Raw genomic sequence first — 72,089 nt, 5'->3', positions numbered from 1 at the left:
TCGCTGCTGCCGCCGCCGCCACCCTGCCGGCGGCGGCCTGTGCGGCGAATGAGGGCACTGCCCTCGCCTGCAGGCGGCACGCTCGCAGGCGGCGCTGCCGCTGCAGGTGGGCTCCCCCTTCGGGCGTCGCTGCCTCCGCAGGCGGTGCTGTCCCGTCGGGCGGCCGCCCCTGTGGGGAGGGTTTCGCCCGCGGGAGCAGCGGCGACAAGCGCCGCTGCCCTGCGGCGCCTCTGCCCGTGGGCTGCCAGCCCCGCCAGTAGCAAGCCTGCTGCAAGCAGACCGCCAGCCGGCTGCTGCAGGCACATCGCTTGCGCATGCGCCGGCGCTATGCTGCCTGGCTGCGGCTGCGGCTGCCGCTGCAGGTGGCTGCAGGCATGCAGATCGAGGGCAGCAACTGTTGCTGCCCTTCCTCGCTTTTGCGTCAACGATTTTGACGTCAAAATTCTTCCTAAACACAATACACGCAGTTCAAAACCAATCATTCGCACGAACAACCTGGCTCTGATACCACTGTTGGGAAATCATTGGGGGCGACATCATATGCATTGGACCTGTTTGTCCTCAGTTACCATGTACCTATAGTCCCTCATCCATCTAATATCCTAGAGACCGTATATCGAGCATGGTGTTGTCAGACCCATACGGTTTCTCCTCGAGTCTCGCTCTAATCGGATTCTCCCGGAGAACTCTTTCTCTCTCAACCCGAATGACCCTGGCCAGGGATTTGTCTGAGCAAGAACACATGGGATATTCCTCTCATGATGCCGAGAGTGGATGATCCTCTATCGACACTCAATAGCCCTCGTAAGGTCAACTACCACTCCCAATGACTAGTTGTACTAGATCTGGGGACAGCCAAACCTATAAGTCTGGTATCAAAGAGTGGAGCACTCATATAGGACATCCTTGGTGTCTCAAGTCTAAGGACCAGATACACCACTAGGACTACGGAATCGCTGTCTGACAATAAGGCATCATCAACCATCCAGCATTCCGTAAGCGGATCAATCAGTGAACTCATTCTCCAATGAGCACCTGTACTGTATCCCTAGTGTCCCTACACGAGCAGCTATGAGACCAACTGCATCCATCATATGGACGGGTATACAGCACACCAGTCTATCCGGTTATCACGATGTCCCTCTCGAGTAACCTATGACCGGGATTATTTAGGATATGTGTTTAAAGGTGAATCGATCTCATTATCGTGATCTCATCACGATCCGATTCCCATTGCACAAATCCAAGGACATCACAATATATATATGCATTTATGCAATAGTTATAAAGTGATATACGCCAAAATATAATAAGCAAAAAGATTCTGTATCAAGTCACACGTGCCATCACTCACGTGATTGGCTTGCTGGGCACCTATGACTAGCAATTTTTAGGCTCCAAGTTTGAATCAACTTGAAGCCTATAAATACCCCTCTCATCCCTGGTTAAAGCACACAAGCATAGAGAACAAAAAAGGAAAGAAACGTTGCAGAAATCAATTGAGAAATCCCTCCTCTAGCTTAAGTGTTAAAATTCTGTTTAAGAGAGGAGAGTGAGTGCTTTTAAGGGTTGTCTCCTAAACCCGGTAAAAGGAGAAGAGGGGTGTAAGAAGGAGGTTGATCTTTGCCTAGTAAAGGAAGATCATTAGTGGATGCCGATGGCCTCAACGGAAGAGGAATCAGAGGAGTGGATGTAGGTCACGATTGACCGAACCACTATAAACTACCGTCTTCTCTGGTTTACATTTTATTTTTGCTATTTATCTTAACTGCAAACTGCCTTTCTTACTTTACTTTAAATACATTTCCGTAAGCTTTCAAAGTTATTATCTACACGAAACAACTTTTACGTCAGAATCAGATTTTAACATATGAACACAGTTTTAATCATCGAAAGTTTTCCACTGCACTAATTCACCCTCACACCCCCCCCTCCCCCCCCCCCCCCCCCCCTCCCTTAGGGCTCCTAATCCTAACAATTGGTATCAGAGCCACGGTTTTCTACTTTGGTTTAACACCCAAATAGAAATGGCTCTTTTCGGCAACCAAGAGGGTCACTCTCTCATTCGTCCTCCCTTATTTAATGGGACAGACTACACTTATTGGAAAACTTGAATGAGAGTTTTCTTGCTTTCATTGAATCTTGATTTATGGCATATAGTCGAAAACGGATTTGACATGTCTTCTCTTCCAATGAACCGTTGGAATGATTTGGAGAAGAAGATGTTTTCTCTAAATGCAAAGGCTATGAATGCCTTGTTTTGCGCCTTAGATAGAAATGAGTTTAATCGTGTTTCTTTGTGCAAAACGACTTTCGATATTTGGCGCACTCTTGAAATCACACACGAAGGCACAAGTAGTGTAAAAGATTCTAAAATAAATTTTTTGATGCATGATTTTAAGATGTTTCGTATGGAACCAAGAGAGACTATTGGAGACATATACACCCATTTTACGGATGTCATCAATAGTCTAAAAGGACTTGGTAAAACCTTTTCGAACTTTGAACTTGTTAGTAAAGTTTTGCGCTCTCTCTAAAACTTAGGATTCAAAAGTAATCGCTATTCAAGAATCAAAAATTTTAAATATCTTTTTGATCAAAGAATTTATCGGGTCTTTAATGACTTATGAAATGACGTGCAATGCACGTGATGAACAAAACCACCTTCCAAAGAACAAGAAGGATTTGGGACATAGAACATTTGAAGACCACTCGAGCATAAGCTCAAGTGATGGTGAACAAGAACTACTCACTAAGAAATTTAAAAAAATAAAAAAATAAAAATTTAAGAACAAAAAGAACGAAACAACTTGCTTTGAACGCAAGAAGAACATAAAGTGGGATGAATCGAGCTCCTCCGAAGACGAGGAGAAAATCAAGAAAGACGAGGTGGCAAACTATGCCTTAACGATATTCAACAATGAGGTAATCAAAATGCCTTTAATTTATTTCGAAATTACATGATATATTTCATGATGCATTTTCTTTTTTTTATTTAGTTTAGAATTAATTTTCTTGAAAATTGTATATTTAAAAATGAAAATACACAAATTATGATCATGCTAGTAATTTTTGAAAATGATAATGAAAATTACATGTTTAATGAAAATGCAAAAATAAAATTGATCATGCTTACCTTTCTAATGATTTTAAAAATAATCATGAAAATTGCATGTCTTATGAAAATACAACAAAATGTACGATTTAAATGTAATGATAATCCTGTGTATGTTTTTGAAAAATTTCTTCTTGATGATTTCCAAATTTGATTGAAAAATGATTAAAAATACCTTATGAAATCATGCTATATGTGGTTAAGAAGTAATAATGTGTATCATTGTTATTTCTCGATTTTGATTAAATGAAATCATGTTTGATTTGAAGTAATGCATAATGATATAATGAAAATATTAAATGTTTTGATACCATGATTGACTATTTTATGCATGAGATTTTAAAAGTTATACATGATGATTTGGTCTTGATGGTTTTTACGATGAAATTCATTTTTTGATCCTAAACGTTGATGTATATTTTTATTTGGCATAAAAGAAAAGAACATGCATGCTTGAAATAAATCACATGAATTAAAACAACTAAAAAGTGGAAAGGTTTCTTCTTGAAAAATTTATTTTTCTGACTTTATCGATTTTTCAAAAAGGAAAATTAATGAATCTATTTGTATTGCCTTTGTGAATCTCTTGAAAATGATCTTGATTTGATGATTTAAATGAACTTTATCTTGATTTTTTGAATTTTTTAAATTAAGATTTCTTATGCTTAAGTCAAGATTTTATATGCATGAATTAATATCTTGTTCTCTTACAAGATTGAATGAATTCTATCTTTTTCATGATCTCTTAAGAATTCTTTACATTATTTATTTAAGAGGAGATTGTTTATGTGTTCTCTCATGACATCTTTTAAGGTTTATGACTTGAATTTTGTTATGTAAAATTCTTTGAATGTATGAAATACATCTCATCACCAAGTTCTTTTTTATATTCTTCATGTGATAATATGAATGCATGAAACACTCATGATATTATTTTGATGCATGCAATGATAAAATATTCATGATGAAAATTTGTTTTGATATTCACATCTTGATATTTTTCATCTTTGTTACCTTACCTTTGTTATAATTTGAATATATGAAATAAAGGGTCTTCCCTTCTTTTTGACAATGATAAAGGGGGAGCAAAACGTACTAGAAAGCAAATTTGGTAGCTTGCACAATTCGAAAAGAGACAAACTTGCTAGCTTGCTAATCTAAAAAAGGAAGCAATAAGTGCTATCTTGCAAATCTCAAGAGAAGCAATGTTTGCCAAGTTACACATTTCAAAAAGTGGTAAAATAGTCCATCTTGCATATCTCTATAGATGTAAAATTTTGTTAAATTTTTTATGTGTAAAATTTGATAGCTTGCGTACTATACATTTGCATACCAAAAGTGCTATCTTGCCTATCTCAAGATGCAAAACATGCTAACTTGTACTTTGCAACGGAAGCAAAATTGCTAGCTCAAACATTGCAAAGGAAGCAAAAATTTGCTAGCTTGCAACTTGCACATTTCAAGAAGCAAGAGTTGCTTTCTTGAACATCTCTAATTTGCTAGCTTATGATATAGAACTTGCTATCTTGAACACTACAAAATAGTGTTATCTTGCCTATCTCAAGAAGCAAAAATGCTAAACTTATATATCTAGCAAAAGTTACAAACTTGCATAACTCTAAATTTTTTCTAGCTTGCATGATGATAAAAATGGATATTATGTTTTTCATGCCATGTATTGAACTTAGATATCTCAACACCTAGAAAGTGGAACTTCTCTTTTTTGTTGATGGCAAAGGGGAGAAGTATGTTGATGTCATGCATGATTTGATCATGACATGTTGCTTGGATTTTTGAATCCAAAAGTTTCTATCAATATGGCATATTGATAGGGGGAGTTTGTTTAAACTCTAGGAGTTAAGGTTAACTCCATCGTCGATTGGTTGTCATCATCAAAAAAGGGAAGATTGTTGAATTTTAGATTTTGATGATGAAACCAATCAATATGTGTTTATGTTTTAATCTGCGTTTTGAGTGACGCAGGATGCTTCGATCGGGATGAGACAATTAAAGTAGGAAAAATCATGTTGGGCTGGAGGAACATGTCAGAAGATTGGATGTCGGGCCGATGGATCGGTCGATGTATCGACAGAAGGCTTCGGGCCAAGAAGAGCGGCTATTGCGTTAAGGATATCAGAGTTGCGGAGTCAACTGGCCGATTGGGCAATAGGTCGTAGGAGAGGACGATACGCCGAAGAATCGGACGAAGCATTGAGGGACCAATGACATGCCGGACAACTTGATTAATGCTTAGTATTAATTGTCTAGATCGAAGTGTGTTTTACATGTGCAGGATTAACTACGATAGCAATACATGAAGCAAAATGAAGTTCCGAAGTCAAGATCGAGAGTTGGGAGTTCGAGAGTTCGTCGGAAGTCTGGACGTTCGTTGGAAGTTCTGCGGAAACCAGCCGAGAAGTCATAGAGCTTGCCAGAGAAGCTCATCGGAACTCTCCAAGAAGATCATCGTGAAATCCAGGAGCTTGCCGGGAGTCCGTCGGAACATTGCCGAGAGTTTGTCGGAGGTTTGTCGGAAGATCGCCGGAAGCTCGCTAGAAGAATTGACATAGGAATTTGTTTAGCTTAGAATATGTCTTAGGAATCGTAGTTAGCACATAATTGGGATTGGATTTGGGCCAAACCAATTAGGGTCTGGCTAGGCCCATGTAAGAACTATTTTGGGCCCAATAAGAGGCCCAAACAGTGCCCTAAGAAGACTCACCGTCGTGGCACAATCTTCGAGACTGTGTCAGGCGGTGGTACCGCTAGTCTAGGTGGTTGTACCACCGCTGGCAAGGTGCCAAGCGATGGTACCACCAGTCTGGGCGGTGGTACCATCCAGCACTATGTCCCAGGCGGTGGTACCGCCCAAGGCAGTGTCACCGAAGACTGACACTAGGCGGTGGTACCGCCCGTGCCCGGGGAACCCGGGATGAGATGTTTTTAGGCTCCAAGTTTGAATCAACTTGAAGCCTATAAATACCCCTCTCATCCTTGGTTAAAGCACACAAGCACAAAGAGCAAAAAAGGAAAGAAACGTTATAGAAATCAGTTGGGAAATCCCTCCTCTAGCTTAAGTGTTAAAATTCTATTTAAGAGAGGAGAGTGAGTGCTTGTAAGGGTTATCTCTTAAACCTGGTAAAAGGAGAAGAGGGGTGTAAGAAGGAGGTTGATCTTCACCTAGTAAAGGAAGATCGTTAGTGGATACCGGTGGCCTCAATGGAAGAGGAATCGGAGGAGTGGATGTAGGTCACGATTGACCGAACCACTATAAACTGTCGTCTTCTCTGGTTTGCATTTTATTCTTGCTATTTATCTTAACTGCAAACTGCCTTCCTTACTTTACTTCAAATACATTTCCGTAAGCTTTCAAAGTTATTATTTGCACGAAACGATTTTTACATCAGAATCGGATTTCAACATATGAACGCAGTTTTAATCATCGAAAGTTTTCCGTTGCACTAATTCACGCCCCCCCACCCACCCACCACCCCCCCTCACCCCCTCCCTCTTAGTGCTCCTAATCCTAACAAGTCTCTCCTTGTGACTTTTTTTTCCGGTTGGCGCTCCAGATTTCGCCTCGTCTGCTCGCGGAGAGTAGCCAACTTCTTGCTCATCATGTTCACTATCGCGCTCGTCTTAAGTGTGTTAGGATCGAGAGCACTAAGAGGGGGGGGGGGGTGAATTAGTGCAGCGGAAATCTTTCAGCGATTAAAAACGAAAGCTGCATTCGTTCGATAAAAACTATTTTAATGCAAAAGCCAATTCTAAGATTACTTATGATTAAGTGCAGTTTATGTCTAAACACAGTTTGCGTCTAAGCGCAATTTATGCAGTTTGCAGTTTGCAGTTTGCGTCTAAATGCAGATTGCGTCTAAGCGCAGTTTGCATCTAAGCGCAGTTTGCGTCTAAGCTCAGATTGCGTTTAAGCGTAGTTTGCGTCTAAGCGCAGTTTACGTCTAAACTCAGATTGCGTCTAAGCGCAGTTTGCGTCTAAGCGCAGATTGCGTTTAAGCGCAGTTTGCGTCTGAGCGCAGTTTACGTCTAAGATCAGATTGCATCTGAGCGCAGTGCAGTTTGCGTCTAAATGCAGTTTTACGTCTAAACACAGTTTTACGTCTAAACGTAGTTTTACGTCTAAACGCAGTTTGCGTCTAAACGCAGTTTTACGTCTAAACGTAGTTTTACGTCTAAACGCAGTTTACGTCTAAACGCAGTTTTACGTCTAAACGTAGTTTTACGTTTAAAAGTGGTTTACGTCTAAAACACAGTTTTACGTCTAAGCAGAATCAAGACGTAAACGTAAACTGCAAAGAAACTTGTTCGCAGAAATCAGTTTGCAGTTATAAACAGAATCAAGACGTAAACGTAAACTGCAAAGAAACTTGTTCGCAGAAATCAGTTTGCAGTTATAAACAGAATCAAGACGTAAACGTAAACCGTAATGTAGAGATCGTACGAAAACACCGATTTACGTCTAGATGCAGATTTGAAAAGAACAGAACTTAGAAACTTGTTCGTAAAAGCGCAGAGAGCAGTAGCTATGTAGGAGGTTTGCAGTAATGATAAAGTGCTCAAAATGAAAGCAAACCAGAGATTTAGAGTGGTTCGGTCAGTCTTGACCTACTCCACTTTTGGCTTCCTCCACCGACGAGGTCACCGACGTCAACTAGAAGCCTTCCTTCAATAGGCGAAGGCCAACTACCCTCTTACAGATTCACTCCTTTTGACGGGCTTAGGAGACAACCCTTACAGAAGTTTTCTCTCCTCTCTTTACAACTCAAACTTGAAGAATAGAAAGAGGAGAACTAGCAGTTTTGAGCTCTAAGAAACACAGAAAGATAGCAAGATTTCGAGTGTGTGTTCTGTGCTTTCAGTGCTGAATGGGTGGGGTATTTATAGGCCCCAACCCAGTTCAAATTTGGAGCTCAAAACGATCAAATCCCGGAATTCCGGGATCAGGCGGTTGCACCTCCTGACTGGAGAGGTCGCACCGCCTGGCAGAGGTCGAAGACTGAGCCCAGGCGGTTGCACCTCACTGCCAGAGCTCGAAGACCGAGCTCAGGCGGTGCCACCTCTCTGTCAGGGAGGTTGCACCGCCCAGTCTTGCTCGAAGACTGAGCTCAGGCGGTGCCACCTCCTGGCTGGGGAGGTTGCACCACCCAGTCTCGCTGGGAGGCTTAGCCCAGGCGGTGCCACCTCCTGGCTGGGGCGGTGCCACCTCTTTCACTATTTCAGCTCACTTGGTTTGGCTCCAAACTTGGCCCAAACCAGTCCGAACTTGGGCCTAATTGGCCCCTACTTGGGTTATAGGATTAACACCTAATCCTAACCCTAATTAATGTGCTAACTATGATTTTAAAGACATTTTCTAAGCTATTACAAAGTCCGCAAGTCAAGACTTCTTCTGGCGAGCTTTCGGCAAACTTCCGGCGGTCTTCCGATGAACTCTCGGAAACCATTCTGCGGACTCCCGGCAAGCTCCTAGACTTCACGATTTGTTCTTAGCGAGTTCCAACGAGCTTCTTCGGCAAGCTCCGATCTTTCTCGGCGAGCTTCCGAAAAACCCTTCGGCAAGCTCCCAACTCATTCTCGGCTAGTTCCGGTAGCATTCCCGACGAACCTTCGGACTTCCGTCGAACTCTCGAACTCGCAACAAATCCTTCGCGCTTGACTCCGACACTTTGTTTCGCTTTATGTCTTCATCGTTATCATAGTTAATCCTGCACAATTAAAACAAAACTTCGATCGAGACAATTAATCCTAAGCAATTAACCAACTTGTCCGGCATGTCATTGGTCCCTCGACGCTTCGTCTGATTCTTCGGCGCATCGTCCTCTCCTGCGGCCTATTGCCCAATCGGCCAGTTGACTCCGCAACTCCGATATCCTTGGCACAATAACCTCTCTTCTTGGCCCGATGCCCGAGTCCACTGCCCGAAGCCTTTTGTCGATACGTCGACCTATCTACCGGCTCGACGTCCAATCTTCTGACATGTTCCTCCGGCACAACATGATTTTCCTGCTTTAACTGTCTCATCCTGATCGAGGCATCCTGCGTCACTCAAAACGCAGATTAAATCATAAACATATATCAAGTAGTTTCATCATCAAAATACGAGATTCAACAATCTCCCCCTTTTTGATGATGACAACTACTTGATGACGGAGTTAAACTTAACTCCCGGAGTTTAAACAAACTCCCCCTATCAATATGCCTTATTGATAGAAACTCTTAGATTCAAAAATCTAAGCAACATGTCATCATAAACGGAGTTAACCTTAACTCCCAGAGTTTAAACAAACTCCCCCTATCAATATGCCATATTGATAGAACCTTGAATTCAAACTGAATTCAAGTCATTGCAATATTCATCATGAATACTTGCAACACGTCAACATGAACATATGCATAAACTTATGTCATCAACATACTTCTCCCCCTTTGTCATCAACAAAAAGGAGAAGTATCACAATCAAGCGTTTGTGATGTAAGTTTTAACTCATTGCATAAAAAACATAAAATCAAGTTTTATCATCATGCAGTTTTGAAGCCAGAAAATTTAGCAAATGTTACATCATGCTTAGAATATTCAGGCTATCAAGTTTCAGATATGCAAGTTCTACAGTATACAAGATAGCACTTTTAGAACATGCAAGCCAGCAATTTAGAGATGTTCAAGAAAGCAACTCTTGCTTCTTGAGATATACAAATTTGTCAAGTTTTGCTAGATGTGCAAGTTAGCATTTTTGCCTCTTGAGATAGGCAAGATAGCACATTTGCTTCTTTTGAGATAGCAACTTTTCGCTTCTCTTTAGACTACAAGCTAGCAATTTTTTTACGATATATAAGTTAGCAAAAACTTCGAAAGCAAATGCAAGATAACTTTCTTGTGTAGGCTCATGATTATTGCTTCCTATTGTAATGTGCAGGTTGCAAGTCTTGCTTCTTGAGATATTCAAGATGGTGATGTTCAAGAAGACAACTTTTGCTTCTTGAAATAAGCAAGTTAGCAATCTTTGCTACTTAAGATAGGCAAGCTAGCAATCAAGTTTTTGCATCTTCTTGACTTGTGCAAGCTAGCTATCTCCCCCTTTGTCATTGTCAAAAAGAAAGGAAGAATACAGTTTTGTAGTTCTTTTTCCTTTTACAACGATTTCAAAATCATGACTAAGGATGAATAATCAAGTTATGAATGTCAAGACAATTTTTCATCATGAATATTTTATCATTGCATTATCATAAGTTGAAGTATTACATGCATAATATCATATCATCATTCATAATTACATTAATGTTTCAATATAGTAATTTCTTCTCAAAATGTGTAACTTAGCACTCATCATGATTTACATCATATGCAATACATCACATCATAATTAGAAAACACAAGTATTGCATGCATAATTGCAAATCATAAATGTTTCATATCATGATGGTATCAATTTTGTCAAATTATATCCTACCATGCATGATCAATAACTCCTCATTTGTATTTCATGCATTATTTCATTTCATCTCATAAGGAATATCAAGAAAAGTTATTGGATGAGGAGATAAATATTTTATGAATACACGGAATTGTATAAAAATTATATCATAAGTGTTTCGTGTATTCATATTATCACATGAAGCATATTATCATTTTTGAGATTCATAACATGAATAACGTTATTACTATTTCATCAAAATCAATTTCGAGATTCACACAATATCATGAAATCATTAATCTCGATAAGATGGGAAAAGCATTTTCTTTTTAAGTGATTCTTTTAACACATCATAAAAAACTCATTCATAATTCAAGTGATTTACAAGATATCATAAATGAATTTATCACTTGTATTTCATCAAAATCGAGAACTCTAGAGATAGAAAATGATTGAAGCATTTAACATGATTGATGCATGAATCATATTTAAAGTGTATCTTATGTCGTAAATACGAATCAAGCATTTGTCAAATCTGAAATCATCCTCAAAATTACATTCAATAAATTCATGTATGACAAGCATAGATTTATTGAAAAATCAATAAGACAGAGGATTACATTTCAAGTGTTCATCAATTGTAGCATTTCATCATATGGTAAGATATCAATGCGTAAAACTGTGAAGCAAGATTTTGTTTGATATCTTGATACAGGGCATGATGTACACATTTCGAATATTTTAGCAAGTGTAGCATTGCATCACATGGTAAGATATCAGCTCGTATGATGCAAATTTTTGTTTGATATCTTGATACAGGGCATATAGCAATGATAGCAATCATATATTTCTTGGTGATGCAAGTACGGCCTAATCATAGCATCAGTGATAGCAACCATATCATTATCAGTAATAGCAACCATATCATTATCAGTAATAGCAACCATATCATTTCATATTTTTACATTTACATTATTAAATTATTAAAAATATAATTTTCAAGAAAATTTAAAGAAAAAGAAAAATACATCATGAAGAACATCATGTAATTTCGAAGTAAATTAAAGGCATTTTGATTACCTTAGCGTCGAAAGGCGTAAAGGCGTAGTTTGCCATCTCGCCTTTGTTGATTTTCTCCTCGTCTTCGGAGGAGCTCGAATCATCCCAGTTTTTGTTCTTCTTCTTGCGTTCAAAGCAAGTAGTTCCGTTCTTTTTACTTTTTAATTTTTGTTTCATTTGTAGTTTAAGTTCACCATCACTTGAGCTTATGCTCGAGTGGTCTTCAAATGTTCTATGTCCCAAATCCTTCCTGTTCTTTGGAAGGTGGTTCTCAAGTTCTTCACGTGCATTGCACGTCATTTCATATGTGATCAATGAACCAATTAGTTCTTCAAGTGGAAATTGGTTCAAGTTTTTCGATTCTTGAATAGCAGTTACTTTTGAATCCCAAGTTTTAGAAAGTGAGCGCAAAACTTTGTTAACGAGTTCAAAATCCGAAAAGCTTTTACCAAGTGATTTTAAACCATTGACGACATCCGTAAAACGGGTGTACATGTCAACAACGGTTTCGCTTGGTTTCATATGAAAAAGCTCGAAATCATGTAGTAAAATATTAACTTTCGAGTCTTTGACTCTACTAGTTCCCTCGTGCGTGATTTCAAGAGCACGCCAAATATCGAAAGCCGTTTCGCACAAAGAAACCCGATTGAACTCATTTTTGTCCAAAGCGCAAAATAAGGCATTCATAGCCTTTGCGTTTAAAGAAAAATACTTCTTCTCTAAATCCGACCATTCGTTCATCGGTTTAGAGGGAAGTTGAAAACCGTTTTCAACGATATTCCATAAATCCAGATTTAGAGAAATCAAGAAAACTCTCATTCGAGTTTTTCAATAAGTGTAGTCCAATCCGTTAAAGAACGGTGGACGAAAGACCGAAAAGCCCTCTTGAAGAGCCATTTCTCTCGGGTGTAAATCCGAAATGAGAAATACCCTGCTCTGATACCAATTGTTAGGATCGAGAGCACTAAGAGGGGGGGGGGTGAATTAGTGCAGCGGAAATCTTTCAGCGATTAAAAACGAAAGCTGCATTCGTTCGATAAAAACTATTTTAATGCAAAAGCCAATTCTAAGATTACTTATGATTAAGTGCAGTTTATGTCTAAACACAGTTTGCGTCTAAGCGCAATTTATGCAGTTTGCAGTTTGCAGTTTGCGTCTAAATGCAGATTGCGTCTAAGCGCAGTTTGCATCTAAGCGCAGTTTGCGTCTAAGCTCAGATTGCGTTTAAGCGCAGTTTGCGTCTAAGAGCAGTTTACGTCTAAACTCAGATTGCGTCTAAGCGCAGTTTGCGTCTAAGCGCAGATTACGTTTAAGCGCAGTTTGCGTCTGAGCGCAGTTTACATCTAAGATCAGATTGCGTCTGAGCGCAGTGCAGTTTGCGTCTAAACGCAGTTTTACGTCTAAACACAGTTTTACGTCTAAACGTAGTTTTACGTCTAAACGCAGTTTGCGTCTAAACACAGTTTTACGTCTAAACGTAGTTTTACGTCTAAACGCAGTTTACGTCTAAACGCAGTTTTACGTCTAAACGTAGTTTTACGTTTAAAAGTGGTTTACGTCTAAAACACAGTTTTACGTCTAAGCAGAATCAAGACGTAAACGTAAACTGCAAAGAAACTTGTTCGCAGAAATCAGTTTGCAGTTATAAACAGAATCAAGACGTAAACGTAAACTGCAAAGAAACTTGTTCGCAGAAATCAGTTTGCAGTTATAAACAGAATCAAGACGTAAACGTAAACCGTAATGTAGAGATCGTACGAAAACACCGATTTACGTCTGGATGCAGATTTGAAAAGAACAGAACTTAGAAACTTGTTCGTAAAAGCGCAGAGAGCAGTAGCTATGTAGGAGGTTTGCAGTAATGATAAAGTGCTCAAAATGAAAGCAAACCAGAGATTTAGAGTGGTTCGGTCAGTCTTGACCTACTCCACTTTTGGCTTCCTCCACCGATGAGGTCACTGACGTCAACTAGAAGCCTTCCTTCAATAGGCGAAGGCCAACTACCCTCTTACAGATTCACTCCTTTTGACGGGCTTAGGAGACAACCCTTACAGAAGTTTTCTCTCCTCTCTTTACAACTCAAACTTGAAGAATAGAAAGAGGAGAACTAGCAGTTTTGAGCTCTAAGAAACACAGAAAGATAGCAAGATTTCGAGTGTGTGTTCTGTGCTTTCAGTGCTGAATGGGTGGGGTATTTATAGGCCCCAACCCAGTTCAAATTTGGAGCTCAAAACGATCAAATCCCGGAATTCCGGGATCAGGCGGTTGCACCTCCTGACTGGAGAGGTTGCACCGCCTGGCAGAGCTCGAAGACTGAGCCCAAGCGGTGCCACCTCTTGACTGAGGCGGTTGCACCTCTCTGCTAGAGCTCGAAGACCGAGCTCAAGCGGTGCCACCTCTCTGTTAGGGAGGTTGCACCGCCCAGTCTTGCTCGAAGACTGAGCTCAGGCGGTGCCACCTCCTGGCTGGGGAGGTTGCACCGCCCAGTCTCGCTGGGAGGCTTAGCCCAGGCGGTGCCACCTCCTGGCTGGGGCGGTGCCACCTCTTTCACTATTTCAGCTCACTTGGTTTGGCTCCAAACTTGGCCCAAACCAGTCCGAACTTGGGCCTAATTGGCCCCTACTTGGGTTATAGGATTAACACCTAATCCTAACCCTAATTAATGTGCTAACTATGATTTTAAAGACATTTTCTAAGCTATTACAAAGTCCGCAAGTCAAGACTTCTTCTGGCGAGCTTTCGGCAAACTTCCGGCGGTCTTCCGATGAACTCTCGGAAACCATTCTGCGGACTCCCGGCAAGCTCCTAGACTTCACGATTTGTTCTTAGCAAGTTCCAACGAGCTTCTTCGGCAAGCTCCGATCTTTCTCGGCGAGCTCCGCGAACTCCCAACGAACCTTCCGGCGAGCTTCCGAAAAACCCTTCGGCAAGCTCCCAACTCATTCTCGGCTAGTTCCGATAGCATTCCCGACGAACCTTCGGACTTCCGTCGAACTCTCGAACTCGCAACAAATCCTTCGCGCTTGACTCCGACACTTTATTTCGCTTTATGTCTTCATCGTTATCATAGTTAATCCTGCACAATTAAAACAAAACTTCGATCGAGACAATTAATCCTAAGCAATTAACCAACTTGTCCGTCATGTCATTGGTCCCTCGACGCTTCGTCTGATTCTTCGGCGCATCGTCCTCTCCTGCGGCCTATTGCCCAATCGGCCAGTTGACTCCGCAACTCCGATATCCTTGGCACAATAACCGCTCTTCTTGGCCCGATGCCCGAGTCCACTGCCCGAAGCCTTCTGTCGATACGTCGACCGATCTACCGGCTCGACGTCCAATCTTCTGACATGTTCCTCCGGCACAACATGATTTTCCTGCTTTAACTGTCTCATCCTGATCGAGGCATCCTGCGTCACTCAAAACGCAGATTAAATCATAAACATATATCAAGTAGTTTCATCATCAAAATACGAGATTCAACAAAGTGGCTCCAATAGCATGAGAGCGAGTGTACACATGCAGCCCACCTGCGGTTGCTTAGGGCAAGGGTCCGGCTTGCCTCGTCTTGCTTGATTCGTCACGATGCTTTGCCATGGCGAAGTTGCGAAGTTCCTTCGTCACTCGCTTGAAGTGCTTGCTCGCTCTGATACCACAATGTCATGGACTTAGCTAGAATTGCCTAAGGCATGAGGCACCCTTGTGGCAAAGACGCGAACTTAGCTTACGTTGCCTAAGTTACGAGGCACCCTTGTGGTAAATACGTGAACTTAGCTTGTGTTGCCTAAGTCGTGCTTCGCCCTTGCGATTTGCGTCCGCAAAGATCAGCCAACTTGCAACCTCTCATAGGTCCCGAAGGACTTATAAAAAGAGAAAGTTGATTAGTTCGAAGAATGAGCGATGGACAAGTTCCGATGTCTCACGAAAAGGGGAAGCTTTACAAGCAATTCAGCGAGCACCTTGCATGCATAAGAGAAAAGAGGGAGAAAGGGAAAACAAGGACTTTAGAAGATTGAACGAACAGCTACAAGTCCACAAACAACTGCTCACCGGGTGCTAGGCGCGACAACAAGTTTTCGTCAAGGTAACTTGCGAACTTGCAAAAGATTATTCAATGCCCGACACTATACCGAAGCCACATCCAGTCTTGTGCCACCCGGGTGGTTCCAAGGGGCTGAGATGACTAACGTTTTGGTGAGCGAAAGCGTACTGCAGAAAACAGCCCATGACACACGAAAACGGAGATGTTTTGGGGCTATTTTGCTCGGTTCGGTGAGCTGTCGTTTTGTAGTATTGAAACTTGTTCAAACTTATATTTTTATAAGTAAAATAACTCAAAACCAAGACAAAACATGTTGCCAAGCAGCTGTACATGTAGATGAGAGCGACGAACGGTTCGTTGAACGGAGTTGTTGCGGGTGCGTGACGACCGTTCGTGACAAAGAGGTGCATTGTAACTAGAGCAGAAGATTAAAGATTCAGCAAAACCGAGAAGATATAACATTCATAAAGGTTTCAACAAGGACGTCAAAAGAATAAATGGGGAGAATGTCATAGACAACTTTGTACAGAGGGTGTTCGATGTAATGTTTTTGTATATTCATCTTTTAGTTTTATTCATTCTTTGTATAACATATAGTGGACTTGTAGTAGGTTTGACAATTTCATTTTGGTTGTTTTAATCCTGTAAACATAAGTTGTGTGCACTTATCACATAGATGTGAAATTATCAAAAATCGACCATCCAAGTAGATATTTTTTTAGGTTTTTTAGCTTCATACAATAAGTACATAATATTAGCCATCACAACACGAGGAGCTACCCGGGTGGACATGGCTGGATAAGCCTTTAGGGTAATGTCTAAGATTGATTTATTATCTTGTTCTACAGTAATATTATGTGAGTACTTATGAGGACTTTTGATCACAACGGATCATTGTGGACCTTTTGTCGTGCGATCGCCTCGTTTGAAAAATTTATATTTGTAATTTACATTATGTATCAAATGTTTACTAAAATATCTATTTATGAAATTATAAATTAAATATTTTTTTAATCTATCTTCTCTTTTATAAATTTTTAAAAATCTAAAAAAATTAATTAGACTAATCGAATAGACACGTAAGAAAATCATATGATTTGAAATTAAATCAATTAAATCCCTAACAGTACGACGACATCTGTGATCAGTAGAGTGAATGGCACCATAGAAAGGAGCGTCAACGAAACGCGGACCAAGTGTGGGCCAGCGATCGTCGGGGATATCGAAATATAGGGCAATAGAGAGCACGAGAATAAAAAGGATTCTAAACAATGGGCTCCCGTAAATAAACCCCCCTCTGCCTACAAGACGCGCCACCGATCTGACCTATTAATCACCAGTCACTTGCCTCTCCGTAGCACCAAAACTGCGTCGCGGCCCTCGCTCCCACTATCGCAAGAAATGGCCTTCCCTTGGCTTAAACCCCGAAACCAAAACCCTCCGCCATCAATCCCCGCCAAACCGAACCCCTTCCTCTTCACAATCCAATCTCACCTCAACGCCTTCTCGGATGCCTCTTCTTCCCTCAAAGCCCACCTCGATTCCGCCGTCGAAACCCTTCGAAACCGTGCGCGACGGGCCGTCCTATCTGGCCATCCCCACTTGCCCTCGCCGCCACCCGGACCGCCCCCACTTCCCTGGGCCCGTATCTCCCCAGCCGGATGCAGCGGCGTCCGGCGGTTCGACCTCGCCATGTCGACGGAGGTCATGGAGGAGCGGCTCGCCGGGGTGCCCGTTTACGCCCTCAGCAACGCCGCGGAGGAGTTCGTGCTCGTTTCCGGTGTTCGCACTGGGAAGAGCCTGGGACTTTTCTGCTTCAAGAAGGAGGACGCCGAGGCTCTGCTGGAGCAGATGAGGTCCATGAATCGGGACATGCGGGAAGGGTCGAAGGTGGTCGCCGTTGCCCTCAATAAGGTCAGAAGATTCTCGACTCTGCATGTTCGGCCTTGTGGATGTTCGTATGTAGTTGATGGGATCTCCATGTTTTTCATTTCGATGGAAAAAAATTTCTTGGTCATTTTTGTAAATGCTGGACATGTTGCCATCTCTTCTTCAGCATAAATGTTTCTTTTACATCATTAACATCGATCAATCTCTGTTTGCCTTTAAAGTACACCTGCATAACATGTGTCAAATAAAAATTTTCAGGTGATTTACACCTCTCTCTGTATGTCTCTCCTACAGAGCATGGATGCATACACCGTGTAGCGATGTGACAAGTTGTATTTGTAATGATATGCCAAATTTCGAAAAGTACCCGTGCTTCATGCAGGATTTTTGAAGATATGAATGTTCTGAAAAAAAATTGACATTTTTTTAGAAGGTCAGAATTCATATTTGTAGCAAATATGGAGAAGTAACAAGGACTTGTAATGAGAAAAATAAAGATGAGATAATGAGCATTTAATAAAACCTTAATTTTCAGGAATTACCTACTGGTAGTGATAGTATATATGAGCTTTAATACATTAAAGAACCATCTAGGCAGTACTAGCACTGAACACAATTTCAGTATGGCTATGGTAAATATTTTGAACTCTTCTTGTGTCACAGTTTTATTCATCTCTATCTTATTTGTATTAATCAAAACCCAAATAATCTTTGATTGCTCAAACTCTATCCCTAACTAGACAGAGAATGACTGACCACTTCTCTAACTTAGACACAACATCAGATCATCCAAAATTTCTATCTAGAAAAAGTATACGCCAAAATATCTTAGTTAAGAAAATCAAGAAGACCACTTTCAAATGAAGATGCGACCTAGCCTAAAATTGACTGGATTTCAACTCTTTTAGTCACATTACAGTGGATCTTTTCTTGTGTTTCATTATGTTGTTTATTCTATTATGTGCTATTAATAAAAAAAGTGATTGTTTTGTCTTATGTAACAAGCTTGCAGGTTTTTCAGCTTAAGGTTGATGGAGTTGCCTTCAGATTTGTGCCAGATTCATCACAAGTTGCAAATGCGATAAAGGTAAGAGCTCGCTAAATCTTGAAAGTGATACTAGATTTAATAAATTCAGTGTTGTGAACCTTAGCTAACGTGATCCAAATGCTCAAGGCCAAGGTATTACACATTAACAGTAGGCCAACCAATCTTTCAATATCTCCAAGTGTTTGGAATGTTGTAATCTTTTATGCATGAATGCTTGATGACAATGTCATCTAACCTGAGGAGATATCCATCCTGATGCACACAAGGTGATGAAAATCCTAATACATGCTAGCCTTCAATGAGTGCTTATAGAGGTTGCTTGATATCATTTCTGTCACCATGTTAGCCTCAATGAGGGCTCATAGAGGTCAATTGATATCTTTTTTGGTCAAATAACTTGTGTGGAGCTGACCTTTGCTGATTAGTCCAAAATAGTTTAGGTTTGTTTTGCAATGTCAGTTGGGTTATACATATACTGGTCTTATCTTTAATTGGAATTAAGGTGTCACAAGGACCTCATCCTTGCTTCTATAATATTCTTCACTTTCATTGTCATCTTGTTTGCCTTCATTGTCATCTCATCTACAGTTAGAAGTCTATGTTTTTGGTGTTACTCTCGTTTAAATTGTTTCATCCTTGTGTGTTTAAACCAACCAGTTTTTTGAGTTGACCAAATCCTAATAAACTATTTGAACTCGGACTAAAGTTGATATCAAATATTAGCACAAATAAATAGGTCTGGAATTTGAAATATATGATTTTGCACAACAAATTAATGCTACAAATCAAGGTATGTAATTTCGAATAATACTGTCCGGTACGGGCGGTACGTACCGGTCCGTCAGCTTACCGGTACATGGACTGCTCGTTACCGGACGGAACGAGATATATATATATATATATATATATATATATATATATATACTGAGCGGTATACAGTTTCGTACCGTACCGAGCGAACGTCGAAACTCCGGTACGGTACGAAATTGCATACCTTGCTACAAATGATAATTGCTAATATAGGAACAAATGGGATTGAAGTTGAGCAAAAGTTTCCTATTTTATCGCTGTCCTGGAGTCTAGAATCTGTAAGGAAAAGCAGCTGTTCCGTTCTTTATGATTTCATATTGTTCGGCTGTTAAAAGTTGTCAAATTCTCATGTCAATAGTCTAATAAGGGTTCAACTGTGGCTGGTCACCTGCAGTCTGAAAAGGCAAACTTCCGACTTGCAGAACAAGTCATTCCAAAGCCCATATATCATAAGATTTCTGTTGACTCCGAGCTGGACAGAAATGAATTGCAGATTTCTTATCAGCCTCGATCTGATGGGGATTGAAATGATCTGCTGTATTAAACAATCAGATATACAGGAAAGATGATTATTATGATTTTGTATTCTCTAGAATATTTCTTCATGTGTTAGTGATTGATCTCTATAAGTAGGATTCTTAAATTGGGTTAGATTGTCATTTCTGGATATGAAAGCAGACTGCCATAACTTTTTTTTGTGATGGCCAGTCCAGCACTATTAACTTGCAGCTTACAGCCATAATTTAGATCTTTCATTTGATATGAAATCTCATTATAGCTTTTTTTTGTTGCAATGTTATCATGGGTTGGATTGGTGAGCTACTTGAATCTATCATCAACTTAGGGAGTGGACACTGAGAACTGAAGACCTTGCAACAATGATTCTATCTTGGGATGAGATTCACATAGCAGTGACAATAATGACATTTGGCTGCGAGTTCCAGTTCAAGTCTATTGGTCGGGTTGTGTCCCAATCAAATCAATATTATAGCCATGGGTTAAGAGCCATGAGTTCTTTTCCTAGATTTATAGATTTTTCTCTAATTTTTTGAAGTTTTTTGGGAAGAATAAATAGATAAGTACAAATACATATATCTTAGGCTAGGATTCTCATCTTATCTTAATTTTCTGGTAAGATGTTGGGATCTAAATTCAATATGTTATTAGCTAATTGTCATCCCTAAAACAAGAATCAGATTGGAATGGGACAAGTATGACAACATTCCATCAAGTCAATCCTTTGTGATAGAATAATAAAGATTATAGTCTGGAAAAGAAGGAAAAAAAGCAAACATGTTCAGCAAATTATAATCTTTTCTTTGAATCATTTTGCTAATATGAGTACGAGTACCTTTAGGATTCTTTAGTGATGTATCGATTCATGATATTTCATTAATGAAACTGTGGGTTTTTATTTGGTTTGATGGTCATGTTCATCCTCTTCTCCTTGTAAGATTTTTTCAGCTTCTCCCCTCATACTTCATTATGTCATATTTTGTTCTATCAATATTCCATTTCCTCTCTTCTTTCTTCCTTTCTCTAGGTTTTTTTGTCTTTTCCTTCTCACTCTCCACTCTTTCTCCTCTTAGTTTAGCCCATGTTTGGAGAAGAAATAGATGCGTCGGAATGATAAAAGTTTTGGCTAGATATATCAAGAGAATCTTAATGTGACACTTTTTAATTGGTCTGGTCCACACCCTACAGGATGGACCTAAATGATTGTCAGCTCTTCTTGATGAAATTTGATGGGCACAATGTGCTTGCAACAAGCAAATAATTGGTATACTTGACTGCAACAAATTTAAGGACCAAAGTGAAGTTACCCCTGTGGCTTAAGATGTTATAGTTTATTTCTGGCTTCTTTTTTCCTGCGTAAACAAATGATGATTTAAGAGCTTCAACATTACTACAAGTTAATACAAGTTGGACCCTGATATATTAGTTGGAAGATGTATGATTCATATTTGTGATGGACAGTTAATAATCATGTTTGCTTGAATCTGTTTTGTAGGTGAAGGAGAATGAAGGGGATCCTGTAGATGATTTTCCTGGAGTTCCAGTTTTTCAGGTTCTAATGTTTTTGCCGTTAATGTCTTGTTAATGTCGTTGACATGCAGCATATTCTTCAGCTGATGTCTTTTTGTGTATTGGCATGAGTGGTTTTCTGGTTTTCTTGATGGTATCTAACTATGTGTTTCTCTTGATCTAATATATGGTAGAGGACATCGTAGAAAGTTTCTATTCTGTTTCTTAGACTTTGCTATTTTCCAGCTCATTATCAAACTCTATTTCCTTGTTTGTGCTTTCAAATAGTCAACCTCACAAAGGTGGTCACCATTTTTCATAATTTAATTTCATCAGTTAGATGCATAATTTTATCCAGAATGTATATGGCATAAGTTTCTCAATCAACGTTGTGCACCTTCAACTTAACAGTGAATTAACAGAATCATATTTTATTTATTCTTCTCTGAACCATAAAAAATTTTGAGTGCATAATATTTCTTACTTCATTTTGCTCAAGTACATTTTAAACTAATATTTTAAGACATCTAAGAACCTTTAGTGAAAATTTTGGATCTCTCGTAACATCTTGATCTAGAGATATTATTGATCGGTTATGTCCTAAATAGATCTTTTGCATCTTTTCATTTTTGAGTTATATATTCTTGCATTTCACTTCATAAAGACCTATGAAGTTGCATATTCATTAATTTTATGTATATTCAAAATCGCTTCATAAATTTTATTGAGTTGTATATTTTTTTGTATCAATTTTGGATCTTCATAAAGCCTTCTTAAGATGATTTTGTGGATTAACAAGCTTGCATAATTGCTTTGAGAAATGTTGTGAATCAGCAAGCATGGTGTTTACTAGAATGATATTTATTGAAGGACTCTCGGTGTGAAAATAAGTTTGTATTGACAAGTTTAAATTAATTTCTAGTCATATATTTCTAGTTGAGTAGTTCTAAACTTAACCTTTAAATTAATTTTAAGGGATTCACAATGAGGGCTTTTCGACCTTTTTGACCAGGGTTCGAGTGGCTAAAAGTGTCTTTTTGCATGTTAAGTTAAACTGCATTTGTTAATCCTTCTGGAACACTAATGAAAGCCTTGTTGCCGTGAGCCATTCATTTTTTTAGGATGGATCACATATAGATTTTGTCTGGAACATTTGTGAATGTGGAGGACTTAATCACAGAATATTCATGATGTTTTTTTAGGATTATATGTTGAATGTTAATCTTAAACTCAAATAAAATTTGTGCTTGTATTAGCCACTTGATTATGCTTGTGAGATCTAATGAATTCTCAAAATTAATCTTAGACTTCAAAATAAAGGATATCTCTCATTAAAATTTTGTATACAAATATGAGTAGCATCATGATCTGACCCTTTCATTTCTGATGGAAATGTTTTGCAGTTAAAGAATTTGAAATACTGAATTATACGACCAAAACTTTGATGCCTTACCTTGTGACTGATGTTTTTTCTATTTTGGCATTGGTCACGATTGTTATTCTTGTCAATCGTTCACAAAATGCCAATCTTGACAGCTTGTTTCTTGATGAATAAATTGGAGAGACTTTGGGAAGCTCAGAAATTATGCTTCTGATAGAAACAATACAATTTGTTTTACACATCAGAGAAATAATTTTGGAAATACTCTAGATTGCTCTCTATCTTTTCTTTGAAATAAGAATATATTGATGAATTACTCAAGGATTACGAACTGAGTAGTTCAGGGGTGGTCAGAAGACCAAAAAGATGGAGTAATTACAGTTATCCCAAAATTGGCAAGCTGATGTGTTACACCATTAGATGACGCCAAAGGTGTGAGAGAATCAGAATGTAACTTGCATGAGAAAGTAGGAAGACGATGCCAAAGGAATTTCCAAATGAAAATTTGAACTTTAGGGGCCACTTTTAGATGCGAAGCCATCTTCCACTTTGACCAAATCTCTTCTTGGGAGATCATTCCCCTGCTTAAGCAATTATAGGGACTACTTACCAAAAGCTTCCACAAGGGTTGAGGGTCCAGTCCCATGTCACTATGTTGTTGAGAGATGTATAGTGCATATATTGTCGACAAGAGAGTGATGAAACCAGTGATTTAAAAAGTGCTAGGCGCTAAAAGGCGCCACGGTCAAAAAATGCCCGAGGCGCTAGGCGCTCGCTCGAGCGAAGTGAGGCGCTAAAAATTAATAATATTAAAATTAATAGTATTAAAATCAAAATAATGGTGTTATATTGTATACAGTTAACAATATACTGTATATAGTTAACAGTATACTTTCGATTTCAAAAGAGGAGAAGCAAAAGAGAAGAGAAGAGTGTAAGGGAAGACCGAGGGTGCTGAGAAAAGCGGGAGCAGCAGCGGTAGCGGCAACAGCGAGCGACGACAGCGGCAGCGGTAGCAGCGAGCAACGGGAGCGGGAGTAGCGAGCGACGACAACAGCAGCGGCTGCGGGAGCGGGAGCAACGACAGTGGCAGTGGCAACGGTAAAAGTGAGTAGCGGCAGCGAGAGCGGCGAGCTGTCACGGACAAACTTCTCAACAAGATGTTGGATGTAATGCTTATGTCTGTCCGTGTCTTTTGGCATGTTCATGCCTTGTACAGAATGTAAAGGGGCGGCCGAAGGCTTAATAGTCCCATTTTAGTTGGGTTGGTGGCCTCTTTAGGCTTGTAAATAAAGGTTGTGTCATGTGGACACGTGCGAGAGCTTTTCGGTCTGTAATGGACCATTTTACCCTTTGTTGTGCCACTGTTCAGAGCTTGTAAAGTCTGTTTGTAATTTGCATTGTCTATGAAGTGTTTTTCAGACATGTTTGCTTGTGGATCCCGATTGAGGCGTTCTCTTTAACCCGTTCTCTCTTTTGTTGGTCCTAAGGGACAATGGGAGGCTTCGGGGAGGCTGACCTTTGCGGACGGACGCGCAAGGGTGCCGCACGACTTATGCAAAACCAGCTAAGTCCGTGTCATATGGTATCAGAGCGGGACAAGCACTCATAGAAACACTTGACATGCAAACGTGGGGGACCTAGCGGGGCTGCGTTGAGGGCAGTCAGCACACGCGCGACCGTTTGAGGGAAAACGAGCATGGAGATGTAGGGAAAAGAGTCGCTCAGAGGAGCGGGCATCTGAGATTGGCATTCGGAGGAATGGCCAACCCTTCGCGCAAGAGGCACCACGAGAACAGGCAAGCTTGGAAGAATTTGGAGCGCACAAAGGTTGGGATGGCTGAGTTTGAGCTACGGCTCAACGTTGACAACTATACTTGATGGTGCTCTAGGCAAGCGAGGCGCTTGGCAAGAATGAGACCATGCAAGGTGGAATGAGTTGCTCAACGACCAAAAGAGTTATGCAAAGCTCACAGAGGTGAGGGGAATTGCTAACTCGAAGAATTTGGTACTCATGCAAGGGCTTGTATGCGGACGATGGAATGTTCGTGGCCATCCCAAGGCGACCGAAACTCGGCGCCATGGAGCATTGAAACTTTCTCTTCGGCATGTGAAGGATACGTCCGTCGGAGGCTAAAGTGTGCAACGAGTTCAGCATGTTGCTAGGCCTTGAGGGGTGCAGCGGGGGCTGTATTGACATGGAGTCGCAATCTAGCAAGTGCGTTTGCAGGAGGCAGAACAGTGCACAGTTTGTTCAGCAGATCGGAGTAGTCCAAGGGGATGGTGGTCTCCGAAACGAAGAGAGATGTTGCTCCAACGGGATAGTTATCCAGGAGGGATAAGTCCCGGCTCTCCAGAGGGAGAATCATGTGAGACGGACCTCACATGTTGAGGAGGAGTACCTCAACAAACAACAACTCCACGAACCTCGATGGACTGAGCAAGCGGCGAGGAGTTGTCGCATGATCTCGCTTGAGAGAATGCATTGGTGGATGCATTGCGAGACCAAGTGGGGGAGCGACCTAAAGCAACTCAAATGAAGGCACACTTGGAGTCGATATGGAGATCGGACTCAAGGGAGGGCTGACCCGTGGAATGGTGGGCACGAGGGCCACCATCGACTCAATGCGAAAACGAGGAGCGGAGCAACTTGGGTGTAACTTGGCAAAGTTCCCAAGCCGCATGAAGGGAGCCAGCAGAGAAGTTGGAACATGGAGCAGAGGCACAGTGCTTTTCTTAGACAGAGGTCAAGGACATGAGCTCTTGCAGAGGCAAGAGCAGGATCATGTTGTTCCATGGGTCCTTCATTCTGACGGAGTGGACTCATCTTGCATGGTGCCAAAGACGAAGGGAGCTTCTGGGCACATGCACCTTATCTCGGAGGAGCATTTGATGGAGGAACTAAGGCGACTCAATTTGCGGAGGCGAAGTTGGGTTCAGAAGGCCTTAGCATGGGGCAAGAGGACGCAGAGGCGGGTACTCTTGAAGAATATGCCACAGTGTTGCCATTCGAGTTGCTAGGAAGGAAGCGGTGCGCAGCGGAGATTGTGCTGGTAGGGGCAGAGGCCCAGGATCCAGACAATGGTGCACAAATTACAGTGAAGTCGGTGGACTTCGGGAGCTACTAGGCGACGGACTGTCCTAGAGCGGTGCTTCATCTAGGTGTGACCCAGGAGTGGGTGGATGAAGGTTGATTGCCAGAGGAGTGAACAAAATCGAAGGTGGAAGGGACCCTGCGATGTATTGGCAGAGGCCACACATGGAGGGTTCACAATTCGAGTTTATTCCACAAGGATCAGAATGCAATGGAGATGTCACTAGGAGGCGACATGGTGCAGCGGATCGTGGTGGAACAGTTCGTGGCAATGCGATACACACAATCTGGTCCCGTGAGGGATGAGATCATATGGAGGTATGATCGGGAGCTACTGGGAGCTCCGCTTTGGTGAACAACACGACGGCAAGAAGGGCTATGGATTCAAGGAGTGAAGGTCATGGTACCGCAGAGGCGGGTCTTCCGGGCGTGCACCGAATTTTGCATCGGATGAAAACCTTGGTCATCAGCATATGGGGGCTGGGTTCCACCAAGGGAAAAGTTCGAATGCAAGTACCAATGAGTTCCATGGGAGGGACTTGATCATGTAGAGGTATGATCGAAGCAGCTGGAGAGTTGGACTGCTCCAGAGCTCATATTCGCTTAAGGGAGCCCGACAAGTCAGAGGACAAGGTCGAGTAAGCGAACGTTGCTACCAAGGAAGCTAAGGAGAACAGAATTGGTGCAAACCCTACAACGCGATGGCAGAGGCCATGCATGGGAGTTGCAGTCTGTCTTTCCATCGACCAAACAGACTGCTTGGAGAACACAGAGGTGTTGAAGCAGGGGGTCGAAAGGGGCGAGGAAGCGACGATGAGTCCAGAGGGACTTAGCTACCCAAAATCAAGCATCAGTTAGAATGGAGGTGGACTCAGAGGAGTGCCACGGAAACATATCTACTGATCGTGAAGAAAAGGGATGCAGATGCGAGGCGACGGATAGTAGTGCCATGGGCATGGCAGCGCCATGGTACCGCAGAGGCGGGACTTCCGTAAAAGTCATTGATCCCTTGCTCTCATGGAGGGAGAGCGCTTGGTCGTGAAAGGGGCCGAGGAGGTGGAGTATGCAGAGGCAATCTCCAAGTACCGAGACAAGGCTGAAGGGCAGAGGCCAAGAAACTTCGTAAGACCGGTGTCAACAAGTTTCTCATCAAGATAGCTGTAAGTGAAGGACTTCGGGTCATGCAAGAGTGCACGACCAAGGAACGAAGCAAGCAGTACGCGGTGCTGTACCTTTGCTACTCAGTGGAGTAGGCGGCAGGGTTGATGGAGAAGACGGTACAATCCCAGAGGCGACCTCATCTATCAGAGAATTACTCCAAGTTGGGGTGAAAACTTCCCGCATTCCAGAAGTTCGATGGCATTGAGAAGGTGAATCACAGTAGCTAACTCAATGCAAGGAGTGCAAACACTTCAAGTGCTTCAGAAGTGTAAGCAAAGAGCAGGCGAAGGCCAGTAACCAGCTCGATGCATGAAGTACAACCTTGAGGAGGCGGGCGAAGTCAAGTAACCTTTGCCTTCTCAACTCTCAAGAGAATGGGCGAAACCGAGTACCCCAATTCTCTTATCTATCCAGCAGAGGAGCTCTGCACAAGTTCAAAGACCCTTCGAAGATAATGGAAGACAATAGTTGTCAAATCCTCACCAACGGTGATCAGTGCTTACTGAGAGTAGATTGTCCGCTTCATTTCCCAACGAAATGCCAATCGAAAGCGGAAGTGATGCGAACCTACTTGGATGTGACAACTAACTGAAAGAAGAGTCAATGAGTAGATTTTGTGGAGGAAGGACCAAAAACTTCAGAAGTTTGCGAGGCGATGCTCGTTAAAGCTCCAACAAGCATCCACCCAGTTCAAGTAGCATGTGGAAATTTTGAGAGACTGGCGCAGTAAGGATGGTCTTTTCCTTCATTTGGTGGATCCGCAGGAATCAACGAGGATCAACACAACTCAGCCAACCCCACACCAGAGTCAGAGTCATTGGCGAGTTGAAGCAGCATGGCGGATCAAAGGTTCGACTACTCAAAAACAGCAGCGGAGAGCAACTGGGAGCCAGGAGGCGCATTGCAGCTGGAGCGGAAGATTGAAGACTCAGCAAAGGCGAAGAGTTGCAGTGTTCACAAAGGCTTCGACGAGGACGTCGAAGGGATAAGTGGGGGAGAATGTCACGGACAAATTTCTCAACAAGATGTTGGATGTAATGCTTATGTCTGTCCGTGTCTTTTGGCATGTTCATGCCTTGTACAGAATGTAAAGGGGCGGCCGAAGGCTTAATAGTCCCATTTTAGTTGGGTTGGTGGCCTCTTTAGGCTTGTAAATAAAGGTTGTGTCATGTGGACACGTGCGAGAGCTTTTCGGTCTGTAATGGACCATTTTACCCTTTGTTGTGCCACTGTTCAGAGCTTGTAAAGTCTGTTTGTAATTTGTATTGTCTATGAAGTGTTTTTCGGACATGTTTGCTTGTGGATCCCGATTGAGGCGTTCTCTTTAACCCGTTCTCTCTTTTGTTGGTCCTAAGGGACAATGGGAGGCTTCGGGGAGGCTGACCTTTGCGGACGGACGCGCAAGGGTGCCGCACGACTTATGCAAAACCAGCTAAGTCCGTGTCAGAGCGGCAACAGTGGCATCGGTAGCGGCAGTAGCGAGCAGCGTGAATGGTGAGCGGGGTTAGGGTTGGGGAAGTCGCGCCGATATCTAAAAGGTGCTTTAGTTGGTTCAATCGAACCAACTAAAGCACCGGAGACTGAACCAGCGGACCAACTAAAGCGATTGAACCAACTAAAGCACCGGAGACTCAACCAACGGACCAACTAAAACACCGGAGACCGAACCAGACCTAAACCGCTGGTTCAGTCGCTTGGTTTAACCCAGGCGCTCGCCTGAAGCGCTCGGCGCCTGGGCTCGGGCGAGCGCCTAAGCGGCGCCTCTTTGAAGCGCGCCGCCTGGAAATGAAGCGAGGCGCCTGGGCCTCGCCTCGCCTCGCCCGAGCGCCTTTTTAAATCACTGGATGAAACAAGGTGAATAGCGAAGAGGTGGACTAGGTACCTTCTTGTATACGATCAACACATGAAATATGAAACATTGATGTAGGAGGGCCATTTGCAGAAATTTTTCAGCCATGGGTCCTCCCAACAGGAGATTGGGAATAATTCCCAGATCTGATAAACTTTCTAAAACCTCCTTTTGTGAAATGGGTCTGTTGAAAATGGCACAGGAGGCTTTGGAGATTATGCTAGAGGGGGTGTTTCCCTAAGGGTTGAAGGGATCATATTTAGAGGAGAAGACCTTGACCTAGAGTCTATCCTCATTGTTGGGAATAGGGATTTTTTTTTGGCACATTGCTTTTTTGGCTATAGTGAGATCTTTTTTACCAAGACCCTCACAATCCTTGGGTTTAGTAAGGGTTTCCTAGCTAATAAGATGCAAATTGTGATGCTAATAAGATTTTGTTTAAAATTTTGTCGAAGACCCATGAGTTAAGCAGTTTATGCATAGGTACAGAGTTGGTTATAGACTTAATTAGGATAATTTTGCCTTCTTGGGGTAGAAGGCCTTTGTACCAATGTTGAATTTTGTCCATGGCTTTCTCCACAAGGATATGTTGGTGTTATCCCCCTAATCTTTCTAGGGAAAGGTAGGTACCAAGATATTTAAAAGGCCAGCTTCCTTCACAAATGCCAAAGAAAGAGCAGATGTTGTTCTTAGTGGAAGGGGGACAATGTCTGGGGAAGTAAATATCATACTTTCGAGATTGACTTTGAGATGAGTGAGATTGTTGAAGATTATGAGGATTTTGAGGACTTAGGAGCATGATTTTGGGTTAGCTCTAAAGGCTAGAAGAAGAGGTTATCAAGAAAAAACAAATGGGAGATTTGGTACCAACTAGAGTGATTTTACTCATATGAACGACAGAGGAGAGAGGAGATAGGTGACGAAATGATTTGTTGAACAAGGATGAATAAGTAAGAAGAGAAAGGAACCCCTCATCGGATGCATCTTGAACCAAGCCAATTGTTCGTTATTTATGAGGCATGAGAAGGTGGATGAGGTGATATTGGTCGTGATCCAATCAATAAATTATGGGACGAAATTTGTGTCCCTTAAGGTGTTTTTGATAGTGGACTAGGAGATAGAAAGACTTTTCCAATATCTAGTTTGAGGAGAAGTGGATATCTTGCTTTGGAGTAGCTCATAGCGTGGACTAGTTTATTAGCATAAAACAAAAAAAAAACTATCATGGACGATCTTCCCTTTAATAAGGCAAATTGTTCATGACTAACCAAAGCATTCATTTTGGTTTTCAGCCAGTTGGTAAGGACCTTGGCAAAATTCTTGTAGAAAACATCATATAAGGTTATTGGATGAAAATCTTTAATAGGGGTGGCATTGATTTTTTTGGGATGAAAACAAGCCAGGTCTTGCCCTAGCTAGGAGGAATAGTAGCAACAGCTTTGAAATTTACAAATTCAGCATGAGTTTTGGTTTTATGTTCACCAAGAAATTAGAGTAGACTTCAACGATGAAGCTATTAGGCTCTAGGTTTTTGCCTTGGCCCATTTATTGATAGTATTTTGTATTTCAGAAGAAGAGAAGGGAAGGCAGAGATCATTCCACTCGAGGGGATTGAGTTTGGGAAGAGTGGGATAGTTGGTCCAATGAGCAAATTATACCATAGGTTGTTATACCAATAAGCAATTTGAGTAAGGATATTAGGGGTGTTAGGAAAGTCAAGATGATTATCAGTTTGGATAAGATGGACCCAGTTCCTCTTACAGTATTTGCGACTTGGTGGAAATTTTGGTATTTATGTCATTGGTAAGGGACCATTAGGTTTGGACTCTAACCCACCATTTAGTGTAAAGTTATTTATGCAAGGCAACAACTTTATTGTAGTTGCAATGGAGGGAGATCATTTTAGAGTTGATGAGTAACCCAACTGCATCTCCTTTTTCTAGATAAGCAATGATTGTTTTAATGTTGAGGTTCAATTGGGTGCTCGCCTAAGCGCCCAAGCGAGCGACGCGAGGCCCAACTTTATTGTGCTTGGCCAAGGCACGTGCTTGAGCCCAAGCGCCCTCCTGATTCGATTGATGTGTGGGTCTATTAGGTTCCTTGATTCTGGTTTAATCAAACCACCTAGCCCGCATAGTTCAATTGATGCATTCATCGAGCCTAAATGTATGAGGTTCCATGATTCTGGTTTGATTGTATCAGAGTCAACATCTCTTAACCCCCACACAACCCTACATGCATGAGCCCCTACCCCCTTCAGAAACCTAATCGTGGCGGTGTTGGTGTCTTTCTCTCCAATGAACAACGATGACGGTGACATCTCCCTCTCTAGTGAGCAATGACATCGTCGTCTTTCTTCGACGGGCTCTTCCCCTCTCTCTATCTATCTCCTCTTCATCGTTCATTGTCACCCCTCCTTGGACCACCCCACATCTCTCGTGATTTCACAAGATCTTCCCTTAAAAATAATCTAATCAAATGATGGTGTGGCACGTGCAAAGGTAGCCTTAAGTGAGCTTCTTTTGTGCGCAAGGCAAACCTCTATGGTTTCTTCTTTTTACGATAACTCTATCTCTCTTTCCCCTCCTAACAGCACCCCTCTCCCTCCTTATTGGCCTTACCTTCTCCTTTATTGCCCCATGCCTTTTCCTTAATAGCTCCCCTCTCCCTCCTCACCTCGTGTCATCTGTCACTATCCTTGCATTGTTCTCCTGTATCACCCCCCATCGATCCCAACAGCCACCCTCACCATCCTTCGACACGTTCGACCTCGACAACCCCCCTCTCTGTCTTCCACTCTCTAATCCCAATAGCCCCCACTCTTTCTTCCTCCCCGATAGCTACACCCCTCTTCGCCATCTTTTTGCATCTTCCCCTACATCTCTCTGCTTCTTCTTCATCTCCTTCTCTTTGCTTCTCTCTTTCTTTTGTAATCATGTTAATCATTGTTAATAATGGTCTAGAATCTACAAATTTGATGATCATTGACTTTTTAGGGAAATTATTCGATTTTTAATGTTAATCTTTGCTTAATTATATATTTGCTTAATTATTCAATTTTTCCTTAATTATATATGTTTTAAAATTTTAATATTTGCGAGCACGTCATTTCGCTTGGGCTAGCACCTTACACATTTTGTCACCTTTGCGCCTTTTAGTGCCTTTGACTACATTGGGTCCAAGGTATTGTGTTTATTGGATTTATCCCAATTAGCGATGGTGTGATTGAGTTTGTCAACCAAGGGGGTGCAAGTCATGGGTTTGCCCCCCTCTAGTGGGAGTCTCTAGGCTAGAAGTTTTTGCCAAGATTAATAAGTCCCTCCATTTCAAAGAAGTCCGACTCAATTTTAATATTAAGGTGAATATTGTTTCTTCTGGGAAGGTGACCAATCTTGATGACTAGACGAGAGTGATTGAAAGCTATACAAGGAGAATGAGAAACAATAGTGTTGTTAAAAACCAAATACCACAAATTATAGAAAACTCTATCTGCACGAGCAGAAACTCGATTTCTTCCAAAATGATTATTACACCACGTAGAATGATTTCCAATAAATCCAATATCGATAAGATAATTTTAAAAAATGAAATCATTGAAATCCAAAATGGACGGAGTTAAAGCGAAGGGGCACCCCCTAGTTTATTTATAGGACATGAAATGGAATTTATGTTACCGTAGATAATCCACGGAAAATAGGAGGTATCAATTTGAAAAAACAAAGTCCAAAGGGATTTACGAAGATGAGAAATTACACTAGCATAAACCATAGAAAGAAGGTAAGGCGGCTTACCCGATGCTTTAGTGATACGGTTAATTGCTTACCTACTGAGGAAAGCCATAGTGTTTGAAGGAATGAGGCTTTTAGGCCACCAAAATTCCCTAGACCTCCCTTTTGCAGTAGAGAAAGCACCCGTCCAACATTTCCTTAACTTTCGCTCGAAGGGACTCATTCTTGAAGATGGGTCTCAAGCAAGATGACAATATCGAGTTTAAATGTTCTAATATAGTGAGAGAGCATGGTGACACTACCGTTTAGAAGTTCCTTCGTAGTTTCATGAAAATATTGCTAAAGGTCATAAAACTTAAGATGAAGGGAAAGGGGGTTGGCAAGAAATATTTTCCTCCAAAAGTACATTCTCTATAGGTGGGTCTGAAAGGGAGGCAAAAATGGACTCTGAAAATGATGAGACATTCTTCCTTTAACAACCCAAAGATCTTTTTCTTCTTGCTTTTATGTTTTAATGAAAGAGGAGGCATACCATTACCCATGGTTCCTTCTTTTGGATCGAGATCAGCTAGGAGTCATGGACCAAGTTGTTAATCTCAGAACCTTCCTCATCGAGCAAGCCATCGTCCGTCGCCCTCTTGAAGGCAATGGCCATGTTGTCAGTAAGGAAGTCAAATGAGGGTGGCTAGGAGGGGATTGAAGAGGATTGGTCATGCTGTCACAGACTTAGCTGGAATTGCCTTAGTCGTGCAGCACCCTTGCGGCAAAGTCATGGACTTAACTAGATTTGCCTAAGTCGTGAAGCACCATTATACCAACTTCTCGGACTTAGCTGGGATTGCCTAAGTCAGGAAACACCCTTGCATTATTCGCCCGCATAGTGGCAGCCAAGTTGCAACCTCTCTCAGGTCTCATAGGATTATAAAAGAGCAAGTTGATTAGTTCGAAAGCGAGCGGCGGACAAGTCCCGATGTCTTGCAAAGAAGGTAGCTTTATAAGCAATTCAATGAACACTTTGAGTGCAAGAGAGAAAAGAGATAACGGAGAAAATAAGGATTTTAGAAGGCAAAGCGAACGGTCGTAAGTTCATAAACGACTGCTTACCGGGTGTCAGGCGCGATGACAAGTTCCCGTCAACTTTAACGTGCGAATTTGTGTAAACCGATCAACGCCCGGCACTATCCCAAAGCCCCATCCACCCCTATGCCACTTGGGGGGTTCTAGGGGTTTGAGATAGCTGACGTTACGCGTGTGGTTGCAGTCTGTAGAAAACAAGCCATAGCACGCGAAAATGAAGTCATTTTGGGGTAGTTTTGCTTGGCGTGGTGAGCGGCCGCATTGTAGTGCTGCAAACTGTTTTTGCTTACATTTTTCAAGCAAAAACACACAAAACCAAGGCAAAACATATTGCCAAGCATCTGTACAAGCATGCAAAAGCGATGAACGGTTCATTGAGCGAAGATGTTGCGGGTGCACGATGACCTTTCGTGACAATACGAATGAGAGTCATTGGCTTTGGTAATAAAGGGGAAGATATCAAATGTTGGATTGGCAGCCCCTCGTTAGTCTCTAAACTGTTCATCGGTATAATAGCAAAAGGGTTAGAGGAGAATGGACTAGGAACCTGAGTAGTTGGAGACTTACCTGTGTCTACTATCACTGAGGTAGTGGGAAATGTTTTACCGTCAATGCTTAGGGAAGCATAGAAGACCGGGACAGATGGTGGCACACTATTGTTTGCTAGATCTGGCCCCGTTGTTTGCCCCCTGGCACTAACAGTAGAGAAGGGCATCTTGGGACCTGAAGGATCAGAATGATAATCGTGCCCTCTGACAATGGCAGCAGAAAGAGGTGCCTCGGAACTGAGAGAAAAAGGATGATCATTTTGCCCATTTAAGGAGATTGTCCCACACACATGCTTTCTCACCTCCCTAGGGTGATTCATGAGATCCATTGTCTTAAGCAAGACCTCCATTATAAAATTATGGCCAGGTTGGGTCAGACCCTGATGTAAAGTGGAAGATGGGGAAGCATGATTGGGGTTGGCATTGGTTGGCCCTACAACCCGTGGTCCTCTTTTAGACCTGAATCCAAGGCCCATAATCCAGGTCATCTTCAACCTCTAGAACCACCTTGGAAACCTAAGTCTCCTCCATGGTGGCCTCATCCCCCTTATAGTGTTTTGTGGAACTTCAGGGTGGGCACTATGGTGACTGATTTTACCACATCGAAAGTTCTCAAATGGAACTGTGTGGAAGAATTGGATGAAATCATCATTAATCCATAGTCCCTAAAGCAAGGGTTTTTCCAAGGTCGAGGACACACTAGCGAATTTACCCTTAAACCTAGTTAATGTGACCTCATCGAATCTTTAAAAATTGATCAATGCAATAGGCAATTTGGCAAAGAAGATGGGGATTTCAAAGTTCAAGAGGGAGGCCAGTGAATTGAATCCAAGTGGGAGCTTTGTCCACTTGTTCTAAAATTGGTTGGAAACTGCGTTTCCAAGGAATTAGGATTAAGGCCTGACCCTAACAAACCAACTACTCAGGAATACATGCATCATTTCAGTCTCTGAGGAGAATTGAAAGTAGAAAAATCTGGTTGCAAAATCAATAATATGAATCGTAAGGAAGACCCTAGATTTTAGGAAGAGCAATGCAGAGGAAATCTAGTGGTGGAGTTTTGCCAAGAAATTTACTATAGAGGATAGTCTTTCAATCATCACGTGCTGAACTGACCTTTGACGGATCCAATTGCAAGCAGAGGGAAGTTTGGCTTTGGATCTTTAACAATTTGGCTTCAAGAGCAACATCCGACTTCCACATCCTTGCACCTTGAGCACCTCGGAAGACGCCAAGAGGAAGAAGGCGTCTTGGACGGAGGAGCACTATCAAGAGGACAATCCTTGCCAAAGGAAGAAGAGGATGGAGGCATGTGGGAGGAGACTCACGGTGCTGTAGGCAAAGAGGATGAGTGTTCTGTGGAGTCTAGGGGCTTTCTAGGAGGGGAAGGAAGGGTAGGATCAATGGGAGGAGGGTGGAGTGAAGTCGGGCTCCTCGAGGAATTGCCGGAGAACTGGGAAGCAGAAGAAACTCGTATTGCTCTCTATCTTGCCCAAGTTCTTGGTGATGTTGTTGGATAGGCTTATTTGATGTCATTTTTAGACTTCAGGTGCATCCCAATGGTTGCGCAGTAGGGCTTTAGTGTTTGTTTCATCCCTTTCTCGTGTCCTTCCTTTCCGATGGTCCACTAAAAAATGAATTCTTCTCTTGCCAAGAGGGGTAGAAGTCGAGACAAATTCAAAAAACCCTTATGTTTCTATAGGTCTTTGAACTGCAACTTGAGATTCATTTAGTTGGTTTCTGCTTCCAGAGTCTCTGTTTCTGATTGGATGAAGCCTACCATGTTAAACTGATTGTTTACATTAATTGCATTTTGCTCTGAGATTTTTTGGATAGTGATCCATGGTTTTGATGTTTTAGTCAAGGAGCTTAGTCTTGAGGAGTCAAAATAAGAGATATCGTCCAGCTTTCTTCAGAAAGGTTAGTGTTGGCATGTGATAGTTCTTACAGCTTTAGTATGGAATCTGAAACTATTTCATGTACTGCTGTTAAGGAGGACCTGGAAGACTCACTGTCTAGAGCTTCTCGCCAGCAGAGGCAATTAAACCCTGCCTTAAGGAAGGGTGACATTCAGGTACATCTCACAGTCCTGCAACTAGTTTGGAAGCAAAAGCTGCCTTGCCATTTTTACCCCCTTATTTCTATTTTCTTTTTCATGGTTAAGATATGCCCTGTGGTTCTTGTTGTAGGTTTGTGTATTGGAGGATATCATCAAAGCTATGAAGGTACGTCCTTAGGTAGCAGCACATTCGACATACGTTTGTTGCCCTTGGATTGGCTGTCAACACCACTTACCCGCCACATGCAGGAAAGCTCTGCTGCATCGAAGTGGGATGACATTGTGTTCATTCCTCCAGGCTTTAATGTCTCGACAGATCTGACTGAAAGTGCACAGGGATAGAAACGATTGAGTTTCTGATTCCGTAGTTTTGCCGAAGAATGCATCACCGGAGCAAAGAGGACGTCTGAAATGTCCACTGCAACAAGGAATTGTTGATGGGAGGGTGGAAAATGGAAAGGCCTCCAATACCATCGAAGTCTGATCTGTTTTCTGATATAGACAGCTTTCTTTCTCCATGCTGCTTGGTGAGATTATGTTGAGCAGTGGCATCTTTTGTCATTGTTGTGAATGTTGGTTGAAAACATGTTTAGGATACTCGAATCTTGCAGGATATGTTCGTTGACAGTTTGGTGGTGCAGGATTTTTCCTGCCCGTTGCTCTTGAAATTGAACCCACCTTATAAAAGTATGTTACTTATGTCGAATGTTCATCTTCTTGGATCGCCCCAATGTGAAAAAAACATAATACTTTATTATACTATAAGAGGAAAAAATATTTGTGTAAAATTGTTAGGGATGCTTTGTCATGTACGAGAGGTGGGCAAGTATCAACGTAGGGTACGCTGCATGAAATATTATAAAAGGTCTTCAGTTTACCGTCTCAGCTGTCCAGCAGGTTTTATCAAATCAAATTCATTATATTAATCTTTTATTCAAATCAGACGAACGATTGGGTGGCTTGCAACTTTCCCGTGTAGATACAGCCAAAATGATCAGAATCTAAAAATTCCTTTTAACCAAGGCGAAAGTTTCATGTATGTTCATGTTTCATGTATGTTCTTTCCATATGTTCACGGAGCATACTTTTGGTACTATTCCACCTACTAAGTCAATAATGTGTCCGATAGGACGCACCGGTGGCGTAAGGCACGACGAGTGGTAGTTGGCCACCGCACCACCACTACTACTGCTACAAATATTCCCTCCCTCGGCTTTCATCCGAAGTGTTTCGAGGCAGTGCCTCACGTTGTTCCTTTTCCAACCATCTCTCTTTCTCTCTCTCTCGCATGGCCACGAAGATTATGAAGGCAGTCCAGTACGAAGGTTACGGCGGCGGGGCTGCCGGTCTCAAGGTAAAAGTCCATGTCATTTCTTCCCGGTCTTTGATTCTGTTTGTTGCTTATCGGCCTTTTAAACGAAGAAACTTAGGGTTACTTGTTTGCTTGGTCGAGGGTTCAGGCGTGTTGTTGTGTGGAACCTAGTAAGAGAGGAGTGTCACCGAAAGAAGAGAGTTGGATTAGGTATACGTGTGTTTCTCTTCTTCATCCTCGTTTCTTCAACTTGGCTCCTGCTCTCTACCTTCTTGAGCATGCTGAATTTGTTACTGCATTTTGTTTTATAATTATTCTGCGGAATTTATACGCTCCACATTTCGTGTTTTGTATAAAAGATCGGGAATTACCCAAGCTATAAAAAGTCGCCATGGAAAATGAAAGAATGGGTGATTAAGAGGGGAAATGATTTCAAGAGAGGAGGGAAGAAAATGACGGTAAAGTAGAGGACAAAAGAGGGGCAAAAAAGTGTGGGATATGGTGTAACGAAGGCAATGATGATGGGAGGAGCCACGTGACTCGTGATAATTGAAGTCAGGACGAGAGAAGGGACGCTTTGTTCTTTTATATATATATATATATATATATGTATAGAAGATTACATGACTTGTTATACTGAGAAGTCTCGTCGATGTTATCACAAAAGTAAATCATCCAATCTACATATCATCTGTTGCATGGACACTTATGTAATGTTTTAGGTATAGTGTATGAAAAGATTTAAAATGAGAAGGTAAAACAGATGAGTTTGGGATTAATCTCATGTTACCAATAGTTTAACATTTTATATGATATATAAGGTTTCTAACTTCATTATTTAAACTTTTTAGTTGTATTAGTATTTCGTCAACCATATACATACCTGACTCAAATTCAAATATATATATATATATATATAATATGATATTAAAGTTAAGTTGATCCTAGTAACCAAGGTCGAGTTGCACTTTGATTCAATTGAAGATGAATTATGTCATAATATGCCTAAAACATTAGTTTCATGTTGATATACTTGAGTCACTTACGATATACAAAAATCTCATCTTACAAATTTAGAAAATATCAATTAACTTCTCAGGTAGAGGACTTGGATTGTTAGTGATAAGGTCGTGATATCATATCTCATATTCGTCACTTATCTTTTACAAAAATATATACATATATATATAGTTAAAACATAATAGAGGTAGGCACTTTCAAATGAAAGGTATCAGATGATAGACCTGAAAAGTAAGAGAGAAAGTGATTATGAGGAGTTTGATGAAGGAACATAGAAATATGTTGGCGTTCAGTTCATTCGAGGGACTCTCCAATGAATGAAGTCATTTTGCAATCTAAGATACACACAACAATGTGGTCAAGGCTTATAAATTTATTGGTCTCTTTCCTAACAATCCAAGTTCATGGGATTTTTAGTTACCAGATCAAAATCAGTATCAGAGTAGATCATGAGTTGGAATATTCTTCAAATTGTTGAACACAAGTAGTTTTTAGAATGTATATTGGTAGCTTGGTGCTGTTCAAAGGGATCTCTTATGTGCATTCGTGCAATTGGCATTGCTTTCCTTTCTTCACTGTAATTAATTTAGCCTTTGTCAACTCGGGATTGTGTTCACTGCAGTATACTGAAATCCCAATTCCTTCTCCCAAGAAGGATGAGGTTTTGTTGAAGCTGGAAGCCACAAGCGTAAACCCAATTGATTGGAAAGTTCAGAAAGGCATGCTGCGTCCATTTCTGCCCCCCAGATTTCCATTTGTACCAGGTAAAATCTTGATGCATTTGTATTACAAGTTGATCCATTCATAATCCTAATGGCTACAGTCAAATTAGTCACTGCAAATTGTGCATATTTTATTGTCAAAAAAAGAAATTATCAATAAGCATATGTCCAGTTTTTCACAAACTTGTTACATCCTCCATTCTGTCGAAATGATTAAGAGGAAGAAAATTTTCATGAATTTACTTCTAGATTTAGTTCAGGGTTTTTATCTCATTTTGGGGTTAGTTTTTTTGTTTTTTTGTCTTTTTGTCCAATTGAATTTGAAATTTGTCTGTGGAAAGTATAAAAAACATCTACTCTTTGTTTCAGCAGAAAAAAATATACTAAATCTTTTATGTTTCTCCGGAGGCACATGCAGTTTGGGTTCTTCCTTCATCATTTTTCATCAAGCTCTTTCCATTAACATGGGTTTGGAGATGGATCAATGTTAGGATGGCTGACGGTGATAATTGAATCAATTCGATTTCAAATCCGAGCCTTAATGATATCTATTTATAAGAAGACCAAGGTCAGATGGGATTCCCAACGCATGGTCCTTTCAACCCCCAAATTAGTGCCTGAAGTGAAGTAGGATGAAGTGAGGGTAAAGTAGCATTTGACCTCAATAACCGTATAGTTAAATATAGGAAGGTAATCGATATAATCGAAGCATGAAGGCGATAAATCTATGATAAGCGGTAAGCTTTTCCTTTTCCGTTCAACAAAGAATAAACTGAGTTACGATTAAGAAATTCAATCAATGATAAAAATTATAAATTGTAAAGAGAGTTGAGAAACGCCAATTCGTAAGTGTGTCAAATGCTCTGCTAAAGTTTCATCAATGTCAATTTTGTTTTCATTTTCTAACATATTTTTATGTGATTTACACTCTGACCAGTTTTCTAGTTCATAATATACAGACTTTTCTTCGTGTTTATATAATTATTTAATATTCAAATGCATATAAACTTTTTGGTTGATTTAAAACTGTTTGAGATTGACAGTTTGGAGCATAATCGCCATCCTTTCTTTGAAGTTAATCATGGAATTGACTCATAGGAAGCATAGACATCCGGAGTTAACCTTTTGAGCATTCTTAACACATCAAATATGATTCGGTGTTGGTTTTTAAGGTTATAGTCTGGTGTTTCATTAGTTAATGTACAAAGAGAGAATGATACAATTCTAATTTGACATCGAAAAATTAAAATGTATCAAAACTATCTGCAATCAGAAACCCAAAAGCAAGCTAAAATGATGCTTGTATTTATTATATCAGCTATGTATGTCTTAATGAGCTACTGGTCCAATGCCTATTGTTCATTTCACATGTTATGGTTACACAAGTTCATCTAAATCTAGCTTATACTTGATTGTATCAGTATTATACAAACACCAAGCACAGTTCACAATGCATCATAGTATACTATCTTTTAACATTACTGGGAAGTTTATAAGGACCATAAATGATGTGGACGGTTGATATTTAAGCTTTGACTGCAAAATCAGGCTGACATTGGCCCATATGGAGACATAAAAAAGCTTTCTGAACTTGACAGGAATTTCTACAGGATTTGTTGTATTGCTGGAGACTCGTGTCATGTAGTATTTTACTTCTGTTTTGTGAAACAGGTGTTGATGTAACGGGAGAAGTCTCTGAGGCAGGTCCAGAGGTTGCCGACTTTAAGAGAGGTGACAAAGTCATTGCAATGCTTAGTCTTCCAGTAAGTATTCCATGCAACAAATTTCTACTCCGTTTTATGCTCATTCACTGGAGGGGTCTAAAAGCAGAGATAGATATTTAAGTACAGTGCCAATTCTCACATCCCTGTGAAGATCAATTACTATAATAACTCCACAGAGAGGAATCCCGTACTGTTGTTGTTGCTGAGAGATCATGATCATTTCATCATCTGTTGAAATCATATATGTTCTTTGGGATTAATTCCATTTGATGATCTACGTTGTATACATCACTTGCGGACACTAAATCTCTTTAACTATTGCAACCCATGTAGCCCCTCTGCATATGACGGGGATCCGAGAAGACAAAGGAAGACCAACTGCATGCTTGTTTCACAGTCTATCTATCATGCAAGCTTCACGTTTGTGCTGATCTCGAGTTCTCATGAAATGGCAGAACAGTGGTGGACTTGCTGAGTTCGCTGTGGCGCCGACGAACATGACAGTCTCCAGACCCGCCGAACTCTCTCCGGCTGAAGGTGCAGGCCTGCCGACCGCTGCCCTCATCGCCCTCCAGGCGCTGAGGGCAGCCGGGACGACCAAGTTTGACTGCACAGGTAAATCTTCCAACATTCTTATTACCGCTGCCTCCGGCGGCGTCGGACACTACGCCGTCCAGCTCGCCAAGCTTGCAGGCCTGCATGTGACGGCCACCTGCGGCGACCGGAACGTGGAGTTCGTGAAGCAACTTGGCGCCGACGAGGTTTTGGACTATAAGACCCCCCAGGGCGCCAGTCTCACGAGCCCCTCGGGCAAAAAGTACGACGCAGTGATCCACTGCGCGTCTGGTATTCCCTGGTCGACCTTTGAGCCCAATTTGAGCGCTTACGGCACGGTCATCGACATCTCTCCCTCCTTCAAATCGATGGTTGCTGCTTTGTACAAGAAGGTGACCTTGTCGAAGAAGAAGCTGGTGACGTTGGTTCTGGCGCCCAAAGTGGAGGACATGAGGTTTGTGGTGGAATTGGCCAAGGAAGGGAGGCTGAGGACATGCGTGGATTCGATACATGGGTTGAGCACGGCCGAGGCGGCTTGGGCTAAAAGCATCTCCGGGCATGCCACGGGGAAGATCATCGTCGAAATGTGATGCGGCAGGTGTTGTGCGTCCTGCGTTTGAGACCCTGTAAGCTGTGTTGGTTGCTTCTCTCGTGCTGTGTCATCTCGACATGTATTCACCGCTGCTCCTTAAGCAAATAAATTAGGTTATGAAGTATGACCTTTTCCGGTAAATGTCTCGGTCAAGATAGTCCACTCTCAAACCTCTGGTCGGGTCAATACGAACATGGCCGGTGTAGATGGGAGGGGCGAATGTGATAAGACTCTAAGGTTTTATCATAAATTAAATAAAAGAAATGAAAAAAAAAGGGATGATCACTTCAAGGGGATTGGCCTCCTTGATCGCTTCGAGAGGATCGGCCTCCTAGGGTTTGTCATAACAAATTAGAATAATATTTCATTGATTGATTGATTGATTTAAAGAAAGGGTTACATCACTATTAATAATAATTAAATATTAAATAAATTTCTACCTAACTCTAACTGAACTAAACAGACTCAATAAACAACTGAACTAAACTGACTCAATAAATATTATTCAAAAGCTCAGAAAAATGGTCTTAATAATTCGTCCCTCTTCAAATCAACCTTGCCCTCAAGGTTGAGCAGCATCAAACTCGGGGAGCTTCTCTTTCAGCACTTTAGTCATAGGCTATCTGTAACGCATCACAATTCGTTGATCAAGTAAGTATGGCCTCCACTTGTTGATAGTGTAAGTAATAAGTCGGTCTTTTAGTATAGTAATTGTCGCAAGAAACTCTAGTCTTGTATAATCAATTTTATCTTTGAACATTTGCTATCACAAGTTAAAATCCATCCATCAGCGATCTTTACTTCGAATCTATCATAGCCTTTAATGTGGTAAGCTAATCGGGATAGAAGAATAGCCAAGAAAAATTCATTTATTGGATTTAGCATCAAATTTTCCTAAGGCATCTTTTTCATTCAAGATAAAACACTTACACCCAAAAACTTTAAAATATGAAACATTGGGTTTTTTGTTATTCCACAATTCATAAGGAGTTTTGTTGAGTAAGGGTCTTACTAGAACTCTATTCATGATATAGTATGTCATGTTTACTACTTTGGCCCAAAAATATTTAGGTAGGCTATGTTTATTCAACATGGTTCTTGCTATTTCTTGTAAGTTTATATTTTTTATTTCTACTACTCCATTTTGTTAAGGATTTTTTGGAGTAGAGAAGTTATGGTTGTATCCATTAGATTCATAAAATTCTTGAAAATTACGGTTTTAAAATTCACTACCGTGATCACTTCGAATTGACGAAATCATAAAACCCTTTTCATTTTGAACAAGATTACAAAACTTAAAAAAATACCTAAAGCATTCACTTTTGTGTGCCAAAAAATAAGTCCATGTGTATCTACTATAATCATCCACGATGACAAATGCGTATTTTCTACCTCCTAGGCTTGATGTAGCAATTGGTCCGAACAATTCCATATGGATTAATTGCAAAGGTCTAGAGGTACTTATTTGGTTCTTAGGTTTGAAGCTACCTTTTATTTATTTTCCTAGTTGACATGCATTACACACATTTGTTAGGATCAAGAGCACTAAGAGGGGGGGGTGTGAATTAGTGCAGTGGAAAACTTTCGACGATTTAAAACGATGTTCGTACGATAAAAGCGATTTCGGTATGAAAGTTGATTCGAAAATTGCTTTAACTTAGATTAGGTGAAGTGCAGTTAAAGTAAAGCTATGGAGGCAGTTTGCAGTTAAGATAGAGAATAGAAAGTAAATGCAAACCGAGATTTAGAGTGGTTCGGTCAATCTTGACCTATATCCACTTTTGGCTTCCTCCTTCGATGATGTCATCGACGTCCACTAGAGGCCTTCCTTTAATAGGCGAAGGCCAACCACCCTTTTATAGTTTCACTCCTTTTGACGGGCTTAGGAGACAACCCTTACAGAATTTTCTCTCCTCTCTTAAAAGATCAAAACTTGGAAGAAAAGAGGGAGGAGAACTTCTAGTCTTTACAACACTTTTGAGCTCTAAAATCACAGAGTAAGATTAAGCTTTCGGTGCCCTTTCATGCAGGAAAGGGTGGGGTATATATAGGCCCCAAACTGGTTTGAATTTGAAGCTCAAAAATGTCTTTTCCATGATTTCTGGGGTCCTGGCAGTACTATCGCCAGACTGGGCGGTACAACTGCCTGACAAAGCTCGGAGACCGAGCTCTGGCGGTGCCACCGCCTGACTAGGGTAGTTCCACCGCCTAGTCTTACTCGGAGACTAAGCCGAGGCGGTACCACCGCTCAGTCTCGCTCGGAGACTGATCCCAAGCGGTACCACCGCCCAACTTTCTTGGGAGACCATCTCCTGGGCAGTGCCACCGCCGACCCTGGCGGTGCCACCGCCTGGCAGGAATTCTGGTCCGAATGGGTTGATCCATTCGGCCTAATTTGGGCCTATCAAGGGCCCAATTGTCCCCAGATTAAGTTAATGGGATCACCTCCCATTCCTAACTTAATCTACATGCTAACTACGATATTTTTTAAGACATTTACTGCAACTTGCTCTAGTGTGTCAATCGCTTCTTCCGGCGAGCTTCCGGCGAACATCCGACGAACCTTCGGCGATGCTCCGGCGGACTTCCGGCATACTCTTGGACTTGCGACGATCCACTTGGTGAGTTCCGACGAGCTTCTTTGGCAAGCTCCTGGACTTCTCAGATTTGTTCCCGTAGAACCTCCGATGACCATCCGGACTTTCGTCGAACTCCCAACGTGATCATAGTCTTGATTTCGATGCAACTCCTGCCGCATGTCTTACTTCCATCGTAGTTAATCCTGCACATGTAAAACAAAACTTCAATCGAGACAATTAATCCTAAGCAATTAACCAAGTTGTCCGGCATGTCATTGGTCCCTCGACGCTTCGTCCGATTATTCGGCGCATCGTCCTCTCCTGCGGCCTATTGCCCAATCGGTCAGTTGACTCCGTAACTTCAATACCCTTGGCATAATACCCGCTCTTCTTGGCCCAATGCCTAAGTCCACGGCCCGAAGCCTTTTGTCGATACGTCAACCGATCCACCGGCCCGACGTCCAATCTTCTAACATGTTCCTCCAACACAACATGATTTTTCCTGCTTTAATTATCTCATCCTGATCGAAGTATCCTGCATCACTCAAAATGCAGATTAAAACATAAACACAATTATCAATTGGTTTCATCATCAAAATACGAGATTCAACAACATTATCTTTGACGAACTTGATATGAGGAATTCCTCTTACAAGTTCTTTAGATGAAATTTGAGTAATTAGTTTCATACTAGTATTACCTAATCTCCTATGCCAAAGCCAAGCATCATCATTCAAAATCGAAAAATATATTTCATTGCAAAGATCATTAATGTCAATAGTGTATATATTATTTTGTTTTAGTACAATCATGATATGTTTTTGTATTATTTTATTTTTCAATAGTGCAAGTATTAGATTCAAATTTAATGATGTATATTTTATCACACAATTGATTAATGCTCAAAAGGTTATGCTTTAAGTCATCAAATAACAACATATCTTTAATAGAAAATGTGGATTTGTTACCTATGGTTCCTTTGCCAATGATTTTACCCTTGTTGTTGTCTCCGAATGTGACATATCCTTCGTCTATACTAGTGAGCTTAGAAAATTGAGATGGATCTCCGGTCATATGCCTTGAGCATCCACTATCAAGGTAGCATCTCTTGCTCCTAGCTTGTGATGGTATATTTTTCTACAAAAAGAGATGATTTTTAGGTACTCATTTGATCTTGGATGCCTCAAAAATCGATCTACATAGCTTATCATGTTGTATTGAGTCATTTGAGGTTCTTTTAGGAACTCAAATCAATTTGTGTGGACTACATTTCTTAAATAGACAATGATAAGCTACATGCCCAAATTTGCAACAAAAGTTACATTTCTTTCAAGGTGAAACATGCAAAGCAAGTCCTTTAACAAAGGTGGTTGGATTTTGGTGAGAGCTACTCACAAATTTGATTCCGTCTTTTCTATGAACATGACCCTTATTGGCAAGGATCATGTTCAAGGACTTACTACCAACCTCAAATTTCTTTAAAGTTTCTTTGAGTAGCATGTTTTCATTTTGAAGTATTTCTAGTTCATGGCATTTTGTGCAGGAAGCTAAGCTATTTTCATGCTTAATCTTTACTCTATCAAAATCGCTAATAAGAGAAGCATGTTCCATTTTCAAAGAGTAATACTTTTTATTCAAGATTCTACGTTCATCAAACAATTCATAAAAAGCACTTAGAAAGCTCATCGAAAGTTAAATTTGCGTCTAATGAACTTGTTACCTTATCTTCAATAGACATTAGCGCATAGTGAGTAACTTGCTCGATGTTGGTTGGCTCCTCTTCTTTGGAAGCACTTGAGTTTGTCTTATGTAGCTTTAAGAGCCTTCTTCTTTGGTTGCCTCCTCTTTGCTTTGGGACATTCACTCTTGAAGTGTTACAGCTTCTTGCATTCATAACATATCATTTGTTCTTTCTTATGTTCAGATTTATTTTTAGTATCATTTTTAAATTTATTTCTTTTTATGAATCTTTTGAACTTCTTTATTAAGAGTACCACATCATCATCAAAGTCATCATCACTTGAGTTTTCTTTCAATCGGTCTTCTTGTGTTCTCAGTGCCATATCCTTCCTGTTCTTTAGAAGGGTGTCCTCAAGCTCTTCATGAGCTTTACATATTATTTCATAGGTTATTAGTGACCCAATTAGTTATTCAAGAGGAAAATTATTTAGATCTTTGGTCTCTTGAATGGTCGTTACTTTAGGGTCCTAACTTTTTAAAAGTGATCTTAAAATTTTATTAACAAGTTCAAAATCCGAGAAACTTTTACCAAGTTCTTTTAGACCCTTGACGACATCCGTAAATCGGGTGTATATGTCTCCAATGGTCTCACTTGGTTTCATTCGAAACAACTCATAAGAATGTACTAAAAGATTAATTTTTGACTCCTTCACTTTACTAGTGCCTTCATGAGTCACTTTGAGTGTGTGCCAAATGTTAAAAGTCATTTCATAAATTGATACTCGATTAAACTCGTTTTTATCTTATGCACAAAGGAAGGCATTTATAGCCTTTGTGTTTAAAGCGAAAGTTTTCTTCTCCAACTCATTCCAATCATTCATTGGAAGAGAAGACTTTTAAAAATCATTTTCTATAATATTCCATAATTTGAAATCTATTGAAATTAGGAAGATTCTTATTCTAGTCTTCTAATATGTGTAATCCGTCCTATTTAATATAGGCGGACGTGTAATTGAATGACCCTCTAGGTTGTCGGTAAATGCCATCTCTCTTGGGTTTAAAACCAAATGAGAGTGAACCTTGCTCTGATACCAATTGTTAGGATCAAGAGCGGCACTAAGAGGGGGGGGGGTGAATTAGTGCAACGGAAAACTTTCATGATTTTAGAAAATTGTTCGTTTCATTTAAAACTGATTCCAACGAAAATGGTTTTGATTCAATCTATTTCGGAGAGAAGTTGAACTTGAAAGCTTTCGTAAAAGTGCAAATGAAGATTAAGGAGGTTTGTAGTAAAGTAAATTACACAAATGAAAAGCAAACCAGAACTTAGAGTGGTTCGGTCAAGGTGACCTACCTCCACTTTCAGATTCCTCCTTCGACGAGGTTACCGGCGTCCAGTAAAGGCCTTCCTTCAATAGGTGAAGACTGAACATCTCTTTACAGCACTTTCTCCTTTTCCTGGGTTTAGGAGAAAACCCTTACAAGTCTCACTTATCTTTCTTGGATGGTTACAGAAGGAGGATGTTAGAACCCTTGTAGATTCTAAACTTGGGATTAATCTCTTTAGGGGATCGACCTTCTTGAAACTCTATAGGGGTTTCTCCCTCTAAGTTGCTACTCAAAGGCTATAGAAAAGATTCATCTATTGCCTATGAAAAGAGAGGAATATATGGCTATTTATAGGGCTTTTAAACGCTAACTCATAATATGACTCCTACTCAAGACTCCTACTTCTAACCAACTCCTAATAGGACTCCTACTCAAGACTTCTATTCCTTTACAACTCCTCTAAGAAACAGCCTCCTAACCCTAGCCAGCCTCTTCACCTCTTTAATAAGGGTCAGCTTAGGTAGGTTTTACATGAATGTCCCTCTTAATTAGGACTCTCCTAGCTAGAGTCCTAACAGACCCGCCCTTTTCAAATCAGCCTTGTCCTCGAGGCTGATGATTCATGAATTCTGGGAACTTGATCTTCAAGTCATCATAGTTCTCCCAAGTGGCATCTACTATTGGTAGGTTCGCCCATTGTATTAGCACTTCAGTAGTGGGTCGTCGTCGTCGTGCCACGATCCGTCGATCAATAATGGCACTTGGTTGGGTCTAGAGTTCTCCTTGGGTAGTCATATTTGGTGGGTGGCTTTGGGCTGTCTCCAAGCACCTATTTCCAACTTCTGTCTGGCCCTTGGTTTGTGGGTGACATGCTATACTCCTTTTCAATTTAGTACCCTGCATATGGAATAACTTTGTCCAAAATCTGCTCATGAAAATGTAAGTAGAATTTGTCACAAGCACAATGCGTCCCTTATAGTGTAATTCTTTTGAGTCCCAATTGTAATGAGCCATGGAGCTTGGTGCTTCCTCCAATTTTTTTATGATCTTACTAGTCTCCGAATCTTCCTACCATTCCATCTTAATATCCTTAAGGAAGTCGCTGGTCGGAAGTGAAACGATCGAAAATTCAGCTTGCTCGGGTAGTTGTGAAAGCGCATCTACAACAACATTCTTTTTCCACTTTTTGTAAGTTATTTCATAATCAAATCTAAGAAGTTTTGTTACCTATTTTTGCTGCTCAAGGGATGATATCTTTCGCTCCAAAAAGTACTTAAGGCTTTTATGGTCGGTTTTAATTTGAAATCGTCGACCGATCAAGTAGGGTCTCCACCTCGTTGTTGTGTGCACAATGGCGAGCATCTCCTTATCATATGTTGACATATTTTGATGGGAGGGAGACAATGTCATACTAGTGTATGTGAGTGGTCGACCATCTTGCATGAGAATGGGTTCAATTCTGACTCCAGATGCGTCGACCTCAATAATGAAGGGTCAGTTGAAATCTGGTAGTGCTAGCACCGTCGTCGTCATCATGGCTACCTTAAGTTTGTCGAAGGCAGTGGAGGCTTTGTCCGACCATTGGAAGACATTTTTTTCTGTAAAGAAGTAAGTGGTGCATTGATCTTTCTATAGTTTTTCACGAACTTGCGGTAGTAGCCTATTAAACCCAGAAATCCATGTAGCAATTTTATGTTCCTCTGGGTCGGCCAGTTCTGTATTGCTTCTATTTTAGAGGGGTCCATCATCACACCTTCCTCTGATATGATATGCTCAAGATATTCCATCTTTTGTTGAATAAAGCAAAAAATCATAGTGGTCATCGTGTGTTCGAAAGGGGGTTTTTGGTATGCCTTTTTCACACACTCGAATTTGATGATACCCGGATCGAAGGTCCAGCTTTGTGAAGATTTTGTTCCTTTTCATCTAGCAATTCATCTACTACTAGAATAGGGTATTTATCCTTGATGGTTATGCCATTGAGAACTCGGTAATCAATGCATATTCACCATGTTGCGTCCTTCTTGCGTACAAGTAGCACTGGTGAAGAGTAGAGGCTGCAACTTGGCCGAATAACTCTTGTTTCAAGTATCTCTTTTATAATCCTTTCTATTTCATCCTTCTAGAGATGTGGATACTGATATAGCTGAGTATTTGCTAGAGATTTTCCTGGAAAAATCGTTATACAATGATCATATCGACGGGTAAGAGGTAGGTTGTACGATTCATCAAATATATCTGAAAATTCAGCAAACAAAGGAAGTAGATTTGGATCTTCAAATTCTATTGGCTCTCCCTTAGTTTGCTGCTCAAGTTGTGTCAAAAAGTCACTGTATGCTTTATGCAAAACCTTCTCCATTTGTTGTGTGCAAATCATCGTTACATCGCCCCCACGTTTCCCGTGCAGTATCACCTGTTTCTCCTTACTGTAACATTTCATAATTAGTTTCATAAAATTCCAAGAAACATCACCTAATATCGTCAACTATTTAATTCTGAGCATGGCCTCATGATCATCAAGAGGGACGAGGAAGGAATATACAATTATCTCTTGATTCTGTAACAATAATTTCACTCGCGGGCACCTACGATCATACTTCAAAATCCATCCGTCAGCGATCTTAACGTCAAACCTGCCGCAATTCTCGATAGGTAAGACCATTTGAACAGCAACCTTACTATTTAGGAAGTTATTAGTGCTGCCCATGTCGATGAGAATAGTGATCGACTGTTGTTTGAGAAGACCTCCAACTTTCATCGTTTGCGGGTTTGAGTAGCCGGCTAGTGCATATGCTGTAACTTTGGTCGGTTGTGGCTCTTCTTCTACATCTTCTTCTTTATGTTCAAGGCTCTCTTTTGGATATTCAATGATCTCTTCTTCTATTGGTTCAATCATAAGAAGTCTCCCTTTACTACAGCGATGCTCACGGCTCCACGGCTCATCGCAATGCCAACAAATCCCCTTCGCATATCGCTCCTGAAGCTCTTCTCTTGTCAACCTCTTTGGTGCAGGGACTCGGTCGATAGTAGGGGGGCTAAGGGCTTTAGTATTGCTGGTCGAGGAGCGACCCTAGTCCTCCGAGCTTCATGGTTCAATCGCTCCTCTTGATGTCGTGCGAAAGAGATAGCTGCCATAAGCATGTACGGTTGTCGTGCTTTAACTTCTCCCCGGATCTCCGGTTTTAAGCCCTCAATGAAGGTCCCTAATAGCTATTTTTGAGACTAATCATGAGTTTGATTAGATAACCTTTCAAACCTGGTTTGGTACTCCTAAATGGTAGAGGTTTGTTGGATCTTTGCTAGTTGTCCGTCAATGTTCTCGTAATCGGTTAGTCTGAAGCGGATCAGCAGTCCTTCTTTGAATTGTCGCCATGAGAGGATTTCATGAGTGTGTTCAAACTAGTCAAACCATTGTATGGCATCCCCTTCAAGATGTATAGCTGTAATTTTCACTATAGATGCATCCGCGGTTTTGTGGTACCAAAAATATCGCTCTGCGCGTGAGATCCAACCAATTGGGTCTCCTTCTTCCCATCTAGAGAAGTCCACCCTCATGCGTGGATAGTTGGGATTGGTTATAAAGCCTCCCCTTGTAATATCCCTCACTTTTGAAAATTTATTAATAAGGATTTATATGTAAATTGGAGGACCTATATGTAAATATAGAAATTTGAAGGACTAAACTGTTAAGTTGCAAAAAGAAAAAAAAAAAGAAAATTGAAAATTTCGGTTTTATCCCACCGCCTCCGACTCTCTCGTAATAGAGAGAGAGCGGTGGGGCGTGGGGAGAAGAAGAGAGGAAGAAGAGGGAGAAGAGAAGAAGAAGAAGAGAGGAGGATAGCTGCAGCGAGGAGGTGTGTGGCGTTGGGGAGAAAAAGGGAAGAGGAGAAGAAGAGAAGGAGAAGAAGAGGGAAAAGAGAGGGAAGAGGGAGAGGAGCGAGAGGTGGCAGCAGCTAGGGCTGCAGCACCTCTGTTTCCTATAGGTGGAAACAGAGGAGAGGTGTGGGGCGTTCGAAGAGGAGAAGAAGAAGAAGAGGAAGAGAAGAAGAAGAGGTTGTGATATCTCTGTTTCCTACAGAGGAAACAGAGGAGAGGGTGTGTGTGACGCCGGGGAGGAGGAGGGAAGAAGAAGAGGAGAAGAAGAGAAGGGAAAGGAGGAGCTGCGGCTGCGGCGGTGGCAGCTGTAGCTGGAAGAGAAGGAGAGGAAGAGAAGGTGAGGAAGAAGAGAAGAAGAAGAAAGGTAGGACAAGGAAGAAGGAGAAGAAGAGGGAAAAGAGAGGGAAGAGGGAGAGGAGTGAGAGGTGGCAGCAGCTAGGGCTGCAGCACCTCTGTTTCCTGCAGGTGGAAACAGAGGAGAGGGTGTGTGTGACGCCGGGGAGGAGGAGGGAAGAAGAAGAGGAGAAGAAGAGAAGGGAAAGGAGGAGCTGCGGCTGCGGCAGTGGCAGCTGCAGTTGGAAGAGAAGGAGAGGAAGAGAAGGTGAGGAAGAAGAGAAGAAGAAGAAAGGTAGGAGAAGGAAGAAGGAGAAGAAGAGGGAAAAGAGAGGGAAGAGGGAGAGGAGCGAGAGGTGGCAGCAGCTAGGGCTGCAGCACCTCTGTTTCTTGCAGGTGGAAACAGAGGAGAGGTGTGGGGCGTTCGAAGAGGAGAAGAAGAAGAAGAGGAAGAGAAGAAGAAGAGGAAGCAGGAGAAGAGGTTGTGATACCTCTGTTTCCTGCAGAGGAAATAGAGGAGAGGGTGTGTGTAACGCCGGGGAGGAGGAGGGAAGAAGAAGAGGAGAAGAAGAAGAGAAGGGAAAGGAGGAGCTGCGGTTGCGACGGTGGCAGCTGCAGCTGGAAGAGAAGGAGAGGAAGAGAAGGTGAGGAAGAAGAGAAGAAGAAGAAAGGAAGGGGAAGAAGGGGCTGCAGCTGCGGCGATGGCAGCTGCAGCAGGAAGAGAAGAAGGAGAGGAAGATGAGCAGGGGAGGAAGAAGAGGCTGCGGCCGTGGCTGAGGCTGCGACTACAGCTGTGCAGCTGGGAAAGAAGAGAAGGAAAGAAAGAAGAAGAGAAAGGAGAAGGGAACAAGAGAGGAAGAGGAGAAGGGGAGGCAGCTGCGGCAGTGGCAGCTACAGCTGGAAGAGAAGGAGAGGAAACAGAGCAGGGGAGGAAGAAGAGGCTGCGGCTGTGGTGGCTGCGGCCGTGGCTGCGACTACAGCTGCGACTGCTACGTTGGCTGCGGTAGTGGTGGTGGCTGCAACTGCTGCTTTTGGGAAAGAGAAAGAAAGAAAAAGGAAAAAAAAAAGGGGTTGTGGCCGTGATTGCGGCTGCGGTGGTGGCGGCTATGTCAACGGCAGCTATGTTTGGGAAAGAAAAAGTAGAAACGAGAGAAGGGAGGAAGGAAGTAGTGCAGTGGAAGGGGCTGTGGTTGTGACAGCAGCTACGATCGTGGCTACGACTGTGGAAGTGGCAGCGGCGATGGCTGCGACAGCTGTGTTTGAAAAAGAAAATGGAGGAATGAGAGTAAGAGAGAGCAGGTGACTATGCCTCTATGTTCTGCATGAGCTACAGTAGTGGAGGAAAAAGAAAAGATAAATGTAGAACACAAAACAGGGAGAGGACACGGAGGAAAAGTAGAAGGATTTGGGCTGACACCTTCTTTGGATCTTCGGATCAAAATCTTTGGAAGGCAAGTGTTTCGATCCTTTCTATTGCAAGTTTCCCGATCGTTCTCCTGTAATTGTTCTAATTTTTCTTATTGTAAGTATTATGATCTTTCTCGTGCAAGTGTTCTTATCTTTCCTATTGCATTTCCTTTTGCAAGTGTTTCGTTCCTTTCTATTACAAGTTTCTCGATCGTTTCTCCTGTAATTGTTCTAATTTTTCTTATTATAAGTATTATGATCTTCCTCGTGCAAGTGTTCTTATCTTTCCTATTGCAAGTGTTCTGATCCTTTCTATTATAAGCTTTATAATCTTTTCTCGTGTAAGTGTTCCGATCCTTCCTATTGTAAGCTTTCTAATCTTTCCTATTGCAAGTGTCCTGATCTTTTCTTACTGCAATTTTATCTCTACATTTGATTTGAATATGAGGAACTTTGAATTGTTCTAGCCTTGCATTTAATATATCTCTTGTTTAGACATATTGATCCGAATCTGTGCAACTTCTGAGATTCTGACCTTTCTACCTTGTTATGATTATAACTTCATGTATTGACCTTTGATTTGGACAAAACTTATTTGATCGGAATATAGACTCATAAACCTTTCTTTTGATAGCTTTATTGAGTATATTGGAGCACGATTGATAGTTTGAATCATTTGTTCAATGTGCCTCTTGAATTATGCCAAAAATCGAGCTTTGGTCGATTTCGCATATTCTTGTTTCATTCCTTTGGAAATTGATATCCTTTGGCTTTCTTATTCAATTGAGCTTTATATTACTACTTTGAATTCTTGTATGCTCTTGTCCTTAAAATTATTTGCATTCTTGAAAACTATTGTGTAACGTTTATGCTATATCGTATTGACTCATATAGGCACATGTATATCCCATTGTTTCGCATTTGCTTTCGATATGTGCTTATTCCAATTTCATTCCTTTGGACATTGAATTCATCTAACCTTCTTATTTGAATTGAGTTATATGTGATTGCTTGGAATCCTTGAATGCTATTGCTTTCATTTCCTTTCAAATCTGAATACAATTATGAAATATTATTGCTTACTTCGTATTGACCCGTAAAGGCACATGTACGTTTTGTTGTTCCGCGTGTGCTTCCGATATGTGTTATTCATTGTTCATACTATCCTTTTGCACTCTGGTGTTTGTGGGATATTGTGAACCTTTGCTAGAAATGGTGAAGAGAGTTATGCATAGGGCCTGTGATTCTCTACCGACCCTTATGACTTCACTCAGACATGGGTGGATGGAGCTCCCAGATGTGAGAGACCTCCCAAACGTGGGAGACTTATTTTTGGTGGTCATTCAGAAATGGATGTACCATATTATGTTATGGTCCCACTTCACCTTCTGTATGTTTGATATGATATCCAGAACATTGGTTATGTGTTTCTATACATGCTTTGGATAAGAATGAAATGAATGCAATGTCAATTCGACGTTTGAGCTTCTGTTTCGTATTCGTTCTTTGAAATGCTCCGAAATGGTCCATACACCACTGATATGTTCCGAAATGTTTCATTTATCATTGATATGCTCCGAAACATTTCATACGCCTTTGATATGCTCCAAAATGTTTCATTCGCTATTGTTATGCTTCGAAATGTTCCATATGTAGTTGATATGCTCTGGAACATTTTATACGCTATTGATATGCTCCAATTACTCTATGCTCCATCTGTTATGAACCAAATAGGTTTTGAATGACATGACACATGATTTTGTATCTAATGATATGGTATCTTGAAAATTCTTGTATTCTCCCTTGCATTATGATATCTTACTTGTTTAAAATCATTCCTTTTATTCTGAATATGCTTTGTCACTTGCTGAGCTGTTTTTACCTCACTCCGTTGTTATATAAAATTTTTCAGGTTAGCTTGTCACTCTTTGAGATGTTTAAATTGGGCTGAGGCAGTGGAGAGTTATTCAGAATTATGGGCAAGTCTTGTTGGTTATTATGTTATTGTTGTATAAGCATATTTTGTATGTAATGAAATATTATCGATGAATCGAAATGGATATACCTTGTAAAAATATTAGACGATCTCTCTTATTTGGAATTTTGGAATGTTAAGTCTAGTTTATGATGATATGAACTTGTGGTAAATGGTTGGAGTTCTGATTATATAAATTACTTAGCTTGTGGATTTATAAATGTTATTCATGTTTGTTAAGTTGGCTTGGGTTGTCATAAATGTGAATTATCGAGAGATGTGATATATGATTATAAACTACATAGGTTTTATAAATGTGAATTTGATAGAATTTTTTTCAGTGTCCTCAAATGTTAGTTTGGATCCTGGATTGGTTTGTGATGAAAATTTTAAATATTATAGATATTTTTGAGGGGCGTGACACCCCTCTCTTGGAAGTCATCTCTTTGGGCTTGGTGTGATTGAGCAAAGCTCTCTCTTTGATGTGATTTCTTTGGGCTTAGTGGTCGGCCCAATCTGAGTTCGGTAAAGAGCGTCCGAATCATATCCTCCATTCGTGCCTCGAAGGCTTCGAATTTAGCATTGATTACCTCCTCAAATGTCATAGTATATGCTGTCAAATCTGTGATATTAAGATCTCTCTTTTGTTGTTGGGTTAAAGGCATGTATAGGTTGAGAGAAGTGATGGTTAAAAGGGTTGGAGGATTGGTGAATGTAGGCTGCGGTTCAGGATTATTTTGTGACTGTTTTGGGTGCAGTTTGAGAGTGTGGCTTGGTGGAATTTAGGGCTGTGGATGAAAGTTTTAGATCTGTGGTAGATGGCAGCAAATGTTTGATAGAAATCAGTGGCAGTTTTGCTGCAGAATTGTGTTGTCTTGTAAGAGCAGAATTGTCGTCGAAGAAACAATGGTTTCTCAAGGAAATTTTCACCAAAAACTCAAGAGATTTGAGGAGAGAATTGATAACAATATCTCAGTTTATATGATAGCAAGGATGTCCAATTTAATCAAGAAAATTTCGGCAGTAACAGCAAGAAAATTGGTGCAAGTTGCGATAGTAGAATTCTCGTCAAAAAATTTCAGCAGTTTACGATGAAAATTTACAGCGACACAAAATCATTTTTAGAAATGAATTCCTCAATAGATCAATCTTAGATGGAAGCCAAGATGATCTATGGAGTGTATAAGAAATTTTATTTAAAAAAGATTGCAAATAGATGGGTTAAGGCAACAATATGCGGCTGAAATTTTCTACAGCACATATTTTCAAGTATAGCAGATTGGACATAAAAGATCAGTGGTTTATATTGAGAATTTTTTTAAACGAAACCAAAGGAAAATATACTACTAGGAAGTGTTAAAACTATCATAAAAATTTCATAGAGATATGGATAGAAAAAATGTTATATCAAGATCAAATAAATAGTGCTATGCGGTTGAAATTTTACAGTACAGATTTTTAAGTATAACATATTAGACATAAAAGATCAATGGTTTATATTGAGAATTTTTTGATAAAACTAAAGGGAAATCTGCTGTTAGGAAGTGTCAAAGATGTCATAAAAATTTCGTAGAAATTTAGATAGAAAAAACACAATAGTAAAATCAAATAAACGGTGCTATGCGGTTGGAATTCTGTAATGTATTTTTCGTTGTAGAGATGAAAACTTTATGATGAAAAGTTTATGTAGCATTATAGGAATAATTTTTTTTAGATTTTTGAATAAGGATAACTAAATTACAGCAGTAGTAAGGTAGGAAACCATAACTTGTTGCAATTCACAGGGAGATCAAAGGATGATCTACGGTGGTAGAGATGACAGCGGAATTTGATGGCGATCTTTTAAGCAATTGTGGGAATTGCTTGGGTGATTGTGGAGGGCTGATGGATGACTATGGAAGGGCAGCGAGATGCCAAGAACGTTGCTCTAATACCAGATGTTAGAACCCTTGTAGATTCTAAACTTAGGGTTGATCTCTTTAGGGGATTGGTCTCCTTGAAACTCTATAGGGGTTCCTCCCTCCAAGTTGCTGCTCAAAGGCTGTAGAAAAGATTCATCTATTGCCTATGAAAAGAGGAGGAATATATGGCTATTTATAGGGCTTCTAAACCCTAACTCCTAATAGAACTCCTACTCAAAACTTCTACTTCTAACCAACTCCTAATAGGACTCCTACTCAAGACTCCTATTCCTGTACAACTCCTTCTCTAAGAAACAACCTCCTAACCCTAGCCAGCCTCTTCACCTCTTTAATAGGGGTTGGCTTAGGTAGATTTTACATGAATGTCCCTCTCAATTAGGACTCTCCTAGCTAAAGTCCTAACAGAGGAGAACTCTAACTTTTATAACACTTTTATGGCTCAAGAATTCAAGATTAAGCCAATAATTTTGTGTCCTTTTATGCAGAAAAGGGTGGGGTTTTTATAAGCTCCAATGGCTTCAAAATTGGAGCCAAAAAGTATCACATCCTCGAAATCCAAGGTACTAGTGGTACCACCACTGTTACTAAGCGATACTACCGCCGTTGATCTGACACTGGGCGGTACCACCTCTGGCAGCACTGCTACCGATGGTACCACCACCCAGAAATTCAGGGGCACGGCCTTCCAGGCGGTGCCACCGTCGGTCATATTTTCAGGGGCTGAATTGGGTGCTCAATTTGGCCTAATTCAGCCCTTTTAAGGGCCCAGTTGGCCCCTAATTAAGTTAGTGGGATCACCTCCTAATCCTAACTTAATTCATGCTCTAACTACGATAATTAAGACATAATTTATAGTGCTTCTTGTTCCGGTGCGTCAATTGCTCTTCTAGCGTACTTCCGGTGAACATCCGATGTGTTGAATCTCGGATTTTGATGATAAAATCAATTGATGGGTTAATTGATCTAATCCATATTATTGAGCTAAGTGTGCAGGATTAACTACGATAACCAGAAAACACAAAGCAAGTATACCGGAGTCAAGTTCGATGTGTTGAATCTCGTATTTTGATGATGAAACCACTTGATATGTGTTTATGATTTAAACTGCATTTTGAGCGATGTAGGTATACTCGATCAGGTTTAGACAGTTGACACTGGAGGAATTGACGTTGCGCCGGAAGAGATCATGTCAGGATATTAGATGGCTGAATGCTTCGGACGTCGGGCATCGGGCCAAGGAGAGCGAAATTACGCCAAGGATATCGGGGTTGCGGAGGTCAACCGCCGATTGGGCAACAGCCGCAAGAGACGACGATGCACCGAAGAATCGGACGAAGCGCCAACCAATGACGTGCCGGGCAACAGAATGTCAATTCACGTTGTAATAATTGTCTAGATCGGAGTTGAGTTTTGGTTTGTGTGTGCAGGATTAACTACGATAACGATGAAGACATAAAGTGAAACAAAGTGCTGGAGTCAAGCGTGAAGGATTCGTTGGGAGTTCGAGAGTTCGACGGAAGTCCGAAGGTTCGTCGGGAATGTTGCCGGAACTAGCCGAGAATGAGTAGGGAGCTTGTCGAAGGGTTTTTCGGAAGCTCGCCGGAAGGTTTGTTGGAAGTTCGCGGAGCTCACCGAGAAAGATCGGAGCTTACCGAAGAAGCTCGTTGGAACTCGCCAAGATCAAATCGTGAAGTCTAGGAGCTTGCCGGGAGTCCGCAGAATGGTTTCCGAGAGTTTATCGGAAGACCGTCGGAAGTTCGCCGGAAGCTCGTCAGAAGAAATCTTGACTAACGGACTTTGTAATAGCTTAGAAAATGTCTTTAAATTCGTAGTTAGCATGTTAATTAGGGTTAAGATTAGGTGTTAATCCTATAACCCAAGTAGGGGCCAATTGGGCCCAAGTTCGGACTGGTTTGGGCCAAGTTTGGAGCCCAACCAGTGAGCTGAATTGGCCTAGGCGGTGGCACAGCCTAGCACCGCCTAGGCTGGGCGGTGGCACCGCTTGACTGGGCGGTGGCACCGCCCAGCACTGTCAATGTCTGGCAGTGACAGGCGGTGGCACCACCACTGACAGGCGGTGGCACTACCAGCATTGGGAACCCAAAGAGAATTCAAATTTTGGAGCCCAAATTTGAATACTCTTGAGGCCTATAAATACCCCTCAAATCTCAGCTGAGATTACAACTTTTTGAGCAGCAATTGTTTGAGAGAAAGGTCTTAGAAAAGTCTTTGCTAGTCTTGTTTTCAATTTGCTAGTGTTCACCTCCTTCTTTCTTGCTGAAAATCTGTAAGAGAGTGAACCGCTTGTAAAAAGTTGTAAGAGGGGTATTTGCCCTTCCATTTCAAGAGATTTGCTAGTGGAAGGTGGGAGCCTCATCGAAGAGGGGCCTCGCAAGTGGATGTAGGTCATTTGACCGAACCACTGTAAAATCGGCGTGATCTCTGGTTTGCATTTACTTATTGTCATTTACATTACTGCAAACCATTTGCACTTTAATGCTCTACTTCTTTGTCTCTGTCTTACTTATCTCTTCAAGTTAAAACGTAATCGAAATGGTTTCAAACGAAAATGTTACTTTTATCGTACGAAGTTTCCGAAAGTGTTTAAATCGTCAAAAGTTTATCACACTTTACCGCTGCACTAATTCACCCCCCCCTCTTAGTGTCGCTCCGATCCTAACAATTGGTATCAGAGCCCGGTATTTATCATTTCAGATTTACACCCGAGAGAAATGACTCTTCATGGCTTTCAAGAGGGCTTTTCGGTTGTTCGTCCACCGTTGTTTAACGGATTGGACTACACTTATTGGAAAACTCGAATGAGAGTTTTTTTTTATTTCTATGAATTTGGATATATGGAATATTGTTGAAAATGGTTTTCAACTTCCCTCTAAACCGATGAACGAATGGTCGGATTTGGAGAAGTATTTTTCTTTAAACGCAAAGGCTATGAATGTCTTATTTTATGCTTTGGACAAAAATGAGTTCAATCGGGTTTCTTTGTGCGAAATGGCTTTCGACATATGGCACACTCTTGAAATCACACACAAAGGCACTTCTAGAGTTAAAGATTCGAAAATCAACATTTTAATGCATGATTTCGAGCTTTTTCGAATGAAGCCGAGCGAAACCATTGTTGACATGTACACCCGTTTTACGGATGTCGTCAATGGTTTACAAGCTCTTTGCAAATGTTTCTCGAATTTTGAACTTGTTAGTAAAGTTTTACGATCACTTTCTAAAGCTTGGGAATCAAAAGTAACGGCAATACAAGAAACAAAAGATTTAAATATTTTTCCACTTGAAAAACTTATCGGCTCATTGATGACATATGAAATGGTGCGCAATGCACATGATGAACACAATGAACACTTGAACCACCTTCCAAAGAATAGGAAGGATTTGAAACTCCGGACAAATGAATACCACTTGAGCGATGACTCAAGTGATGAGGACAATGATGAACTTGAACTTCGAATACTAAATCTTAATAAGTTTATTAAATAAAAATCTAAAATAAACAATGAACTTGAATGGAGGAAGAGGCCAAAGAAAAGGAAGGCACCCAAGGATGAATCAAGAACTTCGAAAGGTGAAACGGCGAATTGGGCTTTGACGAGCTTCGACTACAAGGTAAGTAACTCAACTCTCTTGAATTATTTTGAAATTACTTGATGTTTTCCATGATGCATTTTCTCTTTTCTTTTGAATAATTATTTTTCTTGAAAATTATATGTTTTATGTTAATAGAATAAAATGTTAGATTTAAATAATCATATATATGTGCTTGAGAAGCAAGAATGTGTATTTTGATGATTTCCATATTAACTTTCAATGATGATGCATGGTTTTTATATGGAAGGCTTGATGATATTTTTTTTTAAACCTTGTCTTTGGTTTTCAAACATGATGTATGTTTTTGACTTAAGAACAAAACTTGAGCATGCTAATATAAAGTCAATCACATAAATTAAAACTAAAGAAGTTTTAGTTATCTATAAGAATCATTCAAAATTATGTTCAATGAAACCATTGCATAATGATGTAATGAAAATATTAAACATTTTGAAACCATGTTTTAGTGTCATGCATAATGATCATGCTTAATAAATTTCAAAATTATGCATATGAATCTTGTGATTTATGGATTATTGATTTTTACCATAATGAAAGTGTCTTATTAATCTTTGTTGTAATAAATCTTACACTTTCGGTTTTAAACATTATACATGTTTTTATTTGGTATAAGTGAAATAAAATCATATGAATTGAAACAACTAAAAAGAGGAAAATATTTTTTCCTTGAAAAATTATTTTTCTCTATCCTATTGATCTTGATGTTTATTATGATAAATCTATGTATACCATTTTGAATCTCTTGAAAGTAATGTTGATATTTTGATGATTTTGATGATTTAAATTTGAAATGAGTTTTATCAAAATCATGATATTGATTTCTTGGAATAACATGATATTACCTTTGATGATCATTTTGATTCATGGAATTTTGGATTTATGACTTGGTCTTACATTTGTTTATGAGATGGTTGAAATCTTTGTACGTTTGAATTCTTCCCTTCTCCTTTCAATTTATGCATGTTATATGTTATAGATTTAAAACCATGTTTTGGTATCATGCATATCTAAGAAATATTGATGTGATAAATTGAATAAGTTGAAAATGAATGATGATTTTTCTCTTGAATATAACTTGTGATATTTTTTTTATATAAATCATCATTTTGATTTCTCGACATTCGATACATGAGATTTTATTATAAATCAAAATTTCTCATTAATCGATCTTCTACGATTTTACTTGATATTCTCTTGAGAGGAGATTTTCTAAATGAATCATGATTTTTCCTTGTGAGTTCTTGGAGTTATTACTTGATTTTTCTTTTAAAACAAGATCTCTTCTTTGTACTCCTATGATTTTTCTTGATATTTTATTTAAAGAAGATATTTACTATATGAATCATGTCTTTTGGTATTCAAATGATTTTATCCTTCATGGCATGATTTCTTTGTATTTATGGCTTGCATGGCTTGAAATGTTTTGGTATGATGCATGCAATGATGAAATATTCATAAAGTTAAAATGATGTATGCAATACTTATGATAATGATGTACATGATGTATTTATTGCATATGATGTGTATCATGAATGCTTTAAATGATGAATGTTTTGTATCATGATCAACATGTTGATAAATGCTTGAAAATTTTAATGTTTGAGTATCATGTATGATATGCTTATTAATGATGATTGATTTATTTTTCGGTATCATGCATGAAAAATAAGGTTATTGAAATTGTGTATGTTTTAATTTGAATATATAATGATGCACAAATAAGAATGATACTTACCTTTGTCATAATATGAAAATTGATATAAGGGTCTTCCCTTCTTTTTGACAATGACAAAGGGGGAGCAAGAATTTCTAGCGTAGACATCATGAAAAGAGGCAAACTAACTAGCTTGCATAATTCAAGATGAAAGCAAAAATTGCACTTCTCAAAAGAGAAGATGCAAATGTAACATTTGCCAAATTGTTTGCTTGCCTCGTGTAAAACATTATCTCTTGCTAGTTTGGCATTTTTGCTAGCTTGTATGTTGCAAAACTTGATCACTTTTTCAAACATTTTGCAAGCTTACATTTTGCAAAGAAAGCAAAAATGGCACTTTTAGAAGAAAGAGCTTGTTATTTTGAACATCACAAGCTTGCCTATCTTAAGAAACAAAAATTGCAAAAGTGCTATCTTGCCTATCTCAAGAAGCAAAACTTGCAACTTGCACATTGCAATAGGAAGCAAGAATTATGAGCTTACACAAGAAAGCTATCTTGCATTTGCTTTCGAAATTTTTGCTAGCTTGTATATTGTGAAACTTACATATCGTAAAAATTGCTAGCTTGAAGTCTAAAGAGAAGCAAAAAGTTGCTATCTCAAAAGAAGCAAATGTGCTATCTTTCCTATCTTAAGAGGCAAAAATACTAACTTGCACATCTAGCAAAACTTGACAAATTTGCATATTTCAAGAAGCAAGAGTTGCTTTCTTGAACATCTCAATATTGCTAGCTTGCATGATGTAGAACTTACTATCTTGAACATTACCAAAAGTGCTATCTTGTATGCTGTAAAACTTGCATATCTAAAACTTGATAGCTTGAATGTCCTAAGCATAATGCATTACTTGCTAAATTTTCTAGCTTCAAAACTGCATGATGATAAAACTTAAAATTATGTTTTTCATACAATGAGTTGAACTTATATTACAAACACAAAGAATAGTTGTACTTCTCCTTTTTGTTGATGACAAAGGGGGAGAAGTATGTTGATGACATGATATGCATAAGTTTATGCATATGTTCATGATGATGTGTTGCAAGTATTCTTGATGAATATTGCAATGACTTGAATTCAGTTTGAATTCAAGGTTCTATCAATATGGCATATTGATAGGGGGAGTTTGTTTAAACTCCGGGAGTTTAGGTTAACTTCGTCATAAAGTAGTTGTCATCATCAAAAAGGGGGAGATTATTGAATCTCGTATTTTAATGATGAAACCACTTGATATGTGTTTATGATTTAAACTGCATTTTGAGCGATGCAGGTCTACTCGATCAGGTTTAGACAATTGACGAAGGAGGAATTGACGTTGCGCCGGAAGAGATCACGTCAGGATATTGGATGGCTGAATGCTTCGGACGTCGGGCATCGGGCCAAGGAGAGCGAAACTGCGCCAAGGATATCGGGGTTGCGGAGGTCAACCGCCGATTGGGCAACAAGCCGCAAGAGAGGACGATGTACCGAAGAATCGGACGAAGCGCCAACCAATGACGTGCCGGGCAACAGAATGTCAATTCACGTTGTAATAATTATCTAGATCGGAGTTGAGTTTTGGTTTGTGTGTGCAGGATTAACTACGATAACGATGAAGACATAAAGTGAAACAAAGTGCTGGAGTCAAGCGTGAAGGATTCGTTGGGAGTTCGAGAGTTCGACGGAAGTCCGAAGGTTCGTCGGGAATGCTGCCGAAACTAGCCGAGAATGAGTAGGGAGCTTGCCGAAGGGTTTTTCGGAAGCTCGCCGGAAGGTTCGTTGGAAGTTCACGGAGCTCACCGAGAAAGATCGAAGCTTTACCGAAGAAGCTCGTTGGAACTCGCCAAGATAAAATCGTGAAGTCTAGGAGCTTGCCGGGAGTCCGCAGAATGGTTTCCGAGAGTTTATCGGAAGACCGTCGGAAGCTCGCCGGAAGAAGTCTTGACTTACGGACTTTGTAATAGCTTATAAAATGTCTTTAAATTCGTAGTTAGCACATTAATTAGGGTTAGGGTTAGGTGTTAATCCTATTACCCAAGTAGGGGCTAATTGGGCCCGAGTTCGGACTGGTTAGGGCCAAGTTTGGAGCCCAACCAGTGAGCTGAATTGGCCTAGGCGGTGTCACCGCCCAGGACCCGAGAGCTGGGCGGTGCCACCGCCTGACTGGGCGGTGGCACCGCCCAGCACTGTCAATGTCTGACAGTGACAAGCGGTGGCACCGCCACTGACAGGTGGTGGCACCGCCAGCATCGGGAACCCAAAGAGAATTCAAATTTTGGAGCCCAAATTTGAATCCTCTTGATGCCTATAAATACCCCTCAAATCTCAGCTGAGATTACAACTTTTTGAGCAGCAATTGTTTGAGAGAAAGGTCTTAGAAAAGTCTTTGCTAGTCTTGTTTTCAATTTGCTAGTGTTCACCTCCTTCTTTCTTACTGAAAATCTGTAAGAGAGTGAACCGCTTATAAAAAGTTGTAAGAGGGGTATTTGCCCTTCCATTTCAAGAGATTTGCTAGTGGAAGGTGGGAGCCTCATCGAAGAGGGGCCTCGCAAGTGGATGTAGGTCATTTGACCGAACCATTGTAAAATCGGCGTGATCTCTGGTTTGCATTTACTTATTATCATTTACATTACTGCAAACCATTTGCACTTTAATGCTCTACTTCTTTGTCTCCGTCTTACTTATCTCATCAAGTTAAAACGCAATCGAAACGGTTTCAAACGAAAACGTTACTTTTATCGTACGAAGTTTCCGAAAGTGTTTAAATCGTCAAAAGTTTATCACACTTTACCGCTGCACTAATTCACCCCCCCCCCCCTCTTAGTGCCGCTCCGATCCTAACACGATGGACGTTTAAGAGTCCGAAGAATCGTCGGAGATGCTGCCGGAACCAACCGAGAAGAAATCGGGAACTTATCAGAATTTTCGGAAGTTCGCCGAAGAGATCGTCGGAGGTTCACGGAGATCATCGAGAAGGCTCGGCTACTCGTTAAAGTCATCACAAGATCGGGAGCTTGCAGGGAGTCCGTCGGAAGAAGTTTGTCAGAAAGCTCGCCGGAACAAGACTCGACGTTCGCGGTTGAGAACTTGCTTAGGATGTTTTTTTTGTTATGTATTTCACTTGTAATTAGGATTAGGATTAAGAGATAATCCTATATCCTGGTTAGGGGCCAACTGGGCCCAAAGTCAAATTTGGTTTGGGCTAAAATTAAGCCAAACTAGTGAATCGGAGAGCCAGGCGGTGGCATCGCCTGGCTGGGAGGTAGCACCGTCCAGCACCCGAGAGCTGGGCGGTGGCACTGCCTGGGCTGGGCGGTGGCACCGCCCAGCACCCGAGAGCTGGGCGGTGACACCTCCTGGGCTGGGCGATTGCACCGTCCAGCACCCGAGCGCTGGGCGGTGGCACCGCCAGCATCGAGAACATAAGAGAATTCAAATTTTTTGGAGCCCAAATTTGAATCCGCTTGAGGCCTATAAATACCTCTCAAGTCTCAACTGAGAATACAACTTTTGAGAAGCAATTGATTGAGAGAAAAGTCTTAGAAAGTCTTAGCAAGTCTTGTTTTCAATTTGCTAGAGAGTTCTCCTCCTTGTTTCTTGCTGAAAATTTGTAAGAGGTTGAACTGCTTGTAAAAGGTTGTAAGAGGGGTATTTGCCCTTCCATTTCAAGAGATTTGCTAGTGGAAGGTGGGAGCCTCATCGAAGAGGGGCCTCGCAAGTGGATGTAGGTCATTTGACCGAACCACTCTAAAATCGGCGTGATCTCTGGTTTGCATTTCATTATTGCTATTTACATTACTGCAAACCTTCTTACATGCTTTAGTTCCTTATTACCTTTGCTGCGCAACTTTAAGAATACGCTTTTAAGTTAAGCTTTTCAAGTTCCGTTCTTATCGTACGAAAGATTTGTCGAAACCAACGTTTTAATCCGCTGCACTAATTCACCCCCCCCTCTTAGTGCCGCTCCGATCCTAACAATTGGTATCACATCAGGTTATCTCTCATATTTGGTTTAATACCTAAGAGAGATGGCTTACTTCGGCATGCAATTGCACGACCACCTTTGTTTAATGGGTCGGATTACACATATTGGAAGACTCGCATGAGGATCTTCCTCATTTCTATGGATTTTGAGCTTTGGTCTATTGTCGAGAATGAATTTCAAAAATCTTCTTTTCCGATGAGCGAATGGAATGAATCAGAAAAAAAGGTTTTTACTTTAAATGCAAAGGCTATGAATGTCTTGTTTTGTGCACTAGATAAAAATGAATTTAATCGCGTTTCAATTTGTGATTCGGCTTTTGATATTTGGAGGACTCTTGAAGTCACTCATGAAGGCACTAGCCGAGTGAAAGAGTCCAAAATCAACATCCTTGTGCACTCTTACGAACTTTTTCGAATGAAACCAAGTGAGTCCATCAGAGACATGTACACCCGGTTCACGGATGTCATCAATGGACTCAAAGCTCTTGGTAAAGGTTTTACTAACTTTGAACTAGTAACTAAAATCTTAAGATCTCTCCCAAAAAGTTGGGATCCAAAAGTTACGGTCATTCAAGAGGCCAAAGACCTTAAAACATTCCCTCTTGAAGAACTCATTGGGTCTTTAATGACCTACGAAATGATATGTCAAGCTCATGACGAGCTCGAGAACCCCCTTCCAAAGAATAGGAAGGATATGGCACTCACATCACAAGAAGACCACTTGAAAGGAACATCAAGTGATGAGGACAGTGACAATGACATTGCACTTTTGACTCAAAAATTTTAAAAATATTTAAGAAAGAACAAATTTAAAAATAATACAAAAAATAAATTCGAACACAAGAAGGACCAAGTAATTTGCTATGAGTGCAAGAAACCGGGACACTACAAGAACGATTGTCCACAAGCCAAAAAGAAAGCATCAAAGAAGAAGGCGCTCAAGGCAACATGGGATGATTCAAGCACGTCCGAAGAAGAGGAGTCCAACACCGAGCAAGTTGCTCATTACTCCCTAATGGCCTTCGAAGAAGAGGTAACAGATTTAATTAATGCAGATTTACCTTATCATGAATTATTAAATGCCTTCCATGAGTTATTTGATGAATGTATGACAATTAGTAGAAAATATAAATTGCTAAAAAAGGAGCATGATAGTCTTACTTATGATTTTGATAAATTAAAAACTGAATATCATGATAGTCTAGCTTCATGTGCTAAATGCCATGATTAGAAACTCTCCAAAATGAGAACTTGGTACTTAAGGACACCGTGAAGAAATTCGAGGTCGGTAGCAAGTCCTTAAACATGATCCTTACAAATAAGGGTCACGTTCCTAAAAGGAGTGGAATCGGATTTGTGAGAAGTACTCACAAAAATCCAACCACCTTCATTAAAGGTCCTATCTTATATGTTCAACACCAAAGCAATTGCAACTTTTGTTGCAAATATGAACATATAACTTACCAATGTCCATTCAAGAAAATTAGTCCGAACAAATTGATTTGGGTTCCTAAAGGAACCATGATCAAGTCTATGCAACATGATAAACAAGTCAGATTAGTTTTTGAGGCACCCAAAAGTAAATGGGTACCTAAAAATAATTCCTTCTTGTAGAAACATACACCATCATATGCTAGGAGCAAGAGATGGTATCTTGATAGTGGATGCTCAAGGCATATGACCGGAGATCCATCACAATTCTCCAAGCTCACTAGCATGGACGAAGGCTATGTCACCTTCGGAGACAACAACAAAGGCAAAATCATTAGCAAGGGAACCATAGGTAACAAATCAAGTTTTTCTATTGATGATGTGTTACTGGTTGATGGATTGAAACATAATCTGTTGAGCATTAGTCAATTATGCGATAAAGGTTATATCGTTAGATTTGAATCAAATATGTGTATTATTGAAAAGCCAAATCATAACATGACTATGATTGCTTTAAAACAAAATAATGTCTATACCATCAATCTTGATGAACTAAGTAATGAAATGTGTTTCTCCGCCGTAAATGATGATGCTTGGCTTTGGCATAGGAGATTAGGCCATGCAAGCATGAAATAATATCTAAAATCTCATCTCAAGAATTAGTACGAGGGATTCCGAATATGAAGTTTATTAAGGATAAGGTATGCGATGCATGTCAACTAGGCAAACAAATAAAAACAAGCTTCAAAACAAAAAATCAAATTAGCACCACTAGACCATTACAATTGATCCATTTGGACTTATTTGGACCAATTGATACAACAAGTCTAGGTGGAAGCAAATATGCTTTTGTGATTGTGGATGACTACTCTAGATACACTTGGACCTATTTCTTAGCTCACAAAAGTGATTGCTTCAAGTGTTTCTCTAAATTTTGTAAACTCACTCAAAACGAAAAAGGCTTCATGATTTCATCAATTCGGAGTGATCACGGTGGTGAATTTCAAAACCGTGACTTTCAAAATTTTTGCGAAGTTAATGGGTACAATCACAACTTCTCAACTCCAAAAAATCCTCAACAAAATGGAGTAGTTGAAAGGAAAAATAGAAACCTACAAGAAATGGCAAGAACTATGTTAAATGAACATAGTTTACCCAAATATTTTTGGGCCGAAGCCGTAAATACGGCTTGTTACATCATGAATAGGGTCCTAATAAGACCATCTCTATCAAAAACTCCCTATAAATTATGGAATAACAAAAAACCAAATATTTCTTATTTTAAAGTTTTTGGTTGTAAATGCTTCATTTTAAATGAAAAGGATGCCCTAGGTAAATTTGATGCTAAATCCAATGAAGGCATTTTCCTTGGTTACTCCTTCGTTTCTAAAACCTTTCGTGTCTTTAACAAAAGGACCTTAGTAATAGAAGAGTCTATTCATGTAGTTTTTAATGAAATTTCTAATTTAAAGAAAAATGATTTTGATGATGATCTTGGTTTTGATAATTTGAATTTAAATGAACCCCCTCATCAAAATAGCCATTTGAATGCATCTTCTTCCGAAATTTCTTTACCCAAAGAATGGAAGTATGTAGATGCTCATCCAAAGGAGCTAATTATAGGAGATACAACAAAAGGGGTTCAAACTCGTTCTTCTTTCAAGAATTTTTGTGCTAACACCGCTTTCCTTTCTTTAATTGAACCTAAATGCATTGACGAAGCCTTAAAAGATGATTTTTGGGTCATTGCAATGCAAGAAGAATTGAACCAATTTGAGAGGAATGAGGTATGGAAGCTTGTTCCTAGACCAAGTGACCACTTAGTCATAGGTACTAAGTGGGTCTTTAGAAACAAGCAAGACGAAAATGGTATCGTGGTTAGAAACAAGGCTAGATTAGTGGCCAAAGGTTTCAACCAAGAAGAAGTTATTGATTACGAAGAAACCTTCGCTCCCGTGGCTCGATTAGAAGCCATAAGGATACTCCTTGCCTATGCTAGTAGTAATAATTTTAAACTATTTCAAATGGATGTCAAAAGTGCTTTCTTGAATGGTTTTATTTCCGAAGAAGTATATGTCGAACAACCTCCCGGATTTGAAAATTCTCTTCTTCCTAATCATGTATTCAAATTGACTAAAGCTCTCTATGGCTTGAAACAAGCTCCTAGAGCTTGGTATGAAAGGCTTAGTTCCTTTCTTATTTTAAATAATTTTACTAAAGGCAAGGTTGATACTACATTGTTTATTAAACATTTTGAAAATAATTTTCTTATTGTGCAAATTTATGTTGACGATATTATTTTTGGCTCTTCGGATGAATTACTATGTGAATCATTTGCCAAATGTATGAGTCATGAATTTGAAATGAGATTAATGGGTGAATTAACTTTCTTTTTGGGATTACAAATCAAACAACTTAGTGATGGTATATTTCTTAACCAATCTAAATATACATTAGAATTGTTAAAACGATTTAACATGGATAATTCAAAAGCAATAAACACCCCTATGAGTACTGCGACTAAGTTAGATATGGATGAAAATAGTGAAAATTTCGATCAAAAAACATATAGGGGAATGATAGGTTGTCTACTCTACCTCACCGCGACTAGACCGGATATTATGTTTAGTGTAGGACTTTGCGCTAGGTTTCAATCAAATCCTAAATTATCTCATCTTAAAAGTGTTAAAAGAATATTTAGGTATCTTAAAGGAAATCCAAATCTAGGACTGTGGTATCCAAAATCTGAAAATTTTAATTTAATAGCTTATGCATATGCCGATTTTGGCGGATGCAGGATAGATAGAAAAAGTACATCTGGAACATGCCAATTTTTAGGACATGCACTTGTTTCTTGGACTTCCAAGAAACAAAATTCAGTTGCACTATCTATGGCGGAAGCCGAATACATTGCTGCAAGTGCATGCTGTGCACAAGTTGTTTGGATGAAAAATACATTAGAAGACTATGGAATTCACTTTAAAAACATTCCCATAAAATGTGATAATACTAGTGTCATATGTCTTACTAAAAATCCAATTCAGCACTCTAGAACTAAGCACATCGACGTTAGGCATCATTTCATACGCGATCATGTCCTTAACAATGATGTTGTTCTAGAATTCATTGACACAAAGCATCAATTAGCATATATATTTACAAAAGCTTTGAATGAAGACCAATTTGAATTCATCCGAAGGGAATTAGGCATGCTAAATTGTCCCTAAAATGAACTTCACAAAAAGAACTCGTTCTTTTCCCTTCGTTTCTAAATTTGAATTCTTCCTTCTTCTTCAATTCAAAATGATCCATTAAAGTATAACTTATGATCTTGAGGGAAGAAGCTAAACAAAAGGAAGGAAGAAAATTGTTTTTTCTTTCCTCCGCGTGATGCCAGCGGTGGCACCGCCAGATCCGGCGGTTGCACCGACTAGCGCTCGGGCGCCAGGCGGTGACACCGACCAGTTTGGCGGTGACACCGACCGAGTAACCCTTTTAACCCGAGGGGTTAGGGCCGGCGGTGACACCACCCCCAACCCGAAGAAAAAGCTCTCAAAACCCTCTCCCATTCCCCCTAACCCTCATTCTAACTCTTAGAAGCACTGGAGAAGGATTCTTGGTGGTCCAAGCTCTCCATCTCTCAACCTAATCTCCATAAGGTAACACTTGAAATCCCTCTTTTCTTTTCTCTTTCCCTTGCTTATTTTTCACAATTTCATCATCATCTTGTCTAGATAATGGCTCCTAAGAGATCAAAAGGAAAAAGGATTGAAGGAGATTCATATGACCATGATCTTTTTATATCAAAAGAGGTAGCCCTTAGCTTTCCAAAATTTGAAACACGATGTATCCATAAGGGAAAATACGTTGATCTGGATGAACTAGGGGACTTAGAACCCATTAGGTGGTTTGCACACCTAGAAGCTCTACCTCTACTACAAATAGATGAACCAATCTATCCGCGGTTAGTTAGATTATTTTATGCCAACCTATATGTGGACAACGATAG

The 72,089-nt window shown here is 40.4% G+C and overlaps 2 protein-coding genes across 2 annotated transcripts; both read left to right on the top strand.

Moving 5' to 3' along the window:
• Window positions 1-16,907: 16,907 nt before the first annotated feature.
• Window positions 16,908-37,025, top strand: LOC103973926 (protein TIC 22-like, chloroplastic). The gene is made up of 7 exons (XM_065093827.1): window positions 16,908-17,557; window positions 18,546-18,620; window positions 21,403-21,459; window positions 36,115-36,174; window positions 36,248-36,328; window positions 36,444-36,479; window positions 36,563-37,025. The coding sequence occupies exons 1-7, from the start codon at window positions 17,045-17,047 to the stop codon at window positions 36,653-36,655; spliced, it is 915 nt and encodes a 304-aa protein (XP_064949899.1). The 5' UTR covers window positions 16,908-17,044; the 3' UTR covers window positions 36,656-37,025.
• Window positions 37,026-37,512: 487 nt separating this feature from the next.
• Window positions 37,513-42,379, top strand: LOC135599094 (chloroplast envelope quinone oxidoreductase homolog). The gene is made up of 4 exons (XM_065093826.1): window positions 37,513-37,667; window positions 39,268-39,409; window positions 41,039-41,130; window positions 41,547-42,379. Exons 1-4 carry the CDS (start codon window positions 37,602-37,604, stop codon window positions 42,234-42,236), a joined length of 990 nt encoding a protein of 329 aa, XP_064949898.1. The 5' UTR covers window positions 37,513-37,601; the 3' UTR covers window positions 42,237-42,379.
• Window positions 42,380-72,089: the final 29,710 nt, after the last annotated feature.

Source organism: Musa acuminata, chromosome BXJ2-1, assembly GCF_036884655.1.
Source record: "Musa acuminata AAA Group cultivar baxijiao chromosome BXJ2-1, Cavendish_Baxijiao_AAA, whole genome shotgun sequence".
Taxonomy (NCBI): domain Eukaryota; kingdom Viridiplantae; phylum Streptophyta; class Magnoliopsida; order Zingiberales; family Musaceae; genus Musa; species Musa acuminata.
Note: the sequence above shows the minus strand (reverse complement) of the source record. Positions and strands in the feature narration are given on the sequence as shown.

Excerpts from the sequence above, each read along its gene's own strand:
- LOC103973926 (XM_065093827.1), top strand. The coding sequence starts at position 17,045 with ATGGCCTTCCCTTGGCTTAAACCCCGAAACCAAAACCCTCCGCCATCA. Across the intron at positions 17,558-18,545 it reads TCGCCGTTGCCCTCAATAAG|GTTTTTCAGCTTAAGGTTGA; the intron begins GTCAGAAGATTC and ends ACAAGCTTGCAG. Across the intron at positions 18,621-21,402 it reads AAGTTGCAAATGCGATAAAG|GTGAAGGAGAATGAAGGGGA; the intron begins GTAAGAGCTCGC and ends TCTGTTTTGTAG.
- LOC135599094 (XM_065093826.1), top strand. The coding sequence starts at position 37,602 with ATGGCCACGAAGATTATGAAGGCAGTCCAGTACGAAGGTTACGGCGGC. Across the intron at positions 39,410-41,038 it reads CAGATTTCCATTTGTACCAG|GTGTTGATGTAACGGGAGAA; the intron begins GTAAAATCTTGA and ends TTTGTGAAACAG. Across the intron at positions 41,131-41,546 it reads TTGCAATGCTTAGTCTTCCA|AACAGTGGTGGACTTGCTGA; the intron begins GTAAGTATTCCA and ends ATGAAATGGCAG.